Source organism: Cibotium barometz, chromosome 1 (assembly GCF_041138505.1).
Source record: "Cibotium barometz isolate CiBa-2024 chromosome 1, ASM4113850v1, whole genome shotgun sequence".
NCBI classification, from domain to species: Eukaryota; Viridiplantae; Streptophyta; class Polypodiopsida; order Cyatheales; family Cibotiaceae; genus Cibotium; species Cibotium barometz.
The window spans coordinates 56924338-56996426 of NC_141046.1; the positions used below are offsets into that span (position 1 = coordinate 56924338).

General features: G+C 42.1%; 1 protein-coding gene across 1 annotated transcript; it reads left to right on the plus strand.

The window, feature by feature from the left end:
- Nucleotides 1-19768: 19768 nt before the first annotated feature.
- Nucleotides 19769-55073, plus strand: FUS6 (COP9 signalosome complex subunit 1). The gene is made up of 6 exons (XM_086803927.1): nt 19769-20290; nt 43601-43921; nt 44942-45058; nt 45159-45244; nt 54091-54325; nt 54475-55073. Exons 1-6 carry the CDS (start codon nt 19772-19774, stop codon nt 54649-54651), a joined length of 1455 nt encoding a protein of 484 aa, XP_086660053.1. The 5' UTR covers nt 19769-19771; the 3' UTR covers nt 54652-55073.
- Nucleotides 55074-72089: the final 17016 nt, after the last annotated feature.

The window sequence follows — 72089 nt, forward strand, 5'->3', positions numbered from 1 at the left end:
CCTTGATGTGTAGCAAATCAAACATTACATTTAGGGGATGAGTAGGGCACAGGAAGACACCAAAATGGAACCCTATGGATCAAGACCACGTTGGCTAGGTGTGCAAGAAGGCATGTAGGGCTGGTCAGCAGCTTTAATGGATTTCATGCTGGCTGACAGCATTATTGGATTGTATCCAAAAGGCTTTGCCAAGAACCTTTTTATTGATCTAAATCCTCACTTGAGAGCAAGCCTAGGATAGGGTCTTGTTACCTTTTGGGAAGGCCTAAGGCCACACACATTGTAACCTTTTTAATATACTAGGAATATACTAAAATGCACAGACATCTCTCTCTCCTCTCCATCTCTTATTTGTAGCTTGCATTTATATATTCCTATGAAAGGTGCTTAGGGCTGAAAGAAGACATAGAGCTTCCGCACATGTAATAGCGGTATTAGAGCTTTGCCTTTTGGTGAAGAGATTCAGCCAAGATTCCTATGAAAGGTGCTTAGGGCTGAAAGAAGACATAGAGCTTCCGTGCAAGTAATAGTGGTATTAGAGCTTTGCCTTTCAGCAAAGAGATTCAGCCCATCCACAGGCTAAATGAGAGATTCAGAAAGGCACATAGTGTGTGATGATCTACGTTCAGACCACCTAGACAGTGACTAGTGGTTTAGAGAAGTACAAGGCCCTACATGACTAGTGGTTTAGAGAAGTACAAGGCCCTACATGACCGGTTCTAGAAGAGATTTCTTTGGGACAAATTACCTCCTAGACTTCCCCTATCTAGATCAAGGGACCATAAATTGAGTTACTCCTAGGTTCTAAACCCCTGAGTAAGTTTTCATACCGCATGAGCAAGGCCATGGAGAACGAAGTTGGATCGTCACTCCAAGAATAGTTTGGCATCTTACTCGCTTGAATGGCCACTTTCTTTTGTAAGATGGCACTGTACAACCTTACCATAAACTTAATGCTAAATAAATAAGTTACTAACTTAGTGTACATACTTACTTTTGACTAAAACTAGTGATTTAGACTATTTTTTAGTTTTGTCTAGCCTAGTGTGAAAGCTAGTCACTTGTATATAAGTCATTTTTGACATTGAGCAATACACATTCATTCACTTGCAATAGAATACTTATGAGCTCTTCTTCTCCTTCCCAACCCTCTTGCTTGTTTTCTATTGAATCTTGGTTGTTTGATAGGTTTTTTTGTAGGCTTCTCCCTCTCATTAGTTTATTCTCCACCCCACCCGTATTTTGTAAAAGAGAACCATCACGAAGGCTATCTCCTCTTGACTCCATCAAGGCAAAGGAAGCTCTAACTTCACCCTCTTAGCAAAGGAGCATTCTAGCATGACAATTAAGTGAGAACATGATGGACAACCTAAAGCACCCACATGGAAAGTTGCGTTTGCAGCTCTATGAAAAAGTAACAAATAACATTTGATTCAGCAACGCTAATGTAAACTCATGACTTGAATAGATTTGGCACCATCAACAAGGAAAATACTAGGGATTAGCTCCTTTTTTAAATCCTTTCCAAGTGATTGGTATCACTCAATATTGCCCGGTGTTAATTAGGAGATCACACACTAAAAAACATACAATTTTGAAGCCTTGGATGTGTTTCGTTTGTGCTAACTTGTATGTATGAATATATGCACTTTTTCTTCTATATTCTTGCTTGTTTGTGTGCTATTAAATCTTGCTTGGTTGATGGATATATGCTAGATAGGTTTGTTTGTAGTTTTCCCTCTTGCATTAGATTCTTTTTCTTCCCTTGCCCTTTATTAGGGATAAACACCATGAAGACGAATCTCTGTTTGCCTCCATCTAGGCAATGAGAGCTCTTTCTTCAACCCCTTAGAAAGGAGTAATTTGGTGTGACAAAATGGAGTGAGGATGTGAGATGGAAAAGTTGGCACACCCATATCAAAAAGTTTCAATTGGCAACCATGCCTTGTTCTCCTTCTCTAGACTTTTTTGCATTCATTAATATAATGGCCTAGTGTCCAAAAATAGTTGCATTTTCCTTTCTTCTTAGGCTTTTCACCCCTTGGCATCCTTGCTACAAGACTGGGCTGATTCTTCCTTTGGCCACCCTGAGAAGGCTTTACCTTTACCTTTTCTCTTCTTATAAGAGTACTACAACCAACTCATCTTTAACATAAGCGCTTAGGAGTTATCCTTCATCTCATAAGCCTAAGTGTGGATGTAAAACCCTTGTATAAAACTAGTAAAGCTATAACAATAGTAGACACTAATGAGCTATCTGGAGAGGCCTCATCAGTACATGCAAGCTTATCTTTAAGATCTTTGATCCTTGTGAGAAACTCATCTATTATGTCTCCTTTATTCGTACACTTGGACTCTAACTTCTTGAGTAAGTAGGTCACTCATGACTCATTACACGCCTAACAAGTGCATGCCAAGCCTACCTAGCAATTTTACATGAGTGAATATGAGGAATAATTCTCCTTTTTACACCAATGCATGTGTTTATGAGCAATAATCTCCTTTTTACACCAATGTATGAGAAATAATGCTCCTTTTTACACCAATGCATGTGTTTATGCATCCCTACCATCCCACATGGCTTATTTCGTTATGGGAGGTGTGAAGGTAGATGCCACAGTTACATTTGAACTAGTATCACCATCCAAAGTACCTATACTATCTTATACTGGAAATATAAAGTATGCCTCAATGCTAATAACAATATGGAAGCCATTCAACAACTAATACATGGCATATCATATAGAACCATAAGGGGTAGTTGGTCCCATTAAGCTTATCCCTCAATGGAAAGCATCCCAAATACATCATTACATGCTGCCATTTTCAACCTCAAATATCCCAACAACCTATAGGTACCACTAATGGTCACTGAATACAATCGAGATGGCAACTAATAGATCACTAATGAGGAAGAAACCTACAAAGTGTATGAAAAATGGAAAAGTGTAGAGTATAGAAATGTTACGAGTAGGATGCAATAGTTGATGACAATAATGACAATAATGATGAAGTTATTGATGAGCTCAAAGATGTGATGTCGATGTCGATGGCCATGTCTGTACACCAAATGTATTTGTTACTAAAATGAAAAAAAACCTATAATTTAACAAAGATAGTTTGAATTGACACTTTCCCACGATGTTTGTGAAAACCTCACAGTTGTAAAAACGTTGTTTACATAGTTAATAACACACTATAGGGTATATCTTCTCCACCTAATATGATAGCTTAATCTTATACAATTAGAAGAGTAGCTTAGAGGAGATGACAAGGGGCCCGACTCCATGGCCTTGGTAGTAGGCGCTCGAGTCATTCCCTCCATCTCGGTTCCATGATCTTGCTAGCTCGGCCTTGTCGATAGCCGATTAGCTTGGGATAACTTGTTGTTTTGTGGCTCCACTGTTCTTCCTTTCATCAGTCATGTTTTGCATTGACGCTCACACTGATAAGGTGGGGAGGGCTACCACCCCTAGAGGCATGTGACACCACTTAACCTTGATGCCATTTTGGAAGTTGCAAGTCTAGGAACTGGCACAAGAGAGTCAATGTCTCCTAAGGCTTTCAAGTCAATGACATAGTCTTACTTTTGAGTCTTGCATAGCTTCTTTTTTATTTCTTTTAAAAGAGCTTCTACACACACATACACACTGTACACAATCCTACCATGATAGAAGCTTCAATAATAGGCATGTTTTCGTATGGGGGGGACTTTAGTAGGGGCATCCCAAAGAACAACCCACAATTGCCTGGATTACCAATCCATATACTTTTTTTGCACTACATGATGATGTTTTATGTGAGGTATATAGGCATTTACACCTTTCAAGCGCTTGCATTAGGCACTCTTTTCTTGTTTTTACCCAGACACATGCATTGCACTTGTTGACATATCTACAACCTCAAAAGCTAACTCTCACAATTGTAACATTCTGGTAGCTAACTTGGCAACAGTTCATGAAGCACTTCATTGACATTGGTGGACTATATCCTTAGGTCCTAGCTTCTTCTACATTGACACACGAACCAACCTCTTGACTTGCTTTCATTACATAGGACCGAGAACGGACCCACCAACAAATTTTTTATGTAAACAAAGTATTTAAAAGTGATGAGCATCATATATTTATTCATTTAACATCACTTTGTAAATTAGTATGCACGAGCGGTTTTTTAGCACTCAATGTATAACTATTAAATTTTTCTCTCTAATGAACTCATAAAATGATATAAAATAAGTGTTGATTTAGCTAAGTGTAATGCTAGCATTAACAGAATGTGCATTAGTTTTAGGAAGAACACACATATACATGGTTTAGGGACCACCAACTCTGGGTAGTACCGTTTGTATAAAAGATAACTTAAGCAATGAGAATGGACACTTCCCTTGTGTGAGATTGAGAACACTAGCTTCTCTACTCTACCTCCTTATCTCTTGAGAGTGTATGTGTGTGGTGAGTGTGAGTGTGAGTGTGAGTGTGAGTGTGAGTGTGAGAATGTGAGAGTGAGTATGAGAATGTGAGAGCTTGCAAGTTATTGTCTCATTCCACCATAGCTTCTTATTGTGAGGTGTTTGTCCAAGGAGTTCCATATCCCCAACATTACGGGTTTGTCCAAGGAGTTCCATAGCTTCGATGACAAGCAGTAAGAGGCAATACCAACTGCATGTACAACTCTTGTGCAGCACTGGCCCCATCTAACCCCGTTCCCATCAAAGAAGAGCCATGCTTTCTGTACCACCACCGAGCAACTCAAAGGTTCAAGTTTAGGCATTAAATTAATGCAAAATGGGATAAAGGTTAGACCTTAGAGGTCTTTGGACTAGAAAATTATGCAATAATTATTTAATTATATTTTTAAGTTAATTTAGATCCAAACTTCTCATTTTAACCCAACTATGTAGTTCATGTTTGGCCTAGTGATCACCATGTAGATCAAGTTGACCACTATCTTCCTATATGGCATTCTCCTAAATCTCACTTGTGTTTGCACTCAACTTGCCATTCTGATTCAAAGGTACAGAAATGGGCTTACAACCATACCATATTTGGAAAACATATGTGATAGCCAAGTGCCCTCAGGTGTCTTGATGACCTTAATGCCAAGAAAGTATCTTAACTTACCCAAATCCTTCATGTGACACTTCTTCTTGAGGAGGCCCTTCACATAGATGGTAGTGGTGGCTATAATCCCCTTATCACTCTTTCACACATAGAGTGAATAATCAGCATCTACCATATGAAAGCCAATGGTGGAATACAAGGCTTTACGTAGCCTACACACATAATTTGGGTGACTCAAATCCTCATTTAGGTAGCTATTCCAAATATATTTTGTCTTACAACTCACCATGCAAGAACGCATTCTTTACATCCATGTGATGTAAAACCTAGCCTTTTGATGCGGCCACTACAATAATAGCTCTCATAATTGCCACCTTGGTAATGGGGCTAGATGTCTCCTCATAATAATTAATGCCGTAGATCTAAGCATAACCTTTGGCAAAAACTAATCTCACCTTGTACTTACTAATACAAATGGCAGCTCTCACGATTGCCACCTTGGTAACGGGGTTGAATGTCTCCTCATAATAATTAATGCCGTAGATCTGAGCATAACCTTTAGAAACCAATGTAACCTTGTACCTACTAATGCTTCCATCTGAGTTACGCTTCACTTTATAGACCCACTTACATCTGATATCCTTTTTACCCTTAGGCAAAGGCACCAATTCCCTTATTTGCATCCAATGCAACCATTTCTTCATCCATGGCTTTCTCCCAATTTACATGCCCAACAATATCCTCAAAACATGTGGGTTCAACCTCTTGTACAACCTTTGCCATGTATGCTTAATGGTGAGCTACATAACCATTATACATCAATCTCAAAACATGGTTTTCGACCCTACCCACCACTGACCTACATGGTCTTGAATCCGTCCTTGGTGTCCTTGTAGTGGCCTTAGCCTTCCTTACACCAGGTGTCCTAATAGTTGGAATCCCAAAATCCTCATCATCAAGACTCTGCTCTAAGCCACTGGACTCTCCATCAACATATGAATGCTGCCTTGCTGAAATGTTAGGCATACCAAGGGACTCATTAACCTTCCCTTTACCTTTATGTAATGCACTTGTTGAGCCTACATGATTGATTTCCTGACGTACCTTGTGCCACTCCATGGTCTATCAATAGACCCACTACTGCTAGAGGACTCTCTTGGTCCACTATCCCAATCGAGTATTTTACATTAGCATACCAACTGTTCATCTCATCAAAGATAATATCCTTGCTCACCCTCATCTCATGTGTGACAAGGTTATAACATATGTACCCCTTTTTCTCAAGGGAGTAACTAATGAGCACACATTTTTAGCCTTTGGATCCAACTTGCTATATCATAATGTGTACATAAGCAATGTATCCAAACACATTCAAGTGTGACAAATCTGGTTTTCTACCAGTATGCTTCTCCTCTAGAGTCTCATCCATGCACTCCTGCTATAGGGGTCCTATTTATAATGTAAACTACAAACGCAACTACTTTAGCCTAATAATGGTAAGGCATGCTCTTCTTAGCCACCATCAATGTACGAGCAACCTCTGTAATATGCCTATTTATAATGTAAACTACAAACGCAACTACTTTAGCCTAATAATGGTAAGGCATGCTCTTCTTAGCCACCATCAATGTACGAGCAACCTCTGTAATATGCCTATTCTTCCCCTCACAATAACACCATTTTGCTCCTGTAGAGTGTACCTGCATGTGAATTGCCTCTGAATTCCATGCTTTCTCAAGTACGCATCACTGAACTCATTGGAGAAGTACTCTCACCCTCCATCTAACCTTAGGCACTTGACCTGTAAACCTATTTGCTTTTCAGTCAACATTCTAAAATTCTGAAAGCATGTAAACACTTCACTTTTCTCTTTCATGAAATGTACCCACACCTTCCTTATGCGGTCTCATCAATGAAAGATACATATTAATGACATCCTCCCATTAATGCCATCCTTGTTGGCCCCTATACATCTAAGTGCACCACATCAAGTACTCACTTACTTACATTCGTATCATGTGGAAATACATCCTTTGTTAGCTTTCCAAAATGATATGCTTCACATACTTTATGCATTTTATTCACCTTAAACTTTGCCAAACCTATAATAATTTTTAAATTCTATAGACTTCAATTGCTACTCATTTACATGACTAATATGTTTGTGCCGGATATCTATATCAACCACCACAACACCTGCACCTTGTGCAAACATATTAGCTTTCACCTCATACATCCAAAGTAAACATTCTACCCACTCTTTTACCCTTTGCAAACAAACGACATTTGTTGTTAAAGTCCTCAACATAGTAGCCCTCATGGTTAAAGTGCACCTGTAAACCTTGCTCAACCATCTACCCACCAGAAACCAAATTCTTTATTATGTTAGGCACATGAAGTATATCAGCCAAGTATCTCTTCTTGCCATCCTATATAGCCAATGGCACATTTCCAATGTGAGCAATAGGATGAGCCCCGTGTCATGCCCCGTCTCTACATGACCTGGGTTTTCTATTTTTTTATCTCTAAACCACTCACCATGATAGGTTATGTGGTTAGAGGCTCTCGAATCCATATACTATATGTCATTACCATTTGTGGATACATTTGTAGCAGTAGTCACACTAAATTTAACATGTGCTATCTTTAGGTTGCTTGCTTGAAGATGCATGATTATTTTACTGTAACCTGCCACTTGCACAATGGGGATTGGGATGGTTAGTGATTGCACTGAACACAAGGCATTTCGCTCCTCACTTGTAGAAGCATTAAGAATGGTTGATTTTGAAGGATCTCATCCTCTCCTAGAGATGTTGGTTGTAAGCTTTTAAGAAAAGCTCCATAGAATTCAGGGAATGATAATTCCAAGATCGATCTTTCTTTTACCATTGCTTAGATGAGGAACATCTCGTAGCATGATCATCTTCCAGCATGTTTTCATATAAACGTACTGATTCTTATAACATTGATCGAATGTTTTCGGGTTGGATATAATAATCAAGTTGTGTAAGCTGTTTTTCTTTAAGCCCATCATAAAAACATCTCTTCAATTGAGAATCGTTTAATTTCTCCCATGATTCACATCGTGAGTCAAAGAGTTTTATCTGAAGGATAAAATCTCTAATGGTTTCGTTTGGTTTATGCTCAATTAAATAGAGTTCTTTTGATGCACTCCACCGATCACCTTGTCTTGAAAAACTGTGGATAAAGATCGTTTTCAAGGTTCTGAAGTTGGTTTTGATCGCCGACATCAATGTGATGAACCATCGACTAGATTTTCCCTCTAAGCATAGGTTCAACGCATGTACCTTGGTGGGGCAGTTGGGATTTCCAAAGGCTTCACATCTCTGTTCAAACATTTATATGAATTGAACAGGATCTATTGTTCCGTCATATTTGCCCATAATTTTGGAAATATGTACGGCCGTATTTCTGTATGAGTCACTGAGGTCGTATGTGAGTGCTCTTGTTGTTGGGAGAGACTCACTAAGTCCTTGGGTGACCCCCCTTCCTAGACTAGTCAGTATATCTAAGATGTGGGCGTACAGGGGTTGAAAAGGGTTGGTACCTATAAGATTGGTGGGAATGTTAGTAGGTAAGGAACCAAAGCCCAGTGGGATCGAAGTGACAGGGGGTGTAAAACCCGATGACACGCTTATTATAGGCATGGCCAATGGTATTGGGAGAGGTATATTTGGAGCATAAATCTCAATGGTTCGAAGATGTCAGCCACCATTGGGTTCAGTCCTTGTGTGATCCCTAGCAATCCCTCTATTGTTGCCATGTCTAACACCCCAAATGCTCCATAATGAGCAAGCACACATTTTTTTTTTTTGCTTTTTATATTTTCTCATGGGTGTCCGTTTGCTCTCTAATTAGCTTAGGCGCTATATGCACATGAATGACCTCTGAGATATTTTTTCAGAAAAAGTGTATACTAGTAACTTTCTAGATGGAAGAGGAGGTCCTAAAACCTATTTTTTATTGTTGTCTTAAGATGAAAAAAAATAATTAGAAATTTTTTCCTGTTTCGCAGCACATTTTTAAGGGTGTTCCAAAAGGAAATTTGAAAAACTCTGTATGAGAGATTTGTAGTCTTTTTGGAGTACTACAACTTTGTTTCCTTGAGTCATTCGTGATTTTGTCATTCAGACCCTCAAAAAGTAGCATGAATATGGCTTGACGTCATTTTCACGCTATTTTTGGATTTTTCATGCTTTTTGGGCTATTTTGCCTCGATTTTTGGGTCAAATTTTGAGGCTGCTAGTCGAAGGCCAAAATGATCAATTTTGACTTCAGACGGCTGACCAAAGTTGAAGAGCTCGATGTCAGCTTTTCGATGAGCCCTAGAGCGCCTTCATCGGATATACAGTTTAGGAGATACGAGCCTCCAAACAAGGGTATGTATTTTTTTTAAATGGCATGAGGTCTTAAGGCATGAGACTCTTAATCCGTGAAAGGCTTGGCCGTGAAACGCTTTCTGTGAAATGGGTTAATTCCGTTAAATGGAATTTCTTGAAAGGTAGTTCTGTGAAATGGAATTCCATGAAGGATAATTCCATGACAAGCTTGTCTCTTTTTTCCCGAATTTTTCGAAAAAAAATTTGGAGTCTAGTGGGAAATACGAATTTTCTTGTTTCGGGGATATATTTTTTGAATTTAAAGTTAAGGAGATATTGACATTTTTCCAAAAAGGTTAGTGGGAATCAAAAAAGTTAACCTTTTTATGACACCCCTTAAATCCTTCACATAAATGACTCCTCAAAATGGACAATTTGACAACTCATGAGCATCTACTCATTGAATGCTCATTAGCCTTAAGGAGTTATGTTAAAAAAAAATGATTAAGAATTAATCAAAGATTAATCTTTTCACTAATCTTTTCCTCTTTTATACTAATCAAGGACTCTAATTAATCACTAATCCCTATTTAATTCGCACAATTGAGCACATCATTGGATAGAGCAAGGGAATGCTAATCTATGTGCATCAACAAATGTGTAAATTAATTTAAAATATGAGATTAATTAGGCTCTTAATTTTGGTCTCCAAAGAGAGTCAAATTCCTCCAATTGATGTAATTAGGTGTTTTGATGCATCTAGATGCTCTCAAAACACTGAAAAGTACTAATTTCGACTACTCACATGATCAATTTAGACCCCAATTAACACATTTTCTAATTTTTAAGCCTCTTGAACAAGATTGATCACCCTTAATGACAAAAACCAGTCCATTAAGAGAAATTAATCGAATTCAAAGATTTTTTGATGGTATTAAGAGATTTTTTAAAGAATTGAGCTACTCCTAATGCTTGCTAACACTCTAACGCAAACAATTCAAACAAAAAAGACACAATTAAGCTAAAATTAATGATTTTAGTTCTATGTTTAACACTAAAGAGAGCTAACATTCACTAAAAATTGCATTCTATTGCATTGTTTGATGCAATGGATGCAAACTAAGCCTAATACAAACTATGTGCAAGCCCTAAGAATGTGAAAAAACCATAATAACATCAAATTAAGCTAAAAATTAAGCAAAAAGCATTCTTTACAAAAACAAAAAAGAGAGCTACTTTACACCAAATCCCACACAAATCCACATCTTTTTTATGGAAAACCATTAATCAAGATAATGGGCAATGGGTAATGCGTATATTAGAGAAAAAACAATGGAAAAAGCCAAGGGATGGCTCACCCTAACCCTTCTTGAAACGCATCCAATAAGAGATTACCTGGTGAACCGCAACTGTCTCGTGAGGATCTCTCCAATGGCCGAGCTCGTAACCCTTGAGGTCTCTAAGCTCTACAACTCCTTGAGAAGTAATTCCACCCTTTTTTTCGCCTGCGAGTGTTGTCACACTGTCGTGTTACACTACAGGTACTCGTCCCTCCTCTCACCTCACTTCACTCACACACACTCACAAGCATGCATTAGGGAGAGAGATTAGCAAGATGATTAGCAAGAACAAGACTCGATTGCACAATGGAAGAGTATGTTGTATTATGAGAGATATTCACTTATATACATGGCCATAAGTGTTCACACTCACTAAAACTGTGGCCGACCGGGCACTTTAGACTCATAAGAGGCCTAATGCTATTACAATGACTATTCTCATAATATATCCATGAAGTACATCACTTAGGACTTCATCCTAACTTCTACCACATGCTCTTGAAGTGGGAATCGCTATAATTACTCCGTCACACCATTACGGGCACCCGTCCAAGTTGTAGCTTTGGACATTATTGCTTCATATCTTGAATGTATGACCCCTTGGTATATCTATCGTGACTCTTTGATGTAAGATAACGGCGGTAGCGCTTATTAACCCTAGCAATGGGTTAACATCGTAAAGGAATTCTCTTTAAAGAATACATAGTCTCACCTCTCCCTCCCTTGCACGTGCTACCCCCTCTCTCTTTATTATTAAGGGAAAGTCCCAAAGGAATCCTCTTTAAAGCATACACACTCCCCCCCTTCATAGAAAGTCACAAAGATATTGTATAAAATGTTAGAATTAGGGTTAGGGTTGCAACAATGCACACACACAAGATAGAGAAGCTTGAGAGCACACAAACTCACTATATTAGAATAAACAAATGTATGCCAGATACAAAAGATAAGTACACACCCCAAAATGATGAGTGAATAAGAGGGTGTACATACGCACGGGGGAAAAAGGGCCCCAGTGGTCCTAAGTGTGTTCACACACATCATTACCATATAATGTTACAAATCCCCCCTCTCCTGAAGTGATGATCTAAACATGTACATGGTATGGCCAATCAATCTTGAAAAGGCAGTAAGCCCAAAGCTTTACGAAAAGCTTCAAACTTTTCACAAGGAAGAGTCTTCGTGAATAAATCTCCCATGTTGTCATGTGTAGGCACATAGACTAATATGATCTCTGCTTTGCAGAGAGTCTTTCGCTGACATAGTGGTAATGCATCTCAATGTGCTTTGTGCAAGCATGAAACACTGGGTTTCTCCCAACTATTAATGCGCTTTGGCTGCTCTGCTGCTATCGGTGAAATTCGTAGTGCTAGACGACAACACCCAAATCAACCATAAGACATCTAAGCCACACACACTCAACTATAGCTGTAAAAGCTACCCTATACTCAGCTTCACAGCTAGAAGTGGCCACTGTAGGCTGCTTCTTGCTGAGCCATGATATACATGAACCACCAATGCAAAAGCATAACCCACTAGTGGACACTCGTGTGTCATAACATCCAGACCAATCTGAATCACTGAAAGCATAGAGCTATGACTCACCCCCCTTTGGATGTTATGACACTCGTGTGTCATAACATCCAGCCCAATCTAAATCACTGAAAGCATGGAGCTGTGACTCACCCCCCTTTGGATAAAATAATCCAAAATACTAAGTGCCATGTAAATAGCGAAAACCCGCTTACTAGCCTGCTAATGCTTTGTACATGGACTATGCATAAATCTGTTCAACTATGAGACCACATACTGTATATCTAACCTCGTGTTGCACACATAAAGAAGGGATCTAACACTCACTGATACAAACTAGCATCAAAAGAGTCTCTTGCATCTTGAAGACTAAGTCGAGTACCTCTCTCCATAGGTGTAGCCATAGGTTTACAGTCTACAAGATTAAACCTCTTCAATAGCTTTTGTATATATTTAAACTGCAGCATAATAATGCCATCATTGTGCTGCATAAACTGAATCCCCAAATAGTAATGCAAGGGCCCCAAATCAGACATCTCAAACGATGACTATAAATTAGCCTTAACGGTTGAAATGTGATCTATATCTGATCCCGTGAGCAGCATGTCATCAACGTATAGAACGATGACCAAAAATGTGTCCTTACTCCTCTTCACATAGAGGGTACTCTATTGGATTGTTGCAAAAATCATTTGCAACCAAGTATACATGAATCTTCTCATACCATGCTCTAGAAGATTGCTTAAGGCCATAAAAAGCCTTTTTCAACTTGCATACTCTAGACTCTTCTCCTTTCACAACAAAACCAGGAGGCTACGATACATACACCTCCTCATGTAAATCACCATTCAAGAATACAGTTTTAATGTCCAACTGATGTACATTCCACCCATGATGTGCTGCCAAAGTAATGAGACACCTAATGGTAGTCATACGAGATGTGGGTTCAAAGGTCTCATCATAATCAATGTCCTTTTGCTGGGCATACCCCTTTGCAACAAGTCTGGCCTTATAGCGATCAATGCTACCATTTGCTTTGCATTTTAACTTATAAACCCACTTAGTACCAATGGTTAGTACCAATGGCCTTCTTGTCATGAGGTAGATCTATTAAACACCGTTATACTCGTCCTGCATAGCATGCATCTAATGATCATCATCCTGTGCTTCCTCAAAGGAAACAGGTTCCTCCTCATTACATAAAGTAGAAATGAGAACATGATTCACATGAGAATAATCTGCATGATGAGAACCTGCACTAGTTTTGCTAGGTAAAGGAGCTACCAACTTGCTATCCCTCGATGTCTACACAAGCCATTTTGGCATACGCCTAGATTCTTCTACGGCTACTCTCTCCTCATCCACTACATTCTCAATAATTGCCTCATCAAAAGGCTGATTTTACACCTGCAAAAGCTGAATTTTAGCACTTGGTTGAGTATTCAATTGCTCTACATATGCCTACCCTCCATTAAACAAAGGTAGGAGCGAATCAAACATGTCCTGTGAGCATACATTCTGTTGTTTTTTGATGAAAGCATGGGCTAAACTGAGTTTTCAACAAAAACAACATCTCTGCTTAATCAAAATTCACTTTAAGGCCGGATGGTAGAGTCTATATCCCTTGCTTTCTGAACTGTATCCCATAAATATGCATTTAACTGCCTTATCATCAAGCTTATTGCGTTGTTTCTCAGGCACAAGAGCATAAGCAAGACAACCAAAAACACGCAAATGAGCCACATAAGGCTTCCTACCATTCCAAGCTTCATAAAGAGTTTTAGACTACAAGGCCTTGGTAGGGCGTTTGTTCAACACATAGTTGCCTCTAACCTAAAACCATTGGGTAAATCTTGGGCTTTCACCATACATTGTGCCATCTCCATGAGAGACCTGTTCTTTCTCTCAGCCACACCATTTTTGTTGAGGTGTGTATGGCACTATACATTAATCCCATATACTCTCCCTCTCAATCTGAACGAAGGGTGCCAACTTTACATTCACATGCATTTTCAGCCATGGATACAAAGTACCTAAAGCACATAAAAACCTCTGACTTCTACTTTAATGGATACACCCAACTATATCTAGAGTAATCATCAATAAAAGTGATGAAGTAGAGACATCCCCCAATAGATGGTGTCCTCATAGGACCACATACATCACTATGTATAAGCTGTATTTTTTTAGCAGCTCTCACAGATCCATCCTTTGGAAATGATGCCCGATGCATTTTACCAAGAATACACCCCTCACATATATATCTAGAGCAGGGGTCTTAAGAGTTGGCAACTCAGACACCATATCATGCCTTTGAAGGTGTAACAAACTGCCATAATTCAAATGGCCAAATCATGCATGCCATAATTCTACATCACTCATAGCACGAGTCATAGAGACTAAGCAAGCATCGTGCTGCAACTTCTCAAATACATCCATTTTGTATAGGCCATAAAAAAAGGTACCTGAGACAATGATAGAATAACCATCATTTCTATCATGAACTGTACATTTGTCATCCACAAATTTCACCATCAAGCTTAAGGCTGAAGCTAACAGTAATTTCTTCTTAATGCCTGGCACATATAAAACTTTAAAAAGAGTAAATGCGCCCCCCATTTGCAGTAGTGTACACAACTCTACCAACTCCTTTGTGACAAGATATGAGGAACCATTTGCACATGTGACGATTCTTGCACTTGGGATAGATTCCAGAGATGAGAACAATTTTTTTGTAAAGTAATGTGCTTACTAGCACCATTGTCAAAGTACCAAGCATCTAATTTTGCCATTGACATGCATACATCATGAACAGAAGAGTCATAACTGCAATGTACAGTTCATGCCCAATCATCTTGAGCAAAAATTGTAGATTCCTTCTTTTCTGCACTTGGTGCAGATGCATCAGCCATAACCATAGCCATGCCCGATTCTTTCTTTTTCTCCTTCTCTAGCCTTTTTTTGCATTCATTTATGTAGTGCCCTGATTTCCTACAATAGTGACACTTGCCCTTCTTTTAGGGCTTATCACCATCTTTATCTGCATCCTTCCCTAAGGATTCTGATTTTGGCTTATAGCCACCATGTGAAGAAGCTTTACCTTTGCCTTTTTGACTGGCAACAACAAAAGCTTGGTCACACTAACTCACATAACATATCTGTTTTGCCTAGACTGCTCTTCTTGCAAGAGTACTAAAACTAGCTTATCAAATGTAAGGGCATTTGGATTTCTCTTCATTCATGAGTCTAAGGATAGAGGCAAAACTATAATAAGAATCCGGCAATGCATTGAGAACTGTGGGCACCAATGTACTATCAGGATATATCTCATCCACACTAGCGAACTGCTCCATAAAATCTTTGATCTTGGTCAAGAAGCGATCCATTGAGTCTCCCTCGTTCATGTGCTTAGACTCCAACTATTTGCGCAGATATGCAACACGTGCTTCATTGCACACCTGATATACTGGTAACAAGTGCGTCCCATGCCTGCTTTGAAGTCTTACATGACCGAATATGAGGAATAATTCTTTGCTTCACATAAAGTGCAAGCAATGCATGTGTTTGTGCATCACTTTCATCCCATCTCGTTTGAGCAACAGTCGGAGGTACTGGTGGTGCATGTGGAGGAGCCACATCTATATCAAATTCTACTTTAGATATACCTGCAGCACCTGGTTGCACTGGTAGTTGTGAAACAGGATGAGTTTCACTACCACTGACCATATTCCAAAGGCCTTTAGCAACCAGTACATGCCTCATCATATAGGACCTCAATAATGGGTAGTTAGTCCCATCAAGTTTGTCCTCATTAGTAGATAACATGTTGAATACGTCACTACTGCTGCCAGCCATGATTATCTACCAAATGTAAAATTTTTCAACACACTTCAAATACTTAGTATTCACTAAATGCAACCCCGGATGGCTACCAACTGATTGAATCACCTGCAAAGTGTATGAAAAATAACACAGAGTAGAGATATAGAGTGTTACTGGCAAAAGTATGATGGTCAATGTTGTTGAAGACACTGTAGATGCTACTGCACACCAAATCTTTGCCGCTGCACATCGTGGTGCCTATGACACCCATGCGTATGTCGTGGTGCCTATGACACCCATGCGTATGTCGAGGAAGATAGCTTTGATACCAATTGTTGGAATTAGGGTTAGGGTGCAACAAAATGACACACACAAGATAGAGAAGCTTGAGAGGAAATAAACTCACTAGATTAGAATAAACAAATGTGTGCTAGATACAAAAGATAAGTACACACCTCAAAATGAGTGGATAAGAGGGTTTACATACGCACGGGGAAAAAAACCTCCTAGTGAGGGAAAAAATGCCCCAACGGTCCTGAGTGTGTTCACACACATCACTACCATATAGTGCTACATAAAACACCTCTTTTTTTGTAAAGTTAAGTAAGAAAAATATAGTTGTGGATGAACCTTAACATGACATGAATTGACCATCCTTAAGATAAACATGTACCACCTTTCAAAAGCAAGAACAATATAATTGTGGCTGAACCTTAACATGATATGAATTGACCGTCGCGAACATGTAACACCTTTCAAAAGCAAGCAGTCACAAATGAAGACTTTAAATACTTCAACCCTGAAGTGAGTTACTTATTCATATGTTATGACTAACGACATCACCGAGACCACCAAGCACATCATAAAGCTCTCTCCATGCTAAACTTGACAAAACTTGATGGCTACTAAATAAGCTCATTACATCAACTTTTTTTGCATGAAGTGTAGAAGTTATGATTGTAGAGTCATTTGTTATAGTACTTCTTGTAGAGCTCTATCAAAGGCAACCTTAGCACAGCAAGCTTATAAGTACATGATTTGGGCAAGGCATATAGGTCCCTTGATTTATGAGAGCCAGATGAGGGCTTTTAATGAACTCAAAGTTTCACATTCCTTTCCCTGCTCATAATTAGAGGTATCCAAGCCCACACTTTGATGAATGTGAGGAGGGCAAGTGTTATTCAGAATGACTAGGTGGAATGGGCACGTAAGCAGTGAGTCAAGATGAAAGTCAAAGGTGCCAAACAAACACTATTAAGATAATATGGATAACAACATGCATAAACCACAAAACTAACATTTATAAGTGGGACAATATGGCTATCGGTCCTATGATGTTGCTAGGTGTTATGCTACTAGGGATATTGGTGTGACATTGCTATTGGTGTGACACTACTAGCACTAGCTGATGACACTGCTCAAGCACTAGCCATGATGCTACTAGTAGTGATATAGCATTTTAATGGTCACGAGAACTAGTTTCTTAACATTCTAACATGGTTCCCCTTACACTCCTCATAAGCCTCCCTCTTTGCCTTTTGTGTTGAAAGAATGCCTTAAATTATCTTTTTCATGTGAGTATGCCTTCATAATCTCTACACTACCTTGCCTCACATTGTCCCCCCTCTTCTACCCTCTGTAAACCTAAATGCTGAAACCCTTTCATGGCTCTTGTATTACTTGAGGCTCCACTTACAATATTAGGGCATGTAGACAAATGATAATTATAATTATATTTGTTATTTGTCCTGATTTGGGTTCCATTACAATATTAGGGCATGTAGACAAATGATAGTTTTTATTATACATGTTGCTTGCCCTGAGCTGATTGCATGTATGTGAATGTAATTGCCATAAAGCTATGTATTGCTTTGAGACAGGAAAGTCACACATGATAGAGGAGAGAGGGACCATAAGATTAGATTGGAAAATGACACTAAGGCATCACATAGGTTAGGCGCACCACCTTTCTAACTCAAGGAATGTTTTACACAAGCATCATCCTACCAAGGGAGGAAGTTCTACATCGGCCAATTTTGATTTTGTAAACTCTAGGTCCTAGCAAAGTGCTTGAGGGATGATGATTGATGATGATGGGGAGGTATACTACCATGCTCTACATGAGCATGTTCACAATGCGAGAGACTCAACAGAGACTTTGCTTTCAATATGTTGAAGATTGAGCAACACATCCTCTAGACATCATCCCCTTCACATCAAGCACAGTGGAGAGAAAGTCATTATGGCTGGTTTCTAGCTCTTTATTTTCATGAGCATCAAACCTTGATGGCTTTGTGTTCACTACAAGTGGCAACTTTTGTTTAGCATGTTTGTAATCGGATCATAAGGGAAGTGATCTTTCTTTGGTAAGAGGTTGGCATTAGGGCCTCCCAAAGCACTTTGGAGAAGGCCATCCACAAAGATCAATCATAGTAGGAATGAGGGTCATGATTTTTCAAAAACCTCCTTGAAACTCCATTGTGTGGTGCTATTTTTTGGAGAGTGTACTATTGAAACTCCAAAGGTGAGGCCCTTTGGAAACCTTAATGTTAAGGTCATGTATGACGCCCGAATAATAATTTATTAAATAAGCTATTTACCACCCACCTCTGAAAGAAAATGTTAACTACACTATACTCTCACACACAAGTTGACTCAAAAGCGGCACATAGACTTCTTTAATGAACATTTTTCATGATTAAAAGAAAATATAGTTTCATGAATTAGAAATTATAACTCACACACCCCATCTTTAAAAAGCACCAAGGCAAGCCAACGGGGTTTGAACCTATGACCTCATGCACATAGACTTCAAATATCCTAATGACTAGGCTATGCACTTGGTGTTAATTTTTCACGATCTCAAGTGTGAGAACTTTTAAAACATGTAACCCACCTACAAAATGTAATATATATAGCTTTTAAAAAAATCAAGAAATTCTATTATGATTAGATCACAAGATAATTGAACAAAGAAGATGGACTTACAAATTCATGCACTCTCCACAATGTCCTAGAAAAGGCATGATAAAAAAAAAAACTAGTGAATAGGTTGTAAGAATATGGCACAACGGAAAGAGATATAATAAGAGAAAGTACACTAGAGAATGCAATAGAGAGAATGGAGAGAATTTTAAATTTTTGAATATACCTCACATTAAGGCATTAATTTAGCATTAATAAATTAATGCCTGAAAGGTGTTGCCTTACAAAATGAACGGCAATGTCCGAAGCTCGCGCAGTAGAGACCTCGCGCGGCATGGAGACAGACGAACGACAATGTTCGGAGTTTGAGAGAGAGAGAGTATATTGCATTGCGAAGAGAGAGGGGCGAATTTTGGCCCTTGTGAAGAAATGACAGAGAGACAAAGAGGCCACGTTGCAACCATAGTGAGAGGTGACGTTGAAGGGAGACAAGAGAGAGAGAGAGAGGGGTGACGTTGAAGGGAGACACAAGAGAGAGAGTCGAAGAGAATAGGCAACCCTAGAAGACTCCATAGTGTCGACGTGTATATACCCTTAAAAAAATACTTTGATACTTTAAACCAAGGTCACAACGTTCAACACTCAACACCTAAGGTCGTCCACCCTCTCGATTAATTTAATTAATTAATGGACAACAAAATTTGGTGCCCATATATATTTTATATATTCACATATAACATGACTTCAGATGATTAAAGGACCTTGGCGAATTTCGAAATCTGTAAGGTTCACTGAGGAGAGGAGAGGAGACAGAGGAAGCACGATGTTCTCAGACGACGATATGGAGGCCATGGATCCCCCTGCACCAGAAGAGCAGAAACAACAGCAACAAGAGCAGCCCCCCATGGACTCATCATCTCCAGAAGAAGAGCATCAGCATCATCATCTTCATCATCATCATCCCGCCTCAGGCGACCAGATGGACATCGAAGCGTACGCGAGCCTTTACAAGGGCCGAACCAAGATCATGCGCCTCTTCTTCATTGCAGACCACTGCCGTAACCAGGCTATGGAGCTCGAGGCCCTTCGCATGGCCTATGAGGAGATCCGCAAGGGCGAGAGCACTTCCCTCTACAAGGAAGTCTGCGAGAAAATTAATGGACGCCTCGGTTCTGCATATCTGCTCGACCAGGAGTGGGTAGATGTCGTCGATCGCCGTGCTGCACAACGCCTTGAACGGCTCGAGAGTGAACTAAATGGCTACAAGGTACGCATTTTTGATGATTAGCTTGGTAGGTTACGTTGGACTGTTTTGGGTTTGGTGATAAACTCAGCAGGTTTGTTTAGTCAAGTCAGGAGGACTTTGCATGATTAGCCTAGTTAGTTTAGTAAGTAGCTCAGCGTAATGATTAGTTTAACAGGTTATGTTGGACTGCCCGAAGCACAAAGGAGACATGGAGCATGCGGGGCTTAAAGAGCTTCTAGAATTGTTTAGGGTTCTATGATAGGGCCTTGTAGGGTTCCATTGTTATTCCAGTAGGCTACCTTGAACTATCTAGAGTTCGATGATTAGCCTAGTAGGACTGTTCAGGGTTTGGTTGAACCTTCTGTGGTTTGATGAGTGCCTCAGCAGGTTTTTGTTGAGCTGTCTAATGTTCGACGATTAGTAGCCACGAGCTACAGAGGCTTCACCAGGTTATGTTGAAATTTACAGGTTTGCTGATTTGCTCAGCAGAACACAGTAGGATTTGGAGGTTTCTCTTTAAGTATCTAGGGTTTATTGATTACTTTGGTTTTCTATGTTATGGACTGCAATTCTTGTGATTTGCCTAGTGTTTTGTGATTAGCTCAGCAGGTTTACTACTTCAGCAGGTTTTGCTGAACTGTCTAGGGTTTGATGATGAGTATTTAAGCAGGTTTTGCTGGCATGACTAGGTTTCTGGTTTGTTGAAGGCTGAATGACTGGTTTGGTTTTTATATGCTAGTTACTTCAGCTGTCCATGGAGCTCTCTAGTGTTTTAAAGGTTTGGCTTGGGTCACCGTCGAGGCTACACCCACCCCTCCACCCTCAAATGCGAATGCCATTCAACTATTACCCTCTTTGAATCTAGTAGCACTAGTGGTATTTGATGATAAGCAGGAGGGCGAGGCTGAAGGGAAGACGAAAGCTCACATCTACGCTTATGGCACAGCAAAGGGACATCGGTTCACTGTCCTGTTCAACATGGGCAGCTCAGCTCTGAGGACGCCATCTCTCTGCTTTACATTAGTGTCACACAATTAAGTCGTGGACTTGTTCACACGTGGTCTCCGCACACACACCACTCATAAAGCTCTACAGTTTGAGTTTAGTATTCAAAAGACCACATTTAAGCGGGATTTCATTGTTTCATCATTTTTAGGGTGTGACATGATTTTCAACATCGAGTGGTTTCGTGAGCATGTGTCTATTTTTGATTGGCGGCAGGACATCTTCACAATTGTTGACGGTTTACTTGAGCCCATCAAATAATTTGTGGGGATAGAAGCATTCTAGGAATCCTACTCATTTCACATGTCCAACGAGCTCTCAAAAAAGGACCTGAGTATGCGTTGATTTATGTCCGTGCCCAACAGTCTGTTGTTCAACCAACACCAACCTTAGAAAAGAGGTTGGTAGGTCTCCTTCCAAAGTTTGAAGACATCATGTTGAGGGGTGACCTCCCACCCATTTGTCCTTGGGATCATTGAATTGAGTTGGTCCCCGGGACAGAGCCACCCAGTAAGTTCTCCTATCACCTTTCTAAGGCATTGGAGGTCGAATGGAAACAATTGTTATCTCAGTTACTCTAGGTTGGATTTATCCGCCCATTATCCTCACCGTTCGCTTATTCGTGCAAAAGAAAGATAAGATTGTACGTTTATGTGACGACAGTCACATGGCACTAAATAAGCTCACCATCAAAAATAAGTTCTCAATGTCCAAAATTGAGCAAATTTTGCAGTGTTAGCTTAGGAAATAACCCATAGTATTATTAGTCACTTATACCTTGTTCATTTATACCTTAGCTTAGGGGTAGCTCAGGAATGAGACCCGAATTGTCATGATGAATCGAAGGTGATGCTTTGTTCCTCGATTCATGGCATTATGTATTGCGCTAAGTGCTGAAGATTGTGATCATTATCAATACAGTATTATCATCAGAGATTCAGAGAAGAAAGCAACATATAGGCATGTGTAATTCTATTTACAATTTTGTGTAATCTTGTGAGTGTTGTGATGTCTAGTTAATTGTGCATTGCTCAATCTTGAATGTTTGAATGATGTTTTGTATGCAATTATGTTTAACGTTTGACTCGAAATCTCTGTGCTAGTTTATCCACCAACACTTTTGGCGATATCGCTGTGATCGCTTACTCGAACATGTATTGGTCATTGTTTTGAGCATCATGTAGTTTTCAGCATGGATCTTGCTTGGGTGGATCATCTTCCCTTTCTAGTTAAGTTGTGGTTTGTCCAGTGTCTCCTAGGTCATCCTTCAGTTTGTCTTTTGTGTTGTTTAGTTCTTGATGGTGTTCGTTGTTCCGTCTTACATGTCAACGAGTTCTCCTTGTGTAATGTTTCACCTTTTTTGCACTTTTCTATCTTGTTAGCCTCTTTATGGCGTTTGGATCAAGTCGAAGTGGTCACATTTCGTGGGTGTTCCTCTTTGGGTCCTTTGGACCGACTTGCGTTTTCCGTGTTCAAGCCTTTTATTTCACTCTTGTGCAGCTACCCGGCTAGTGCTCATTTTGGTGTGGAGGACTTACTTCTTCTAGAGGCGGAGCACGGGTGACAGCACTGACTCTTACTATGCGATTGATTGTTGTTTTAAACTTCATTTATGACGGACCGAGAATGGCGTTATGACGCTTGCCAAGAGCATTGACACCGTGCCGCACTGGTCTGGAGAATCTCTGGAAGGATGAGCTCGCGGAAGAGGAATATCCGGGTGCTGAAGAAGACTATGAGCTAGAAGAAGAGGAGGATGAGCTCGCAGGCGATGAGTTCGCGGAAGATATAGTTAGTGAGCATACAGGGGATGATTGCATGTAGCTGGAGCCACCTCTAGTTACCTTAAAAGCGGTTAGGAATCTCTTGATTTTTGGCCTTTTGCTTGCTAGATCAGGTACGGAACCTCCTTTGCCATGTCATTCGGTGGTTTTGGACTCAGTTTGTCCTGTGGTTGTTGATCTATTGGCGTCTTCAAGTTATGCAAATCGTTAGGAACCAAGGTGTTGAATATTCGTTATCCGAAGTATAATCTTGACTGTAAGCTTGTGATGGCATCAGTCGGCCATGCAAATGCACGCATATCACATGCTCACTCTTAGAGGTCGTGGTGGTGCGGTGTCACCATTTGACCGCCCATTTGGTCCATCTCCATTTTTGGTGCCACTTCTATGGGACTGTCACTTCATAGAGCGTCCAGATTTGTGCCATGTTCACATGAGGCCAAGCTGGTGTCTCATGTGAAAGGGCTAGTTATTTTGTTACATGGATGGGAGCCAATTTCGTGCCACCCGTGTGTGACTATGATCGTGTCATATGGACGGAAGTCTGTATCGTGCCACCCGTGTATGGCCAGGACGGTGTCTTGTCCATGGGACTATTGCGCCATGGAAGGACCCGTGTTTGTACCGCGTCTTGCCTATGGGACTATCACACCATAGGAAGGCCAGGGTTTTCACATTCTGTCGCGCTAGATTCATGCCCGACCAGTATGTCTTGTACAAGTTTCATGAAAGGGAGATTTCATCCATTACATGTGCACGTGCATCCATCTTTGTATGTTGGATTTGTTTTTGGCGTGACTTATTTTTGTATGATTGCCTGCAATGTCGTGCTAGTGCACTGGACGGGGACGCCCTCCAGTGTACCGTGGGTGTGCTTGTGTGACATTCTCTCTTTTCCACACGGTAAGGGTTGCATACAGTGTGATACAGTAGATCATTATTTTCTTCCACTCTTACACACTCACCGGGCTGCACAAGTGGGTGATGAACCATTCAATTTAGTGTGGGACTTGTTAAAGATTCTTCATCAAACTCATTATTTGAAACAAGTGCCTTGAAGGAGTAGCAATTGGAGGAGTTCTTCTTGTGAAACAGTTCTATTACTCTTTCTTCCTACCAATGGAGGATGCAAGAGTCAGGATGCTAGAGGACGAGGTAAGAGATTGGGATTGAAGCGGGGAGTGTTCTATAGGAGAACGAGCTATCCTGTCACCTTGGTTGAACACTTTGCCGAGTGTTAGTACGGGAGTGCCTTTTCATGCATAGTCTCGGAACACCAGATTCGTGCAAGTGTTCAGCCCAGGAAAGGTGAGGATTGCCCAAGATTGGTCTTCATCAACGGAATTCTTCACCGACACATACACTATTTTGGTACTTGTATTCACTCCATGTTTTGGACAAACTGGCTCACAGGCCCGTGAAACTTGAAATCATCAAATACTCCAAGAAATGCATTTTGTATTGAGGGAGGGTCGGCCCTTTCCGGCTCCAGTGGTGGTGCCAAGTTGTGTATTGTTATTTTTCAGATTTGTGGATGCTTATGTTGTTCATTAATTATCAAGATTAAGTAATCTAAGTTTGTACATTTGTTTTCCGATTGTGGTTGGTCTTCTGTGGGGATCAGTTGCATCGGTATCAGAGCCCAGTCGTTTCTCTTTCTTAAGAGGGGACACGGTGTTTTGAAATCGGAAGCAATCACATAGACACTTGACCCATTGGACAGCCAAGGCAATCCTTTGGAAGTGCCAAATTTAAGGGGTCAATCAAGTGCCTTGTGAGATTCCGATGGTTTGCAGGGAAGGCACAAGGCCCTTGAGAGGGTTTATGATAGTGTTTTCTTGGGATAGTCGTCCCGTGGAAAGGTGTGGATGAGCCGGATGCATTGAGGGTTGAATTGGAACACATGAAGAAGCTTTTGCAGGCAAAGGAGCAAGAGCTGAAATTTTTGCAAGAAGATCCTCATGGGCAAAGTGTCATTGAAGCAAAGAAAGTTGATGCTATGGTGGATATGACCTTTTAGTCCATGGCTCGTGGAGTGGGCAAGAAACCAAGGGAGTTGGCACTCTCCTATCTCATCCGAAAGGTTGATCTCAAAGAGGGAGAGGATGGGGAGTTAATGTTCAAGAAAGGAGGAAACATGTATGTGCATGTTGGAGCCAGTGGAAGGCATGATGGCGAAGTGGATTCAAAGCATGTATTTCATGGTGAGAGTGGTCAGCATGCAAGCCAAAAAACTTTGCCCATTGAGTTAGCTCGTGGTGAGACATTGCATCATCCAGGGAGGTCATATGTATCTAGACCATAGGCTCATAGAGCAAATGCCACTGTGTCTCGTGAAACATCTTTGGTTACTCATGAAGCCCATGCAGAGAGGGCTGTCCCGTTGGATAAGAGGAAGAGGAAGAGGGAAGAACATGAGTCACATGCGAAAAAGCTCAAGGAGTTTAAGGCAGGTGATAAATTTGTCAAGTTTGATGCCTTTCATGGGGAATATGATACATCTAAGGTGCTAGCATTTGTGGCACAATTTGACATTGCTTTCAGTGATGAGGACTTCACCGAGAAGTCTAAAGTCTGCCATGCATGCATGTTCTTGAAGGGGACAGCCCCACATTGGTGGATCATCGAGAAGACTACCAAAGATCCCATCTGCACTTGGAAAGAGTTCAAGGACAGGTTTTATCCCCAGTTTTTGCCTCCAAATGTGGAGCAAACTCTCACAAAAATGGGATAGATTTGAGTAGAAAGACAATGAGAGCGTGCAACAATATGTGAACAAGTTTTGGAAGGTCTTGCTTGAGGTTACTCCCTTTATTCATCTTTCTGAAGATGAGAAGAAAAGGAAGTTTTGCTCCGGGTTGCAACTAGCCTACCGTTTGGGCATTGAATTGCACCCGAAACACACCCTTCAACAGCTCATAGCATCTACTCTTGCTACAGTGCAATTGGTGCTTAAAATTAAGCAAGATAATGGGGGTTTCAAGGGCAAAGAGAGGGCTGTCCCAAACCTACAAAAAGGTGGACAGCCACTTAAAAAAGAACTTTCGGGAAGCCCAAAAGGGAGGCAAAGTAGAAAATACCTCATCTAAGGACAATGGGCCAAATAAGAACAAGTTTGGCTTGACTCCCGAGCAAAGGGAGCAATATGCGAAAGAGGGGAAATGCTTTTCATGTGGTAGCAAAGAGCACATGTTCAGGCAATGCCCAACCTGCAAGCAAAAGCAAGAGGACAAGTAACCTAAGGTCAATGTGCATGCCGTTCTTGATGTGCAAGGTAGCATTGAGCATGATGGCAAAGAGAGGGTGGTATGTAAAGCTTGGGGGCAAATCAAGGATCAGCCCGCCTTGTTTATGTTTGATGATTGTGCAATGGATAACTTCATCTCTACACAGATGGTAGCCGCCTTGGGTATAGAGGTTGGGGACATGGGACCCCAGATTGAGGCAGAGGCCGGCTTTGTTGGCAAAGACGTGCAGGTTATTCCTCTTATTGGGAAGTTGCACATACACATACATGGTTATCTAGATCATGAGCACTTCTTGATTGCTCCTTTGAATGGATGCGATGTAGTGCTTGGTAAGCCATGGTATCACAGGCTTGAGCCCCGCAAATAGTAGGAAACAAGCAAGATCACTTTTATGCATAGAGGCCGCATGCATGTCATTGATGTTGGCAAAGAGGGGGATTCCATCCCAGTTGTATCACACATCCAGATTAATAAGGCAATGAAAAAGAGTCTTTCCATGTACTTGTTCGTGATAAGATTGAACGAAGTAATGTGAATGTGGATGTGTTGACTCAAGATAGTCTGAATTTTCGTGATGCTGATACATTGCCAAGAGAGCTACCTCCTGAGAGGTCCAAGGATCATCGCATAGATCTTGTGCCAGGTAGTTTCCCCAGCTAACAAATCCGCATACTGTATGAGTGTCGCACAACAAGAGGAAATCATGAAGCAGGTTAATGAGCTTTTGGAGAAGGATTTGGCTCAGCCAAGCTCCTTAATTTTTTGCTCTCACAGGATCACTTTTATTCATAGAGGCCGCATGCATGTCATTGATGTTGGCAAAGAGGGGGATTCCATCCCAGTTGTATCACACATCCAGATTAATAAGGCAATGAAAAAGAGTCTTTTCACGCACTTGGTTTTTGTTCGTGATAAGATTGAACAAAGTAATGTGAATGTGGATGTATTGACTTAAGATAGGCTGAATTTTCTTAATGCATATCAGGGTCACCACGAAACGTGTTTCACTTTGCCTGAAACGCGAAACGCTTGCGAAACGTTTCATCCGTGTTGTGAAACGTTCAACGTTTCATTACGTGTAGCATAGAAAAAAAAATTGGTTGATTGCCCATTTCTGAAATTTCTGAAATTTCTGAAATGGGTATAGGATTTCAATTTTTGCGCAATAGGAAAAGGGTAGAGGGAGAAGTCTTTTTTTTTTAAATTTCAATTTTTGAAAAAAAAGAATCATGAAATTTCAGAAATGGGCATTCAATTCGATGCCCAAATTTGGGGGAGATTTTTCCAAATTTGGGAATTTTTATTTTTGCAAGAACCCCCAAATTTGGGCATTGAATTGAATGTCCAAATTTCTGAAATTTCAAAAATGGGCATTCAATTCATGTTTGTTTTCTTGATTGTACGCTATTATAGTAATTAAGTTTGAAAGCCCAAATTTGAAATTTCAGATTTGGGCCCCCACATTGAAGGGGGAAATTGTACTTCCTCTCTCCAATTGAAAGCCCAAATCTGAAATTTCAGATTTGGTCCCCCAACCTTCAGATTTTATGTATATAAGCGTTTCGGTCCATTGTTTCGCTAGCCACCACCTGGTGTTGAAACGTTTCATTCCAAAATGAATCATTTCAGCAACGTTTCGTTTCAACAGTGAAACGTTTCGCGGTGACCTTGATGCATATATAGATTGTTTTGCTGATGCATTGCCAGGAGAGCTACCTCCTGAGAGGCCCGAGGATCATCGCTTAGATCTTATGCCAGGTAGTTTCCCACCTAACAAACCCGCATACCGTGTGAGTCGCGCACAACAAGAGGAATCATGAAGCAGGTTAATGAGCTTTTGGAGAAGGGTTTGGTTTAGCCAAGCTCCTCACTTTTTTGCTCTCCCGTGCTTCTTGTGCAAAAGAAAGATGGATCATTCTGTATGTGCGTGGATTACCAAGCTCTAAACAAGCTCAATCGGTTTTCGATTGCGCATAGGTGACATCTTGGATAAACTTGATGGTTCGGCTTGCTTCAGCCGCATCGATTTGAAGAGTGGTTATCACCAAATTCGTGTGGTATCCCAGAATGTCCATAAGACCGCATTCAGGATAGCTTTTGGATTTTAGATTTTATGAGTTTTTGGTGATGTCTTTTGGCCTTCCCAATGCCCCGCCAACATTTAACCGTATGATGTACAGGATCTTTTGAGCCCATCGAAAATTCACATGTGTATTCTTTGTGACATCTTGGTTTTCTTCAAGTTGTGAAAGCATAAACTCTTTATACATGCTAAGAAGAGTGAGTTATTTCTCTCAGAGATACACTATTTGGGGCACATAGTATCCAAGGAGGGTGTGAGAATGAATCTTGCTAAGGTCAAAACCATTCGGAATTGGCTAGCTTTCTTAGATTATGCTCATATTACAGGAGGTTCATAAGGCATTTTGCCAAGATTGCCTCGCCACTACATGAGCTTACGAAGAAGAAAGCCACTTTCAAATGGACCCAGGGTGAACAGGATGCCTTCTACCAACTCATAGTATCTTCTCAAATAGATTCTTATTGGCAAGTTTACCCTTACGTTTAAATAATAGATATAAATTTTAAGCGTATATTTGATAGTTCTGGACTTGGATATGATCAAGATTCCAGTTTCCATTAAGAAATTACAGAATCTAGATTTATCATTACATATCCAAATTATCCTTGTCATCAACTGGGTTTGACTATAGTCCGTGGGGCGGATTACCTTACTGGGTGTGCCAGATGTTAGCTTAGTAAATAACCTGTAGTGTTATTAGTCACTTATACCTTAGCTTACGGGTAGCTTAGGAATGAGACCCGAATAGTCATAGGTGATGCTTTGTTCTTCAATTCACGCCGTTATGTATTGCGCTAAGCGCTGAAGATTGTCATCATTATTAGTATATTTATCAGTAGAGATGTAGAAAAGAAAGCAACATACAGCTATGCGTAATTTATATTTACAATTCTGTGTAATCTCTTGAGTGCTATGATTTCAAGTAAACTGTACATTGCTCAATCTTGAATGTTTGAATGAAGGTTTATATGCAATTATGTTTAAATGTTTGACTTCTCTGTGTTGGTTTATCCACCAACATGGAGCGTCTTAATGGTGCTAAGTATTTTTCAAAAATAGATCTCAAGAGTTGCAGTCATGAAGTTCGGATTTTTACATTCGACATTTCAAAGACGGCTTTCCGGATTGAGCGTGGCCATCATGAGTTTGTGGAGATGCCATTTGGTCTCACCAATGCACTAGTGGCATTCAATAAAATGACGTCTCGGGTATTTATTGGGCTGATTGAAAAGTGTGTATTTTTGGATGATATACTAATATTTTTTGCCAGTGCAGAGTATCATGAATGGGATATGAAGAAGGTCTTGAAACTTTTGAAAAAGAGTGCATTTGGCCTTTAGGTCCATTATCTGGGATATGTGATCAGTGCTGGCTGTTGATTGTATTGCTATGACAAGCAATCAAAATGGGACAATATCTTCCTTTGGTGGAGGCAATCCTTAATGATACTAATTCTTCTAGCATTGGCAGGACTCCATATGAGGCAGCATTTGGTCGCTGTTTCTCGTCTTCTTATTATGAGCATTGAGGATGGCGTCACCATCATTGGAGGCCAACATTCTCAGAGATTATTGAGTTCGTTAAGAAGGAGCACTTAGCCAAAGCATAGGAAGCATACACTAGGTAACCCAACAAGTCTAGACGAGATGTCAACTACAAGGAGGGAGATTGGGTATTTCTTCGAATCATGAATCAACGGGTCAAGCGAGTGGACAAGCGTTGGCCTAAGCTATCTTTCCGAAGCTTTGGCCCGTTTCCTATTGTAAAGAAGCTAACCGATGTCTCCATGAAGTTGAAGTTGCCAGACAGTTGGACTATGCATGATGTCTTCCATGTCTTATGGTTAAAGTCGTATGTGGGACCATCCTTACAAGAGGTTTCGAATGAGCAGCAACCTGAAGTGATCGACAAATCAAAAATCATCAAGCCTGAGTAGATTCTCCTCCATAAGTGGAAGCAAGTTTCCAGTCGAAGAATTATACGGCTCTCCACCAAGTTCGGAGACCAAGTGTCATGTGCATGCCCATGCCATGGCTAATCCTTTGAATGAACTGTCTTTATCTCCGGTTAAGTATTAGTTAGGGCAGCAGTAGCATAAGTATCATCAGCAGCATCATTCTCATCATCATCAGCCACATCATCATCATCATCATCAAGGTCACCATCAACAGCATAAGCATCAGCATGAAGGGCTTGGAACCTTGTCGGCAGCCAACATAGATGCTGTCGACAGCCAGCAGGGGTTCCAACGGCAGGCGGCCAAGAGCTCTACAATGGGCAGCAGGTGTGGGCAGGACCAGAAGACAAAAACGCAGCATTCATTAGTAATTTTCAGGGTTTTTGTCCATACAATAGGCCAATAGTAGCATGTTACTGGCCGACCAGCAGCCCACATGTATATATAAGCAAAAAGCATAATTCAGCTATCATCAAGTCATTTGATCAGTTCATTCACTCATTTATCATCATAGTAAGCAGTCGAAGATATGTAGAAGGGGCTAGGGGTCACCCCTATGGGGTTGACCAAGGCCTAAGCATGTACAAGCATTCATAACCTTTTTGTACAATATTAAATATAAGAAAAATCTTGACACCAATCTCTCTCTTCCCCCCCCCCCCCCCCGCCCCCGAGAAAAGATCCTTTCATTAGTTATAAAAAAAAAACGCCCGCTGGGCTACAAAAATACTCTTTGCCCTGACGAAGTCGACCAAGCAGCGGCACCCCACGTATACATGCCCTCTGGAGAGAGGGGGGCCAAAATGCGGAGCATCCTTAGCCAAATCTGCTGCGCCTGTGGACAGTCCCATAGGCAGTATCTCTGTGCCTCCAATGGGTTGCCGCATTGGGGATGCAGGCCGCCGGAAGACCACTGTAGACAAGCCAGGTGCCAACTGCAGAGCCCCTGTGGGCAACCAGCCACTGGAAAGTCGAGATCCTGCGTGCCTGTCGACTAGCCCAGAGCCTGGCCCAAAAATCCTCCAGGAACTCCTGTGAGAGTCCCTGTAGCCGCCAATGCTCCGATGCGGCTGGAGAGACCATCCTCCTCGCAGTCAAAATATGCCTCCCCAACCGAACAGTGTACTGGAAAAAGGTAATCTCTGTGGCCTCGGGGGACGCATAAGGATCATGCCACTCGTACTCACCAGGGCAACTCAAAACTCGGCCCCGTCCTCCTGCCATCAGCACCTGGCTACGAGCTGTGGAATATAGAGCCGCCACTCCTCGAATCCAGACTGGCTCAAAACCCAGGCGAAGCATAGTGCCGTCTAGGAAACCCCAATCGACTCTATCGTATGCCTTCTCAAAATCAAGAAGCATCACGACCAGGTCCTCGTCGAGAAATCTAGCTCGGGCCGTTGCCTCCCAGAAGGTGAAAATGTTGTCAAGGATACTACGCTCCTTGACGAACCCTGTCTGGGTAGCATGAATCAACTCCCCAAGGAAGGGTTGGATCCTCAAACTCAAGGCCTTGGCCAGGACCTTGTAGACAGTATTGAGGATCGTAATAGGTCTCCACTGTGAGCACGCCAAAGAGCTCATCGTGCATCATCAGAATAACATACTGTGCTCTACCAGGCACAATGACCCTGCGATCCACAATGGCCTGCTGCCATACATCCGCAATGACCATACATACTCCTCCTTGCCCACCCAAGGGGCCAAACCCTGCAGACCAAAATGTGTCCCATCTGCCAGGCATCACGGAACCATATCTCCGAATCCTGCTCTCACTCAAATGGTGCTCCTGCATCATCAGAATATCAATACTGCCCCCAACCAGGCATCTTTGAAGCTCCTGCCTCAAGCAACCACGATAACGTACATAGTGTGTGCCGCCAAGGCCCTGTACATTCCATGAGATGATCCTCATGGATGACCTACTGAGGTGGAGGCTGTCTCAGCCATATGGCGGGCCTTCGCAAGCGGCTTGGATGGAGAATAGTCCCCATCCGAGCGGCTATGAATCTGCCCACCCGATGTGCTGCAAGAATCTCGGATCAGGCGCCAGTGGCTGTGTCCCATGGCGACTGCCTCCCGTTTAGAGAGCAACCTCGTGTATACATAGATATCCAGGGTCGCGTGCTAGGTCTGCCACTATGCGAACCATCAAGTGGCGAACCTCGGAGGCATCTGCACTCCCGGAATCAAAGAAATGAGCCAGCTCCTAGAGTCGGCCTATCACGTCTGTCACCTCCAGATCGCTCACATGGTGAGAAAACTCAACTACCTGAGTCTTCAAAATGCTGAGAGCGAGATCCAGAGTCCACTCCCGGTCGCTAGTGCCACAAAGAGGGAAGGAGAAGGCCACCGTTGAATCAAGTGCCTCCTCCCCTCGGGCCGGAGGTATCACCACATGAACTCTGATGGGTGCTGGCTCATGGGGGCCCTCCGCTCCAAAAAGCCGTGTGAAGGAGTAGTCAAAAGCCTCCGAGCGCTGTCTAGTGTCGAGACTACTCAGCCGACTGCGGATAGAGGATATCCGTGAAGCCCGAATCGGCATGGTAGGTCTCCTCTGCGGTGCTCGAGCAAGGTCGGTGCTCAGTGCCTGTCGGACAGCAGGTGAGCGCCAGGGTACTGCCAGGGCCTCCCGAGGAGCTGAGGCAAGCGGAGGGGGAGGGGGGGGGAGAAGGGGGTGGGGAAGGAGCCGCGGATAAAACGGGAGCGGGAACGGGAGGAGGCGAAGGTGGAAGCGAGGCGGGAGGGGGGGACGGGGGAGGGGGGGTGGGGGCGAAGGAGGGGGTGCTGGCATCTCCTGATCCTCAGTCTGCGCTGGGTCTCCTCCTGGAGGAGAGCAAAGCTATTTCTCACTGGAACCCAGTGATGCTGAGACTGTGACTGCTGCTGCATCGGTCTCTGGGCATGCTGCTGTGGCTGTCTCCCTCTACGGCGCCCCTGTCTAGGTTGCCAATCCGAGGTCTCTGTGGGCTGAGCAGGTGTCGTGGAGGTTGCCTGCCGAGCTGCATTTGTGGGCGGGCCATCGGGGGCTTGCTGCTGCGGTGAAGGTCGGGGTCTTCTGTGAGGGCAGGCCTTAACCAGGTGGCCGACCTGCGTGCATATAAAACACTGGTTCGGGAGCCGTGAGAACTCCATTCTCTGATCGATCCATCCCCCCCCTATCCTAGGTAGCTGAATGACCTTCGGAAGGGAGGAGATGTCAGGAACCAAAACTCTGACCGAAGGCAGGCTAGCTGCTCTAGCCACCATTGAAGCTGCTGTGGGGCCAGTCTCAAGCACCGAGCCCCCAATGCTCCTATCCTAGAAAGGAGCGGAAGATACTCGCGGCGGAGTCCAGGGAAGCAAACTGTGACATGGAATAGGCGCTCTCCCTGCTCGGCCGCTGCTGGGTCGAAGCCATGCTGCCAAGGTTTGAAGAAGGCCCGAGTGCCCCTGATGTCAAGGGGACTCATGGCTAGGACCTGGGCCACGCTCTGGGCTGTCTCGAACTCAATTTGGTAGTGTTCGCGGCCCAGTAACTGAACGTCCAGGATCTTGCCCACATCTGCAAGAAGGCGGGCCTGGAGAAGATCTCGGATCTTCCCTCTGCTGGGGCGAGTGTCGACTATACGACAGATGGTGAATGTGCCTGGAGGCGTTCCACCTCTGCGGCGAGGCTCGCTTCCTCTTCTGGTGAAAGAGAAAGCCTGATGTTGGTATCCTCAGGGGCGGGCGAGGGGCTGCGGAAGAGTCCCTCTGAGGTGGGACGGGAGCAGCCTCCATCAGTGTCTGAAGCTTAGTCGAAGGCGAAGCGAAAACAGAGTGTCCTGCAAGAACCGAGCTGCACAAAAGGAGGGGGGGGGGAGGAAACGCGCAAGGGAGGGGGGGGGAGAGGGCGGAGGCAGGCGGAAGGGGCTGGTCGCGGAGGAAGGGGAGAGGGCGAAGGAAAAGCGAGAAGGCGGGGGGGAGAGGGCGGAGGCAGGCGAAGGGGAGGGGGGGGCGGAGGAAAACCGCGAAAAGGGGGGGAGGAGAAGGCGGAGGCAAGGCGGACGGGGCTGGTCGCGGAGGAAGGGGAGGGAGCAGGGGGCGCGAAGGAGATGGGCAGGGGGGCGTGTGTTGAAGAGAAGGGCAGAGGCGGGGGGAGCAGCTGGGAGGGTAGAGAGGAGGCGGGGGGAGCAGACGCGAGGTCGGGGAGGGGGGTTTACGTGCAGGCGACAGCGCGAGCGGGGGGGGGGGAGGGGAAAGCTTCAGCGAGCGAGTTTCCGACACCAATCTCTCTCTTCTTCTCTCTCCTTTGTGTTAAGCGTGTTTAATCAACATCTTGTTCTTAATCAAGCTTAGGGCTATGGATTAGTATAGCAAGGCTTCCGCACATGTAACATTTGTATCAGAGTACTAGGTTGGTGACCCAACTTGGCTACCTAAAGAAGAGAGAGCATCTGATGGATGGTAAAGCTGCGGTCTTGAAAAAACACCTAGGCCTCCATCATGTCGGGAGAGAAATCACATCAAGAAGAAAGCCAGCAGGAAGTTATAGAGGCACAAAGCTTCCAAAGCGACACACGAAAAGAAAGTACGCTTCCGCCAAGCACAGAGGAGCTCCTGAGAATAATGATGGAGCAAATAAATTCACTGAAGATGTAGCCTAAAGAAGGCCTCTCAAATCTGGCACAAATGTTCTTCAGTTTGGAGGAACAAAGAAGAAAAGACAACGAAAGACGTGAAGAAGCGACATAAGAAAAAAATAAAGAAGAACAAAGACGTGCGGAGGAACAAAGGGATAACGAAGCCACTTGCAAGTATGAGGAAAACTAGTGCCATCGAGAAGCTGTCGATCAAGAGTTTCAGCAAAGACTCAATTCGGAGGCTATGTAAATCTAGCATTAGCAGACGGTGGGCAGATACTGGCATCCCTCCCCAAGATGGCTCAGAATGCCTTGACTTCCATTGCCCCTACCACCACCGTCATACGAACCTCTCCAAATTTTAGTAAGTATGATGGTAATTGCAATCATGTTACTGTTACTAAGCTTATTCATCAATTTGAAGCACATTTTCCATTAGTTAAAATTACAGATCCACAAGACAAAGTCCATGTGGCAGCACCCCAACTCGATGGGAAAGGTGTCACTTGGTGGCAGCATTGGTCACAACTTCACACAAACCCCATCATAGGCCAATTCTAATTTGAATGGGCTACTTTCGAGGCTGACCTCAAAGCCCTTTTTCTTCCACCTTAGTATATGACCAATCTTTAGGATGAGTTTTACAAACTCACTCAGGGTGGTTCCCTTGTTTTGACCTATTCCAACAAGGTCATTACCATGGGCCCAGCAGTTGGGCATATCGGAAGAAGATAACCTAAGACAATTCATTAGAGGTTTAGACACCCAGTTTGGAATTTTGAGCCTCAGACTTATGCACAGGCATTGACTCTCGCTCAGAATCATGAATTGATGCTGAACGGAGGTAAGCCCAAGTAGGTACAATCTAATCCTGAGCCCCAACAGTAGTCATCTACTTAGGGTAAGGGGGCTCAGAACAACAAAGACTAGAAGGACGAAAAGAAAAATTCTCAGGGTCATTTGGGCAATAAGAAGGATTCTACGCCCAAGAAGACTCCCGAGGAAAAAGCTAGGACATCACTGTAGGTTACCTCCAGTTGGATGAACAGACATGGTACAGGACAGAGAAGTGTTGTTTCTTCTGCCACACTGGGGGATACAGTAAGAAAGATTGCACTAAGTTGCAGGTCGGAAAGTCTGCCGAGGCATCCACTTCCACAGTAGCAACTATAGCATCCCCATCCAGACCTCTGCCATTAGTCTTTACTGCCGTTCAACTATTGCTGTTACAGGACTGAGTATTTTGCCTCGTTTTCTTAAGCATTGTAATTATGCATTAATCATGTTTAACATTCATTAATCATGTTTACCTGTAAATGCATGTGTAAGTTTGTACACGTGTGTGGATGGAGATACATGTTTGCTGTGTGTGTACATGTGTGCATGCTCATGTGTTTGTTCATGTGCATGTATATGTGTGTTTCTCTTGCCTTGTTGCAGGTGTAGCTTCTTTCTCTCTCAAGGTGGCACTGCCACGTCAGTTGGCTGCTGGCACTGCACGTGTGGTTGACTGCACAGGCATCTGGCACTGTGACACGTGGCATAGGTGACGTGGTAGCTGTTAGGACTGGCGGGCTGCAGCTGACGTGTGGCTAGCCACATGGCACACTGTGGCACAGGCGGGTGATTGCATGGCGGCTGGCTGCACAAGCGAAGGAGAGAAGCAAAGCAAAGGCTGGTCGCAGGCGCACATGGAGATTGGTTGCCACGTGGGCAGGCAGGCAGGCACGCAAGCAAGAGAAAGAAGTGCCATGCAGCAAGCGCAAGAGAGGCGATGGGCAGCTAGTCGTGAAGGCACCGTGCAGCAAGCGAGAGAGGCGAAGCGATGCGCGCTGAGCAGAAAAGCAAAACGTGGAAAAGAAACGCCCCAAAAAGCAGCACATTGATTTTTCCGAAAAAAAAAACGCTGAAGCGCCACATATATTTTTTTCTTTATAAAAAAAAAGAAGAGAAAAAGAAAAAAACTATTCGATAGTCTTTTTTTTTGGGAAGCCTCTCTAGTAGATTTTTCCAAGGGGGAAAAGCATAGCTTTTTCCCCCAAACTTGTATAAATAGGGGGCCAAGGCTCTTGTATCCCACAACACATCTTGGGTGAAAGCTTGAAGGAGATCTCCTCCCTGTGGATCAAGGAGGAATCTTCTCGGGAATCGTACAAAGGCTACGCTGACTTTGAGTTATAAATAAATACCTGCGGGGGGCCGCCACGCTTTGGGGCCAATTGGTCTTTTGTGCAGGAGCACTCTAGCTCCACTTAAATATTTTCTTTTTTCCAAATTTAATATTCCAGTTCATAAAGTGATTAAAGTGTGATTAAGTGTGTTCACCGCCCGTCAAGTTGTTGAAGGCCGGTTTCAAGGTTCCATTGCCGGGATTCATCGTCAACTTTTTCAAGAAGGCGAGTCTATGGTCGACACATTTAATTCTATGGCTGGAACTAGTGCAGAGATGAAGGATCTATCTTCGGAAGAGGACGACTACTACTTCGATGAAGACGAGGAAAGATAGCAAGAAATACCTTCCGATATGCCAGAGCTTGAAGATGATGATGCCACCTATGAAGCAAAGATGCAGAGTTTGATGGAGGAATTAATGGAACTCGCAAAGGACTCACGTTTTCCACGAAACTTCAAAACTGATTCCAAACCACGGAGGCAGGGGTCTGAGAAGAAAGCTAAGCCTCAACATTCGACTCCCATCCACCCAAATTTCAGCCATACTCCGATTCTTCTTCTTCTTTTCCCCCACCTATCCATGGAAACCCTTTCAATACTTCTCATCCCGGTTATTTGGCGGAGGCTCTGTCTTTCATTCCATGACGGGTGTACCCAACATGGGCATGACTGGGAGCTATGGTATGCAACCAGGTATGCATGGAGGTATGTTTGGAGGTATGCCAAGAAGTATGTATGGAACTTATGGTGGCGGTGGTGGAAGTGCTTTTGGTATGCCTGGTATGGGAGGTGGTATGATGGGAATAGGATCTAATGCTGTGGCAATTCTCTTCTCAAACCACATCCCTATAAGAATCTTGTTCAAGGCGAGAAGCCAAAAGATTATAAAGAGGGTGGTGCTGCAATAAAGTTTGATACTTTTAGTGGTGCAAAGGACCGTTTGAAGGCTCTCACCTTCATTCAACAGTTTGATGCGGCATTTTCTGGTGGTAACTTCACAGAGGCATCTAAGGTACGAAAGACAACTTCTTTCCTAAAGGGTAATGCTCTTCAATGGTGGTCGACACTTCTTCATCAAGGAATAGCACCTAGCACTTGGGTGGAGTTCAAGCAAATCTTCTCTTCCTTATGGTTTACATCGACTTTTGAGGTGGATGTTATGAAAGCTTGGCATCGATTAGATTCCAGAGATTGCAACAATCTGGAAGAATATTACAAGAAATTTTGGGATGCTTTGCTACCGGTCACATCCTTTAGGCCCATGTCATTGGTTGAGCAGATAGAGACTTATTGCTGTGGGTTACCCAAGGAGCTTCGAGATTATTGCATCAAAACAAAGGTCATTAATATGACTCAGATGATAGAAAATGCTCAGACTGGATATGCCATGCTTACTGGTCAGATGTCAGGATTCAAGGATCAACGTCTTTTCTCCAAGAAAGCATCAAAGGAATCGAAAGAGACCAAAAACACGGAACCACGAGAGAAGGAGCAATCCAAGAAGAGAAAATTTCAGCCTTTACCTCAAAGGACAGATGAAGAAAGGAAAGAGCTTATAGCTGGCAACAAATGTTTCTCCTGTGGAGAAGCAGGGCATTGGTACTATAGGTGTCCGAAGAGAGCACCTAAAAACGCGGATGATTCACAAGAAGAGCCTAAAGCAAAGAAACAGAAACCGTTTGCTAGACTAGTACCTGACTTGATAGGGATGAAGCAAGGGGATGCATCTTTAGAGTTATGCAGAGCATGGGGAAGACTTCGAGATCAAGAGGTTTTGATCTTCTTCGATCTTGGGGCTTGTGCAAACTTCATCACCCTCGAGCTTGTAGCAAAGTTGGGCATCAAACCAGAGGAGATGGGTGTGTTACTTGAGGCTACTTTGGCTTGTCCTGGACATTCGGTTGAGGTTACACTGATCATTGGGAACTGCGTCTCAGTGTGCAGACTTACACGGACAGAGAGGATAACTTCTTCATTATGCCTTTGGAGGGTTGTGATGTTTTGTTGGGTATGCCTTGGTGCCATAAGGTTAAAGCGGTGGTAGATACTTTCAACACTCTTGATGTAAAGCTTAAAGGGGAATCTATTCATGTTGTATCGGCCTCGGCCATTTCGCGTCTAATAAAGAACATCTTTCTGTTTACTTACTGTTTGTTAAAGAGAATCAGGATACTAACCTATCTGAGCTGGATAAGGAAAGATTGGATTTTCTCAAAAGTTTTCAAGATTGTTTTTCAGAGGCTTTGCCAGGGGAATTGCCGCCTGCTAGGCCTGAGGATCATGGGATTGATTTGATTCCTGGAAGTTCACCAGCGAATAAGCCACCCTATAGGGTGAGTGCAGCCCAACAAGAGATTATGAGCCAAGTGCGTGATCTGTTGGACAAAGGGTTGGTTCAGCCGAGCTCTTCACCCTATTGTTCACCAGTGCTTTTGGTACAAAAGAAAGATGGTTCTTCGCGGACGTGCATTGATTACAGGACACTGAATAAGATTACCATAAAGAACAGATTCCCTATACCTCGAATCGATGATATTTTGGATCGATTACAGGGAGCAGCTTACCTCAGTCGCATTGATTTGAAGAGTGGATATCATCAAATTTGCATCAGGCCAGAAGATGTGCACAAGACAGCCTTCAGGACAACCTTTGGACTTTATATGAGTTTTTGGTTATGCCTTTTGGTCTTACGAATGCTCCAGCGACTTTTAACAGGATGATGGATCGGATTTTTCGACCCCACCGTGCTTTTGTGGCCACTTTCTTTGATGATATGATTGTGTTTTCTCACTCAGAGAAGGAGCATCGGGAGCATTTGACCAAAGTCTTTGAGGAACTCAGAAAGCATAAGTTGGTTGTCAATGGAAAAAAGAGTGAATTCTTCATGTAGGAGATTCACTTTCTTGGGCACATAGTGTCTAAGGATGGCGTCAGGATGGATCCAGCAAAAGTTGAAGCGATAAAGAATTGGCCGGATTTATAGACTATTCATGATGTGAGAAGTTTCTTAGGACTTTGTTCATATTACAGGAGGTTTATCTGATTCTTTGCAGAAATTGCTTCATCTTTACATCACCTGACCAAGAAGGATGTAAAATTCCGATGGACAGTAAAGGAAGTGGAAGTTTTCAACAAGCTTAAGGAAAAGCTAACCACTGGTCCAGTTTTGGTTTTACCGGATCTTCATAAACCTTTTGTGGTACAATGTGATGCATGCGGGAATAGCATTGGAGCTGTTTATGCAAGAAGGACATGTTATTGCTTATGAGAGTAGAGCTCTGTCACCAGCAGAAAGGAATCTACAAGTATATGAGAAGGAGCTTCTTACTTATGAGAGTAGAACTTTGTCACCAGCAAAAAGGAATCTATAAGTATATGAGAAGGAGCTTCTTGCGATTGTTCATGCTCTTTCTACTTGGAAGCATTATCTTCTTGGGGCTGATTTCATTGTTCAAAGTGATCATTAGACTCTTCGATACTTCCTTACTCAAACGAAGCTCTCAGAGAAGCATATGAGATGGGCAAACTTTTTGTCCATGTTTCACTTTTAGATTGTTCATGTAGATGGCAAAAAGAATGTGGTAGGGGATGCCTTGTCTAGGAAATCACATGTGGCCGTCGTCTCCATTATCTTTCATCATGAACTTGATGATATGCGAGAACAGTATGCTAATGACTCAGATTTTGAGCGGATTTTTGATCGTTTGACCGAAGGAGAGCGAGTTGATCATTATTCTCTCAAGGAAGGATTCTTGATGATGCATGACAAATTGTGTGTCACATCTCAGCTGAGGCAGAAGGTTTTGACAGAATGCCATGCTCCGCCTTATGCAGGCCATCGTGGTATTGAGGCTACAGTGAAGGCTTTGGAGGCATTCTTTTATTAGCCTACTATGCGCAGGGATGTTGATGCTTTTATTCGTGATTGTATCATTTGTCAGAAGGTGAAGTATGACCGTCAAAAGACACCTGGGTTACTTCATTCTTTGCCTATTCCAGATAGACCGTGGGAGAGTATTGCTATGGATTTTATCTTTGATCTTCCTAGAACAAAGAGTGGGAATGATGGCATCTGGACTATCATAGATCGTTTTAGCAAACAGGCTCATTTCATTCCAGTTAGGAAGAAGATTAATGCAGAGCAAATGGTGAGGATATTTTTGACGAATATCTTCAAATACCATGGGATGCCCACATCTATTGTTAGTGACCGAGATCCTCAAATGACGAGTTTATTTTGGAGAGCATTGTTCGAGAACATGAAGACTTCGTTGAAGTTCTCATCGTCTTTTCATCCACAAACAAATGGGCAATCAGAAATTGCCAACTCAGTTGTATTGGATCTTCTAAAGTGCTATGTTTCGGATCATAAAGAATAGTGGGAAAAGTATCTTCCTTCGGTGGAGTTTGCTTACAACAACACCACACTATTCACACTTCGACAGGAAAGGCACCTTTCGAGATTGTGGAAGGCGGGAAGAAAGTACCTTCGATCGTGCATACAAAAGATAAGATCTTCGAGGCAGATCGTTTCGTTGAGAATATGGATGAGGCTTACAAAAAGGTCAAAATGGCTCTTCAAAGGACTCAAGAGAAACAGAGGAAAGCAGCAAACCTTCACCGTCGATCATTGGTTCTTGATTTGGGTGATTGGGTGCTTTTGAGATTTGAGAAGGCTAGACTCAGGAAAATGAAGGGTAAACAGAGCTTATATCCTAAATTGAGTATGCGGTACTATGGGCCTTTTCAGGTGATTGAGAAGATGAGTGATGTTTCCTATCGTCTTCAATTACCGGATCTTTAGAAGATTCATAATGCATTCCATGTGAGTCTTCTTAGACCTTTTAGAGGTGCGGTGCCTACAGAGCAGGTTGATGAGCCGCAACCAGAGGTAGAAGAACTTGATGAGATTCTTCAACCGGAACAGATTTTGGCACATAAAGAAAGAAAAGTCAGAGGGAAAGTTTCACGTCAATATCTGGTGAAGTTTGTGAACTATTCACCTATGGATTCGAAGTGGATGGAGGAAGGTGACTTGGCAAATTCACCTAGGATACTACAACTTTACCTCGAGGCTTTTGGTTTGGAGCCTACCGTAGAAAGTGCTTCAACAGGTTCAGCTATGGATTTTGGAGTACTGCTTGTTACTCAAGAGGGGGGTGACTCCGCTCCTTTGTCACAGAGTTCATTTGGATGAGATCTGGAAGTCGCTTGGTGTTCTTATGAGCACACTCGAGATACTGACATGACAGTATATTTGCCTATGGGATTTCTATGATATATGTGTACTAGTCACATGGTTTGATTCATGGATATACGAATATCTTCAGAGAATGGGGACGCCTATTCTAGACTTTCGTTTGATATGCATCAGTGTTTACTCATGTTCATGATGTACTCCTGATTGTGGATCTTGTGGGATGGTCATGAGCAGAGAAGGTAAAGCATCCAGGGGGACATGACTACTATTCACGAGTTGGATGCTGGTATTCAGATGTTCTGTTTCAGTTGGCAGGACATAGTTTTCTTGTTGCTTACTTAGGTTCTGTTTCAGTTGGCAGATCCTTTGAATGAACAATCGAGGACGATTGCTTTGTTTTAAGAGGGGGGTATGTTACAGGACTGAGTATTTTACGTCGTTTTCTTAAGCATTGTAATTATGCATTAATCATGTTTAATATTCATCAATCATGTTTACCTATAAATGCATGTGTAAGTTTGTACACGTGTGTGGATGGAGATACATGTTTGCTGTGTGTGTACATGTGTGCATGCTCATGTGTTTGTTCATGTGTGCATGCTCATGTGTTTGTTCATGTGCATGTATATGTGTGTTTCTCTTGCCTTGTTGCAGGTGTAGCTTCTTTCTGTCTCAAGGTGGCACTGCCACGTCAGTTGGCTGCTGGCACTGCAGGTGTGGTTGACTGCACAGGCATCTGGCACTGTGACACGTGGCGTAGGTGACATGGAAGCTGTTAGGACTGGTGGGCTGCAGCTGATGTGTGGCTAGCCACATGGCACACTGTGGCACAGGCGGGTGATTGCATGGCGGCTGGCTGCACAAGCGAAGGAGAGAAGCAAAGCAAAGGCTGGTCGCAGGTGCACATGGAGACTGGTTGCCACGTGGGCAGGCAGGCACGCAAGCAAGAGAAAGAGAGAAGTGCCGTGCAGCAAGCGCAAGAGAGGCGAAGCGATTCGCGCTGAGCAGAAAAGCAAAACGCGGAAAAGAAACGTCCCAAAAAGCAGCATGTTGATTTTTTCGAAAAAAAACGCTGAAGCGCCACATATATATTTTTCTTTATAAAAAAAAAGGAAGAGAAAAAGAAAAAACTATTCGATAGTCTTTTTTTTTGGGGAAGCCTCTCTAGCAGATTTTTTGAAATTTGAAATTTTCTGTTTTCTTGAAGTTAGTATTTTAACACTTGAATTTTGAGAAGCTATCAAGCTGTCCTTCATATAGATGCTTGTGGGCTTTCAGACAAACTTGATCAAGGAGAGCATTCGAATGGGATATAATGACTTGGGAGATTTCCACTATGGGCGTGGGGACTTGCAACAAGCATTCAAATGCTTTGTCCGGACAAGAGACTACTGCACTACCTCTAAGCACATCATTTCTATGTGCCTCAATGTCATTCTTGTTGCCATCGACCTGGGGCATTTTGCTCATGTCTCAAATTATGTCACGAAGGCTGATCAGACACCTGATAACCAGGAACCTCAGGTTATAGCGAAGCTGCGTGTTGATGCAGGTCTTGGATATCTGGAGAGTAAGAAGTACAAGTTAGCTGCCAGAAAGGTATCCCTTTTTCGTCCAGTACTAAGGATCTGAAGTATTTTTAAAATGAAAGCAGTCAAATCTAAGCTAGGTGGTATTGATGCATGCTGAGTGTAGAGATCTTGAGTCTTCGTTTACACATTCGGGCTAAAGGTCATAATTCTCAGTGTGTTAGCCCTTTTTAAGGGCACGAGTTCTAGGAGCCACAAGGAAAGCCTCCTAGCCATAGTTGCATGACAACCTGGTTTACATGTCTAAAAACGTGTTTCAATTTTACGATGTGTTTGGCATATGGAACTGCCACGAGAGAACTAGTTTTCAGATCAAGTAAGAGAGTAACCATCATTCTCACTCTGTTGATTTGCGCTACACTTGCATCAGAATGGGAGCTGCTTCATTGACCTACCTGTGGCATAATGACAGTGCCATTTAGGATTACCTTCATACATGTTCTTGTAATGCATAACAGGCACAACTATGGGTTGTGCCTCTCTTTTCAGGTATAGTGCAAGCAGTCTTCCATGATATGCTTGACTGTTGACCCAGGAGCTGACTGTATGCAAGATTGTGCATAAACTAATGATGCATGACTGTAAACGCTAATGTACATGTCATGCTATCTTGCAAGCACTGTCTCCCATGATGCTTTTGATTGTGATTGATGGATGTTGCACACTCGAATGACACTCGATGTTGCTTTTGATTGTGATTGATGGATGTTGCACACTCGAATGTTGCACACTCGAATGACACTCGAATGACAATAGAGAGTTCACTCAAGGTCTGGATGGAGACCTTGAATCAGCCTTAATTAGGCTTCTGATATGATATTTGCATATGCTAATATCTATGATCAATCTACTGCAGACAAAGTACTGGCAGCTTGATAGCTTGAGAGCATTGCACATGTGTTTTTTTCAGTCAAATTTATATGCTTCTTTTAAGTTAGTGCTGCATTCTAGATTATCATCATTTTGGTTATGTTTTGTAGCCTTGTTCCATGCAGAGTTGACACATTTTTGTCATACATGGCATGTGCAGTTTGTTGACACCAGCTTTGACCTCGGTGTTACCTACACCGACGTAATTGCCCCTCAAGATGTGGCAACATATGGAGGTCTCTGTGCTTTGGCTTCCTTTGACAGAGCAGAGCTGAAGGTCTGCTTTTTGTCCATCTTCATTATCTGGTCGTGTTTCTAAGTGGGCTACTTCTATGTGTATTGAGCTCTTGTAAAACCAATAATTTTGTTTTGTACAGAGCAAAGTAATTGACAATCTCAACTTTAAAAACTTTTTAGAGCTAGTTCCAGAAGTTCGAGAACTTATTCACGACTTTTATGCAAGGTACAGATTTTAAATCATTTTGAACAAATTATTATATCCTACTCCCTTCCCCCACTATTGTCGCACACTTAGCATGCAGTGATGCTTTATACTAGCTGCAGCTTCATCAATGGATTGGCACTTTGATGTTTTGAGGGCCCTAATTCTTGCAGAATGGAAAATATCATAATGTAGGATTATTGGTGCTGTGAATGTGCTAACAGAGAATGAACGGTGAAAGACTTAAAAGACTCACTAACACAATCACCCACAAGTAACCTACTCTAAACTTGTATCAAATACAACCGCAGAATGTACGATTGAATGCCTGAAGTGCAAAAGGTGATCAACACTCTGATCTCAGCCCAAGTTGCACGGAAAACCTGCTGCTGCCCAGATGCAAACGCTGGCTAGATTCATCTTCTTGCTCTTCAAGATCGCCTGTAGATTGCTTCTGCAGAGGCAAAGGAAGGAGAGTGTGATGAGGAGAGTGAGGGGGGGCGTGATGCCTCTTAAGAAGCCTTTATGATACTGGTGTGTTGCCTGAAAGCGTGCTTGCTCTAGCTGATGTGCCTGGTGCCCGTCTAGCCCTTACCGGTGCCCATGTGGTCCTGTGAGACCTGGCAGTGTGTGAATGGACTGTCTGGAGAACTGGGAGATCACTTTGCCTCCATTGGAGAGGTTAACATTCGTCCTTACTTTGCCAGCATCAAAACTCACAAACAAAACTGCTTACAAAATCTTCTCTCTGACCTCTCAAGACAATATACTAGCCACTGGTCTAGTAGCTCATGCTGAAGTACTGACCCGTGGTGAGAATCCTCAGGGCAAGAACCATCTTCCAGCAACGCAAAAGCACTGAAGCACTTCAGGCTGCCCCCAACTCCAAGTTGGACTGTGATGCCCGATCCCCCTTAAGGACGACTCCTTGTAACATACTCCAAGATTCACTTAGTAGCAATGAAACACGTTTCATACTATACGTTTCATTCAGATGTTTGAAATGCAGCCTGTTTTTTGTTTTTTTTAAGTTTCAATGGTATTTGTCATAACATCTGTATTTCAGTCTATTGGACTCAGTGGTATTTTGAGAGCACTTCTGCAGTATGTTGCCACTTTGTCTACATATTTTGCATGTGTTTGAAGTTTGAACTTTGCCTTTCTTTTTATCTATGCTTTGAAAGCAGGCAGGCAAAGCATGATTTGTTTGATAGAATGTATGTTTTTTTACAGTGAACGATAGCTGTCAAGCTCCCCCCCACCCCTCCCTTTGCTTGGCCTTAGGCCCAAGATCCTCCTGTACTTACCGGTTTTCACCACTTTGCTTTGTTTATCTCCACATGTGATTTTTGTTGCTTGTGCTGCCCTTCTACATGTCTGCTGTGACCTGAACCTGCGGCAGCGCCATTGCTACAGCCCCGCAACCCTGTACGGCTGCCATGTGGCAGTCCGTACAGTGTACGGCCTGTGGCACCCTGGCTGCCTGCTGCGTTTTGGTTTCTGTGACTGCCTGACCTGAACCAGCCCCTCATGCTTGTGCTAATGGCCTGTCATTTGGGTGTTTGAGCCATTGTATGCTCGCCTAACATAATTTTAGCCAACAGCCTCGTTTCCACACGCTTTCTGCAGCATGCAGTCCATGCTCAACGCATACCAATCCTGCTCCATGACGGCTATGCACGCCAACACAAGGCCGGCTCTTAGGGCTTTTGCGCATAGGATCTCTACATGCAAACGAACCATGGCACAACACACATCTCTCTGCATACACGCTCTCTTGTGAACCCTTCTCTCTCCCCCCACCCTCGAGACCACATGTTTCAAGCCTGGTTGACAGAAAACCGCAAAAAGCACCATAAGTTTTCAACTGAGATCAAAACCCTAGCAAATACCACAAGGAAAATATATGGGATTCTTGACATTCTTGCAACCATGCGTGAGACATGCAAATCTTGCTTTTTTGCTCCTGTGTTCAGGCTTGCTCTGCCACCAACTATAAGATCCTCCAAGATCTCCCTAAACACGGCTAGCCGGGGGTATCTATCAAGTGGAAGCACCCATAGCATATGCCAGTATGTCACTGTCTGGAGGAGAGCCTCTGTCACTATCGGTGCAGCCCCATCTCTGCCCACACAATCTCATGTGGCACTGATGGCTTACTCCTAATCATGCGTGAGATCATCGCCACTAGGGGGCTCTCCATCGGCTTCCACCCATCATATACCTCCTCTGTATCTGTCTCGGCCGCCTTTCTCCTTTGTCTCCTCCTGTGGTATAAGCTAGGACCCCATATGGGGGCACCATACAGTAGTGTAGGTGTAACTAGAGTATCAAATAGCCAAAGCTTCGTCCTTGGCTCCTGAAACTGTATCTGTGAGCATTGTCTCTCTAGCGAGCCAAGGGCTGCATATCCCCTCATCAATCTAGCGTCGGCCGCCTTCCGCATCAAGAACTGAGGTCCAGCAAAAGTGATCCCAATGTATACATTTGAGGTAACATACTCCACAGGCTCTCCACTGTATGTAAACTGTACTGCAGATCTAGTTATCCACTGTGAGGAGGTGTTAAAAGATCATGACCTTGGTCTTTGCAAGGCTCACAGTGAGGTCCCGGTCCTCGCAAAAGGTCCGTAATGCATCCAAATCCTATGCAGCCCCTTTGGTGAATCAGAAATAAGAACAATATCATCTGCATACAAGAGGATCGGTATCAGGACTCCTGCCAAATGTGCTCCTGGTCCTCCTTGTCTGTCTATGTAATCCGACATCTCGTCAATGTATAGACCAAATAGAGTAGGAGACAAGGGGCAGCCCTGCTTCATCCCGATAGGGCTGTGTATGATCTCTAAGTCACCTCCTGGAGCCCGTACTTTGCCTGTGAGACTGACTCACAAAGTGTATTGATCCCCCACAGCATCTCTGCTGGCACTCCCATATCCTGCATTCTCCTCATCAGGCTAGCACGTCGGACAGTATCAAAAGCTTTGCAGAAATCCACAAAGCATCAGTATATCCGATGCCCGTGAGCTCTCCCCTCCTCAATGATCCCTCGTAGTGTAAAGATATGATCTAGTGTGGAGTGCCCTCTCTTGGCTCTGTGCCTCTCCAAGATCTCCTCAAGCTAGGGTTGATGTTTGTGTTGCTGCCAAGGTCCAAGGAGTCTGGGACGTCAGGCTCACTGAAGTGTCGTGGCCGGGTCTTAAGTCACGCCAAAGTGGGGTTTGGCGGGGGGTCGAGCATGATAATGTTTGGCTCGATGAGGCTGTAGGTATGTCATCCATGGCTGGTGTGGCGTCCTCTCGTGGTCGGAAGAACTGAGTGATGGTCGTGAGTGATTGATGAGGTAATGTACAAATATCCTTAGGGTGCACCTCTCCTTGGTAGTGGTCCATGTAGAACATCGGCCATGGGGCAATCAACGGCAGTTGCCAAGAGGCCGTGTAGGTCCACCGAGTTGGGTGGCTGAGTGGAAGTAGTTAGGAGCCGTTGTAGGATGTCCTGAATCTGGATCTGTAGACCAGATGTCCGCTGTGGGGGTGGAGGGCGCTTGGCATGCTATAGTATTGCTTCTGGCTCTCGTGTGACTCCTCTGGTCTATCTCAACGGGATAGCTCTAGTGGGTGAATCAGGGGGTGCTCTTGTCCCCTTCGTCTCTGAAGAAGCTGGTGATAGTCGCTTGTCGAGGAAGGGGTGGTGTCTGAGGCTTGGGGTCTTTGGAGAGGATCCTTTGGTGTCTGCCCATCTCAAGTAGAAACATACCAAGGCATCTCTGGTCTGGGAAGTCCATAATCCTGGAGAGTGGACCAAAGCCCTTGGAAGAGGCAGTGGAATCTTCTCCGAATCTCATAGTATATTGGGCATCGGCGGATATAGTGCTCCTCTGTCTCTACCTCTGTGTGGCATAATCTGCAAATCCTGTGCTCTCTTTTCACTCCTGTGGCTCTCCCAGTCTCTTATGTGTAGGTGATGGGATGATCGGCGGATATAGTGCTCTCTTTTCACTCCTGTGGCTCTCCCAGTCTCTTATGTGTAGGTGATGGGATGATCGGCGGATATAGTGCTCCTCTATCTCTACCTCCATGTGGCATAATCTGCAAATCCTGTGCTCTCTTCACTCCTGTGGCTCTCCCAGTCTCTTATGTGTAGGTGATGGGATGAGACTCTGATCTCGCCTATGGTAATCCTCATGGCGTGTGATATGTGGACATCCATGTAGGTGGCTCACCTAATGAAGCCACTTCGGTGAGTCGGAGGAGATGGACTTGGTGGAAGGCCATCTTTGAGCCAAGCTCAGTCACCCAAAAATGGTGAGCTCATGAGAGAGAAGTGTGCACGATTCAAAAATGATTTTGATTGATGTGTTGAACCTTCACCAAGTACATGTTTTTGTAGGCTTGAAGCATTATCTTTTGACCCATAGAAATCACACAGACTCTCAATTGATGACACATGGCACTTTTATCCTATCCACGGACATAAGGGGTGTTCACACCTATTGAGCTCCGAATCCCAACATATACAAGAGGAATAACTTCACCCGTGTGCATAGTACAAAATTGTGATCCTTGGGCACCCTTATTTTTAGAAGTCTTGCCAATAAAAAAGATCGAGCTGTAAATAAGCTTCCTTTCCAAACACGTTTTTTCAAAAAAGCTGGTCGCCTCTGATATCAACACAAGCCCTCTTTTATTGGTGGGTTAACAGACCCACCCCGCCACCCCCTCCCACGCCCCCCCTCCTCCTCCTCCTCCTCTTCTCCCTTTTCTGCTAGGCTATACACAGGAGCTGCCTCATGCTTTTTTTTTCTTGCGCACACAGTTGGAGCACAACCTTGTCTGGCGTGCTTTTTTCTTGCACACACAGCCTCTTCTGGTATGCCTTCTTTGCTGATGGCTGGTCGCTTTCCCTGCCCCTGGTCATCTTCTGGCCGCCCCTGGTGCGCTGGCTGCCCCATTGCTGGCCGCCCATAAGCACTGATTGGTTGCTGGACGCCTTCTGCAGAGATGGACCAGACTGTGGGCACCTTGCTTCAAGGCTGCCATGGGAATTTATATGGCCAGCCTAAGGGGTGTACCTTTGCCCTTGGTTGTTGAAAACCTTGCAAGATACAAAATTTTAGCTTCATTGAAAGAAGAACAAGGGTTAGTTCCAGCCATGCATTGAATGTACAGCATGAGGAGTTTGCATTTGTCATGCGGGCCTCTTTGATTCAAAAGAGCCTTCTTCTTATGAAGAAGCACATGAGAATGAGCACTGGGTGCAAGCCATGCAGGATGAGATTTCTTCTATCATGAAGAATAATACATGGGATCTTGTGGACTTGGCAGATGGCAAGAATATTGGAACAAAGTGGTGGTATAAATTCAAAAGAAAGTCTGATGGTACCATTGATAGGTACAAGGCAAGACTTGTGGCTGAAGAATATTTTCAGAAAAAGAGAATAGATTATGAGGAGACTTTTGCTCCTACTTCCAGGATGACAATCCATTCAGTGATTGCATTGGCTGCTCATAAAGAATGGAAAGTGCATCAGTTGGACATCAAGATTGCATGCTTGAATGGGGATAATAAGAGGAAGTGTTTGTGAATCAGCCCAGTGGTTTTGAAGTTCCTGGCGAGGAACATAAAGTATGGATGTTACACAAAGCGTTGTATGGTTTGAGCAAATTCATGCACCGTCTAGGTAGAAAGCATTGGCAAGTTGCTAAACACATTTTCTGTTACCTATAGGGTACCTTGGATCTTGGTTTTTTTTTTTGTGTGCGCTTTATGCATACACTGATTTAGACTGGGCTGGTGATTATGATACCAGGAAATCCACGAGTGGGAATCGTGTTTTATAGGCAACAATGGCTTAAGAACTTGGAAAAGCAAGAAATTCAAAGGCACTACCTATGAGGCTGAGTACAGGGCAGCCTTCACTGCTATTGCAGATTGTGTATTTGGCTGATCTTTGTGAGTGTCAGCAGACACCCACTACTATTCTTAGTGATAGCTAGAGTGCTATGGCCGTGGCACGAAATCTTGTATTTCATGACGTATCAAGCACATTAAGATCCATTATCATTATGTTAGATAGAGATTACATGCAAGGGATGTCAGTTTATCTTACTGCCCTACACAAGATAATGTTGGAGATCTATTTACGAAGGCTTTGCCTAGAGAGAAGTTTGAAGCTTTCCGAAAAGCTTTAGGCTTGCTATCATACAAAGCGTGATGTGCTACCTTGTAAAGGTTTACAATTACACTATAGGGGGGATTTTAAGGCAAATGCACACTTATGGTGGTATTACGTGTGAACAAGACCTAAGCACTTTTTTCCATGTGGTTTTTTTCCTTGGATATCGAGTGTGGAAGGACACTCTATGTATTGCTTTGTACATTCATATTATTATGGCGGATGGATATATGTGGAAGGTTGACTCTTATCACCTCCAATCACGAGTCAATTGTGTACAGGGTGCGGGCAGTGGTGTGCTTAGACAGGTGACGGCCGGAAGGAGAACCCGATTTGATACCAAATGTTGGGCTAGGGTTTGGAGCAGCAGCGCCCCCCGCCCCCCCCCCCCCCCCCGGCCCCCCCCCACACACACACATATCAATCATGAATGGGAGAGAGAGAGGCACACAACTCGGTGTATGTTAGTGAATGAAATGAGTGCCACGTACAAAAGATAAGGACACCCAATAAGTGAATAAGAGGGTGTTCACATGCACGGGGAAAAAACCTCCTAAAGAGGGAAAAAGTGTTGTGGCTGGTCCTAATGTGTTCACACACATCACTACCATATATATGGCTACAAAAAACCCTGCTTTGTGAAGTATCGCCAATTCGTCCTAGGAATCGCCATATCCTTGTTGATAAAAAGGAGCCTCTGTAGATGCTAAATCAGGTGCTTAGGGTGCCAACTCTATCCTTTGGAGTACCAACTCTATCCTTTCGAGTACCAGCACTTAGTTCAAAGATTGGATACGAACTCTAAGACACTTGTGCTGCGAATGTGTCAACAGACAAGAATGAACACAGAAGACTTGCAAACAAAGTAACCTATATACAATGGAAGAATGTACAACTGAATGTCTGAAGTACAAAAGGCAACCGACACTTTCATCATGATTCACAGCCCAAGTTGCAGAGGAGCTGCCCAGATGCAAACACTGGCTAGATCTGCCTTCCTGCTCTTCAAGGTTGCTTGGAGACTGCTTCTGCAGAGGTGAAGAAAGGAGAATTCGGCTATTAGAGTGAGGGGGGCTTGGGCACCTCTTTATAGGCCCTTATGATGCTGTTCGGCCCGCTGCCTGCTGACCAGGTCTGGTCGACCTGCTTTTGCCACAAGAGACCATTATTTCTTTAGCCGTTCCAAATGCCAGTACGTTAGAACCAAGACCTCTTTAAAGGCAGCAGAAAATGAGCTCTTGTGCTTATTGTGCAGGCCTCTTATGCCATATGGGTACTGCAACCTTGCCCACTGTATGAACCTTGCAAATTCTGACAGGTTCTTGTTTCTTGGCCTGTCATCGACGTTGACCCTCCCATAATCCATTTACCGTCTCGTGTCCAGCTCTTTCAGAATTTTATGGTAATGGCTTTTGGTGTGAGGCTTGAGGCCATCATCTGCATCCTTCAAAGAAATCCAATCTAGCACATGCGAGTGGAAGAGAAAAAAGGAAGAAAATTTTGTCTGCAGGGGTCTATGAGACAATGGTAGGCTGTTGAACTGCATTCATCACGCAGTGGCATGCAATAGATGACATTTACAGGTGTCTATGAGACAATGGTAGGCCATCGAACCGCATTCATCACGCACAGTGGCATGCAATAGGTGGCAATTACATTCTGCAAACTACAGCCAAATCATTAAAAAAGTAAACAAAGTATCTTAATCTGGCATGCCAAGGGTACTGGATGAAATCATGCTTACAGATGCACATAGTGCCATTATATATCTAGAGCTTGCAAGCGACATGGTGAGCTCCCATCAGAGAAGGGAGATGCTATGGCTGCTTTGCGTTCTATTCTAGGGGAGGATGGTATCACTGTATGATACATTCTCTTCATGTAGCATCACATGGTTATTTTAGCTTGCGTAGTTAGTTTTCAAACAGATTTTTTTTCTTTTCCATGGTTGAGTATTTCATCATGACCGAAGGATATCTTGGATTTGCAGCTCTGTGTGACGGCAAAGCTCCAGTAATTACATGCCTAAACATCTCTGTTCTCATGCTGCATGACCCGGAAAAGACAATGAAATCTCCCTTAGATCTCATAGTAGGGTGGGCATCTGAACAAATAGTGCTCCTTGTCCTCCACCTCACCAGTGGTGCAAACTTTTCATGTACACGCATCTTGTGGGATGCCCTTGGCTATGCCAGACTCACCCCTAAGGGATGAGAAGACACCCTCAGTTGGCCAATCGCTATCTGCATGGCATGCGACATGTGCATGTGTAAGTACCTTGGGCCCTCAATGATGCTCTCTGTACAATTGAGGTTTCGTGGGGTGACTGCTGGCCAGTTGTGAGCCTGCACCTCCAAATCTGTCCACAAAGAGTGAGATCTCATCAGCATACAAACCAAATAGTGTGTGGAGAGAGAGAGAGAGATAGGTTCTTAAGCTTGGGCATACCGACTGCAAACAATGAAGGATGCAGCAGTGCAGAAAGGGTCCCATGCACATGCAGGTGGGTTAGGGTCTAGCGTGCAGTGTGCAGGCTGGGGTTAGGGCTTCATGCGCAGTTGGTGGCAAGTGCACAGGTTTGGGTTTCTCTTGTGGTTCAGCAGCGTGCAGAGAGAGAGAGAGAGAGAGAGAGAGAGAGAGAGAGAGAGCTCCTATGTTGATATCATGCTCTTAATGTTCATTGTTTGCAGTCGGTATGCATCGTGCTTGGGCTACCTGCAGAAGCTGAAAACAAATCTGCTACTTGATATTCACCTTCATGACCACGTGGAGACATTGTATGAGCAAATTCGTCACAAAGCTCTCATTCAATACACAACTCCTTTCATTTCTGTGGATTTGAATCGAATGGCTGGTGCTTTCAAAACAACGGTAGCGGGCTTGGAGAAAGAGCTTGCAGCTTTAATCATGGAGAACCAAATACAGGTAACTGTGAATTGCTTAAACTGGGTCCTTGATCCACTGACTTGTATGTCTGCAAATTTTTGTTTGGGCTCTCTCACGTGTAAGGTCCACCAGCATGGGATTTTCTTTTGCATGCTTTTGATGTATGGGGATCAATTTTTTTGGTTCAGGCTCGAATTGATTCACACAACAAGATTCTGCATGCACGCCACGCTGATCAGAGAAATGGGACTTTTCAACGAGTTCTCCAGACTGGTTCAGATTTTGAAAGAGACACACGTGCCATGCTTGTGCGCGCAAATCTCTTGAAGCATGACTTTGTGATGAGAGGAGGCTTGAGAAAATGATGGAGTGAAAGTAATTTGTTATCTGGAGTGTCTCACTATCAGATCTAATGCAGCTAATTACTGGCAAGATTTAGTCTTAGTCTAATGGTGCTTTGTTTAGATTAAAGACTTGCCTGTTTCAAGAAATGAAAAAAATTGAAGGGGTGTCAAAAATGGAAGAAATTTAAGTCTCACATTTGTTTCCACAGAATTTCTGGGTCAATCTCTCTCCATTTTCTTAAAAAGTCCAGAAGGATGCAAGAACTACATATCAATCATGTTAGTTGAACGAAAGGGAGTCTTTCTTAATTGTCATACAAGTGCTTTACTAAGCAGGGTTTACTTAGTCACCAGACATGGATGGGGTACTCGAAGCCAACCTTCCTTTTTATTACAAAACTAAGACTTTCATTTAATTTTTTTGTACACATCAATTGAATTGATATATGGCTTGCTTTTTCTTTTCAAGTCGTGCACAGATTCTCAAGGAAGTTGTTGGCGACCTTGTCTGTGTGCACGCATGTTCTTTGATCATTCGCTGGTTGTCTGTAGCCTTCATCATGGATGAGTTTGCCTTTCACCTCTGGACAAGTGATAGGAACTCAATATGGTGGTTTATTTATGAAGATTTATCTACTTAAGTGGACATGACGTGAGTGGGGATGTCAACATGCAGTCTATGCTATGCATGATGTCAACATGCAGCCTATGCTATGCATGTTGGAGTTGATGATTTGAAGATTTGTGAAGTCTAATGGAGTTAATATTGCACTTCAGTTGTTCTCATCATAGTCACAAGAAACATTTTTTCTTTTTTTGTCGTTTCATTTTTTTTCAAAGCTTTGGGTTGGCATGCCTCAAACTTGAAATGTCAAGGTTTCTAAGTAAATTAAATCTTGATCGAGTGGCAACGTGTTAGCACTCTTTCTTGATATGGAGTGAGTCATTGGGAGGCCATAAATGAGCAGAGTTGGGAATTCAACTCTCAAATTGGGGTTTTGTTTGAAGTGTTTCTTTTGTTTCATGCAAGAAATGGTAAGAAACATGATAATATACGTTTGGCTCCTGTACTGTGGTGCTGTAATGAGCTTTCCTCTTTTGGTGTCGATTACACCCCACAATTAGGATAAGGTTTGCAGAAAAGTCATTTGGGTAAACAATGGGCATCCTGGCTTTTTTGGTTGTCTTGCAAGTTTTGATGTCTAGTAGGGTTCTCGAATAGCTCCTGAGTGTCTTTGGAGATTGTAGATGGTTGTTAATGCACAGATAGGAGGAAGGCTAATTCCACCTTCTAATAAAATATCAGTCCAAAAATTATTTGCAGCACAAAATGATTTTAGTTAGCCTTGGTGAAGTCTCTCTTTTAAGAAGTGGGGGAGTTAAATAGTTTTCCTTTTGCCTGTAACTTTCGATTGCTTGCTCTTAATTCGAGGCTCACTAGCTCCACGAGTTTGGGGTGGCTTGCTCATGTATCTGGATTCCCTAGGGTGGCCCGGTGACTCCAAAAGTTTGGTGTGGCCTTTTCATGTATACAAATTTCTCAGGGTGGCTTAATGACTCCCTAGGCTGTGCTGTACACTCATTGGACAACATTGGGCTTTTGCACCTGCACTTCATATTCAAGGACTTTTTTGGCTGAACACGGTAAGAAACTTGATTAGCTTGGCCGGACACTTTTTTTCCTTACTGGGCAGGTGACACTATAGGCTTTGTGGGCCTACAGCTTGGTTTTGTGTGTGGTTTGCGCATTGGGATCAAAGGCATTCTAAGCAACCCAGAGCTGCCACTAGATTAAACAATATCATTTGAAAGCAGCATAGTCTCACATCCATTCTCATGAAGGAAATAATTTTAGCGACTCGCATGCATAATCTTCAATGCTTGGTTTCAAGAGAACATTGGTTGTATGAGGAATAGATTTCGCTTTTGGAAGCAAATTACAATGGTTTCTCTTGAATTTAGATTGACTAACTATTGCACAAGGAACTTAGAAAATCTCCAAATATATAAGGAAATTTTAGAGATTTCCTAGTTATGTAAAGGGAGATTTCTAATATAAAACTAGGGAATTAATTTTCCTAGGTACTCAATCTTATATATCTAGGAAATATTAGTCTCGTCATCTAAGGAATCTCAAAGTCTAGGTAGGAAATGCTGATTGTTATGTAGGGAATCTCAAAGTCTAGCTAGGAAATAGGAGTCATTATCTAAGTAATTGAAAACTTTCTATATAGCGAATATAGAGTTGTGCATGTTTTACCATCAAATTCTTATATAGAGAATGCTTTCCTATATAGAAAATAGATTTATTGTGTTGGACACACAGAGGTTTCATTGATAATTTAATTAATTATCTTTATAATTTATATTCATGTATCAACATTAGTATGTAAAACAAAACTCTCTCTCTCTCTCTCTCTCTCTCTCTCTCACACACACACACACACACACACACACACACATGCGTACGTACACACTCACTCACTCACACATACACACTCTCTCTCTCTCATACACTTATTCAGTCACAGATGCGTATGTACTCACTCACTCACTCACACATACACACACACTCTCTCTCATACACTTATTCACTCACACATGCGTGCGTGTATACACACAAATACACGTGCACACACCCACATGTGTATAATGTGGAGATATCGAGCTCAACTAGTACTGCAGACATTGATGACCCGCTTGGGTGATAGCTTTTGCACTTATGCATATTGTTGGTGTGATTATGGATGATATGTTATTATTGGTTTATAGGTTGTGTGATAGTCACTTTGGTGTACTAGAGTTATGACAGTTATAGCACCAACGAATATAGTTGGTTTCACACTATGGACCAATCTTTGCTTGTTATAGTAGGAGAGTATTTTATGTACTCGTGTGCGTTTACCTGCAAAAGAAGCTTAAGTTCATTAGCATGGCTACTTAATTCCTCATTGAGAGAAGTTTGATGGAGAAGGTTTTCGCACATGGAAAGTGAAAATCAAATATGTTTTGGTGAAGGATAGTTTTATAGGGAATGATAAGTGGAAGAGAGAAGCGTCTAGAAAATGAGAATTGTAAGTAGAAAGGGAGAAGTGTCTAGAACATGAGGATATGAAGAATTTGTGGCTTAGTAAAGATGAAAATGAAAATACTATCATTGCATTAGGTTTGGGAAATGCTTTCATGCATCACATTATTGATGACAAAGGTACATCAAAATGGGCTTGGGATGAGCCAGAATAGATTTCTGAGGCCAAGGGAAAGAAGTCTTAAAATCCAATACTTTGGTCTTGAAATAAAAATCCAAGATTTTGGTCTTAAAAAAATGAATATTAATGACTCATTTCCCACACATGTGAATAAAATGAAAAGCATAATGCAATAATTAGCATGTATATTAGGGCACCAATACAAGCGGAGGATACCTTAGCCATGCTACTAAAGAGTATGTCCATGAAAGAGTTTGGGCTACTAGTGTTCACAATCAAGAACCTCCTAGAACTAACCTTTATAGGTATAGCGGTGGCACTCATGGAAGAGGATTAAGGAATCAAAAGCAAGGCTACAATGGCTATATCAAAGGTGAGGAGAAAGCCTTCTTTCACGCAAAGGAAGGACTAAAGATAAAGCTCACATGCCACCACTATGGGAAAGTGGGGCATATAGCTAAAGTGTTAGTATAAGAAGAGAGTACAGGTAGTGAAAACATGACGGTCAAAGATGGAGAGAAGGTGACAAATATTCTTCACATGGAGAAAACTCCAAACACCTCTTCTAGAACATTGTAAAATGGTCATCGTTCTCACCTTATGTTATAATCATGTTGTAAACTTGCGTAAAGTTTCAACTCAACAGAGTGGCCTAATGTAAAAGGCAACTAGAGTGTATATAGACTCTAGCACATGTATGTAGAAACTCACATTAGTGTTGAAAAACAAGGGTGAAACAATTTGGGTAGTAAGGGGGAGCATCTAACCTTAGGAAATTATAAAGGTTGTCAAATTACATGTCACATGAGTAGATGGGCCAAATGGGTCATAAGGCATAATGTATGTGGGTAAGATAGTATAAAGGTCAACAATCACTATTAAATAAGGCACCTTATATCATGGGAGGGATCAAGTAGCTAATCTCTCTCTCGCTCTCTCTCGCTCTCTCTCTCTCTCTCTCTCTCCCCTTTTTAGTTAGCTCCTTCTCCACATCTGTATCTTGTGAGCACACATTGGTATTGGAGTTGAGCTCTCTCCCCTCCATTGCTCCCTGCCCACACTTGCAAGGCACCATTGTTGGAGTGACACCTTTGGTGATGCAACTAAAGAGATTTAGCTTGCCCACAAGAGGGGGGTGTCCTTTTGTGATGGTGACTAGAGGTATGCCTCATAATTGATCCTTACATTCTTCCATTTCTCCCTTCATGTAAGGGTCTTGTTACGCCAACGTAACGACGCCATAGCCGAGAGGGTAAGGAGCTCGTGGTCACCACCCAACCATAGAGGGCATGCTCTCAAGAGAGCCATATATGAGAATGAGGATAACACCTCATGACCAGGTCATATATAGTGGTGGCCTGCCTGCCCACACTAACTCGGCCGCCCGCGGTACTCCGACCCGGGCGCCCTCACCCCTGAACCCCGGACACCTTCGCCACCCATACTCCGACGTGTGGTCTACGTGTCCGGTCGAGCTCGATCGCCGCTACGGGCAATCCGATGTGCCATTACAGGCTACGTGACATTTACCCCCCCTTCTGAAGAGTTTTCGTCCTCGAAAACAAACTGGAGAAGTCATTGGTAAGCAAATGTCTAGTAGTACTCACGCAAGCCGTGATTTGGTATTTCAACCAAAACCCCAAGGCAAATTTCATGCCTTGATTTTGCATGTCATTAGCACAGAAGCTAATGTACTGGAGAGCACTCTAGTAGCGCAAGTTCTTAGACTATGCTACTAGATATTTGTAGACTATGCTACCATGTTGCATCACCTTGTTAAAACTTCTCCTTGGAAAGCTCTACGGCCATAGGAGAAATAAACTAGAGCCAATCTAATCATGCATCACAAGGATTAGTTCCAAAGCTGAGAGATACTTTCTCTCTTAGAGTAACATCTTTGCATAAGCATATGCTCTAGAATCTTGTTGAGTTTCTAACTACCATCAATCTACGGATGGTTAAACTCCACTCTAACTTAGAGTAAATGTAAGTTTTGAAAATTTTCCTTCAAATATAACAATCAAACTTCCTATCTCTTATGCCATACTATATCTGCGGGCAGACCATATAATATGTGGAGATGTTTGATAAAGATTCTTGCACCACTACGGGTGTCTGGAGTTAACATCCAATCACTTACAACTCTTTGTTGCTATTACCAGACACATCCCTTCAAGTATTGTCTGGACTCACACAACTATTCGAGTTTATGTGATATTTGAGGATATCCCTCCTTTCCCTCAAGAAAGGTTTTTGTCCTCAAAAACTCTACTCTCAAGCGGACTACGCGCTAGTGTCATAGGTCCAAGAACAAATCTAGACCGTGTTTAATATCATATGTTATATTCTTGAGTCCTTCCAAGAAACTTTTAAACATCTTGCAACAACGAAGATGTGGTATAGTGTCTACGCACGTGTGGTGGTACTATTGATAAATTGCTTTGCAACAGATCAGTGGTTTCACACTTGTAACAAAGTGCTTCATTGTTGCATACTATTACCCTTCATAAGCGGTTACACACTTATGAATCATTTGGGTGGGTTGTACCATCTATCAAGAAAAATTCCAAACTACTAACCACATTATCAATCCACAGATAATGACTGAGCTTGCTGCGAAGCCATAGGTTGCTAGATAATTGATGGTAATTACACAAGCCCAATGTCTCATTACATCATACATTCAATATAAATGCAAACATCACAGTACTTCGTGATGATGAACTTAGGAATTTCATCCTATCCCTGTTTGGTGTTGGTATGAAGTATAACTATGAGAACATTATTTGCTGCCTCCTCATTATAGCGGCAAAGCTACCTACCCATCACAGGTGGCAATCTCTACCAAGCTATAACTGATGACAAGCAAATAAACGAGTACTCTTGTAAGAACTTCACAACCATATCTCACACCAAACTCATAATCACTACGGATTAAATGCTAGGGCTTGCAAAATTGAATGTTGTCTGATAGAGGTAGAGGGGATCATCAAACTACGGATGACCTTGACAACTCACTAGGACTAGTGATGTGTAACTTTTAAGTTACTCCACTCTCCTTGCTTATTCCACACCATCGAACAAATCGGTCCCTCGATTTGAGCAACGTCAACATATTTATGAGTACCTCGATACTCATGGATTGTGGTTCGGTAATTTAAAATGTTGATCTAGAGTATCTTTCACTCGAGGATCTTAATTTTATTAGCAGCTATGTATTAGTAGTGAGTAACTATGTACCTACTATCATCACACTAGTAGCTCTATACTAGTCTGTGAGTAACTCCGTACCCAATGGCGTACCTCCCCCGAGTGGGAGTACCATATACAACTATCTATAACAAGATGCTTAAGTCACTTGCTGCTAAGAAGTGACTACACAAATTGACCCCTCCATTGCACATTGCAGTACAATCTCTGGTATTATAACACGAATTTTTGGACGTCCTTATCATAGAGGTAAACTTAAAAACTAGTGCATAGGTCTTGTGGAGTCTCGGCTGACCTAACCACACCACTGGTGACTTCCTACAAAAAATGTGGCGTCGAAGTCACCACCTATGTACTTTAACTCCGTAAAGTACATGGTCTTCATCTATCATCTATGGAAAGTTATAAAACATTCCTGCGATGGATTTTTATCACCCTAAAATTATTGTGCACTATTTTAGTGTGAAGAGCTTTTTTCCTGGGTACCATGGTTCACCCCAAGCTCATCTATTGCTAAATTCTCCGATTTAACAAAAGATATGTCTGCCTCCGAACACTCCAGTTCAGCCCCAGACTTTGAGTTTACTTCTTAACACTCCGGTTAAGTCAAAACTCACCAGATACAGTAGGATTTACCACTAAGCTCTCCGGCTTAGCCTCCTATCCTAACTCAGCCCGAGTTTATGTACACTACATATGTTGGATCCGATACTAACAACAACCAGGCTTGTCTGGAGTGAGATACTACTCACTATTGCCATGTAAAACCTTACTAAATCCTAGAAATGCTCCAATCATTCCCCAGGGGTCATACGACTTATAGGGTTTACACGCACATGAACTTTGTAAGCAAAATATCCTGTCATGCAATATTACAATTGCTTATGTAGGAAAGTAATATCTCACATCATCTACATCTAGTACACATGATAATGTGACTCCTTTGGACCATCTATATCTAGTAGATGCACCTTTCCCTTTTAAAAGAGAACCATTCAGAATACTCTATCAAACTAATAGAAATAGAGGTTGTAATAGCTTAGCTAATATACCAAACTCTATTGAATCTGTCTCTGAATAATATAAGCCCTTAGAGAGTTGAATAGTACAAAAGGCCATATTAGGGAGTTTGGAAAAATCCCATTACTTTGGGACTTTGCTTTTCAATCTACTTTTTGGTGTATCTTGAGCATTCTAATTCTAAAGTTGTCGGAGAATGTAGATTTAGCACCTACTCTTCAAGATCTTTCTAATTATATGTCACATGAGGGGGTTTTGACAAAATCTTAAAAGGGTTTATCGTGCCCCCTTTTTTTAAATCTTGAAAAATGGGAATTGGGATTTTTCCAAACTCCCTAATATGGTCTTACAAGCTCTTAATAGAGTTAAATAGGTTAGATTGAGTCTCAATAAATGAAAGATGATTCATGTGTTTGATTTTTCTCAAAGCTATTTGCAATAACATATCTCAAAATCATACTATCAAGGGGACTCACATGTCTTATTTTAGTAAACTATTTCCAATAACGGATCTCAAAATCAAACTCTTGTATAAGCTTCAATCAACAATCCTTTCTCTTGCTGAACTCTGGAAGAGTTGTAAAAGTATTTCAAAGATGAGTATAGACAACAAAACTAGAGGCTATACAAATATTGTATTTGGTTTTTTAAAGTTTGAGTCACAACATAAAGCTCTTTTTCATGCATTTTTAATATGTGGGTCAGTCATCTTTTTACTCTCAAAAGAAACTATTCTACTATCCCTGGAACATTGCTACTCCAATAGCATAATCACTAGTGTTCAACCACAAAAGATTTAGTTGGATCCACAATGTGGAGCATAGGAGATGTCACATGCCCCATCCAAAGGTGATCCTGAAGATGCAACTTCGTCCTCCTCAGTTTAACTCAACCTATAAGATTGCCTAAACACTGAAGTATGAGCTCAATCTTATGGTCTACCCCCTTCTTTTGTGGAGGATAACCATGTGGCGCTTCACATGTCTGAATATATTTGGAAATAGTCTCTTGAAAAAGTTTCCCTTATGAAGGTCGAAACCCTTAGAGGTCACCAAATCTATGGCACAAGAGCTCTAACTAGCTTGCTAGTGGTCTATATAATCAACATCTTAGGAAGAGCTGAATCACTTATTTCTCCCTTTCTAAAAGCTAAATCCATAGCCCTAGCAAAGCTGATGCCCATAGGCATCAGCTTTGCTATGGCTATGGATTTAGCTTTGCTAGGGCTATGGATTTAGTGGTCTATATAATCAACATCTTAGGAAGAGCTGAATCACTTATTTCTCCCTTTCTAAAAGCTAAATCCATAGCCCTAGCAAAGTTGATGCCCATAGGCATGAGAGCTCAAACTAGCTTGTTGGTGGTCTATAATCAACCTCTTAGGAAGGACTGAATAACTTATTTATCCCTTTCCAAAAGATAAATAAACCCATATCCCTGGCAAAGCCGATGCCCATGAAGCATCAACTTCAGGTTGTCAAAAAAACTAGCATTTTTTTTTGGGGAATCTAGACATGCTTCATACTTATTATAACTAAGCAAAGATGTACAAACACTATCATTAAATTTCATGTCATTCTTAGTAACACAATAAATAACATCATGTTCATCATTGTGAAGCATTTCCACAGTTTCCAAAGTAGAACGAACAAGACTATCATAACGAGACACATTTTTATAGTCTACATAAAAAGAAGAACAATATACATAAGCAAACAAGAGTATCATCATGAGAGACACATTTGAACAATGCTCATTAGATAATAAATATCACCATATAAAGGAAACTTCTTCTCATTATGTACACAAGTGATTACATGATGAATATAGTCAATATTTACATGGGGGATCTTGCGAAAAAACTAATATTATATAGTAATATTTAGATGTATATATTTAATATATTTATATAAGGGATCTTATGGAAAAACCAATCCTTGCCTAGTAAAACATCTATGCTGTCAAGGTGCATTACTAGAAAAGAAAGCTCTTCCTTGTAGCTTTGAATCTTCTGAGTGACCTAAGGTACCTTCCTTTGCCAACATTGGGTAATGCCTTGAGAAAGATTGATCACATAACAATGGTCACCTTGATGCCACTGGGATACATAATCTCTTGACAAGAGAAGCATCAATAAATATGTTAGTATTCCCATTATAAAATAATACGCAAGGGTTCCCATGACTTCACCTCACATGCAAATTAAATCATGTGAACCAAACCACCCCATATTCATACATCAATTCTCATAATTACCTAGTGAAAGAATAGATCTTAATGCTGTCATCAGGAAGTGGATTACCTAGAACTATAGACATTAATGTTGTCAATAAGTGGATTACCCAGGACTATATCCCCAATTGTACTAGAAGTGTGCATGTGTGTGTGTGGTTACATAGCTTTTCCACCACCTCCACCACTCCCATGAGGCTTGAATGGGCATTAAAATACATAGTGGCAAAGTTTTTGTCTTAACTTTGGTTGCTCAAAAGTAGAAACATGCATGCTATAGCTCGATGGTTCTTTTATTAGTATACACTCAATTCCTGCCTCTTAGCATGTATCTCACATCTATGTTTGACGCATATTTGTAAAGACCCCCATTACGAGGAGAAGTCATTAGTGCACGTGTCTTTGGTGGGAACCCCATGGGGTTGTTATTTTGACCATTAATGGTTAGGAGATGGTCAGGGGTGTACACGTTAAGGGGTCCAAGGGGGCGGGAGCCCCTGGCTGGCCCTTGACTTGATAGTATGGATTCATTATTAGTGGGCGGTGGTCAGCTGGCCACGTTTTGAGGAGAGTGAGACTGTGTCTATGTTACTACTCGTGTTGTATACGTGTCTCTACCACACCACCTATAACACTATATATGGACATAGTTATCATATGCTAAGGTATCCAATGCTTGTGAGTATCCACACCCTCTACACTTAGTACTTCCTCCATCCAAAGTTTGTCTAGATTGCCATCTAAGCTCTGTCGCACGGGTGGACATCACCATCACATATACCTATCTCATAATTCTAAATTCTCTTCATTCTCTATCAATTGCACTTTGTTTTGCTCCATCCTTCCATTGTGCTATATTCTTATATGGTATCAGAGCTTAGGTGCTTTTAGTAGAAATAGTACATATAAAGTCTAGTCTTTCTTTGCATAAAATACTAGGAATGATGGCTTCTACCTTGGCTACTACTAATTCACTAGTCTTGTGCATTCGTCCACCAACCTTCACTGTAGGCAAGCTTGATGAGACAAACCACATTCTCTGGAAATTTAAAATCAACACCATTCTAGACTTATAAGCTTCTAGAATTTTTTCTAGGAACGAATGCGAAACTAGTGGTGGGAACCCTTGACCCCAATAACAGTGCAAAGACACTTCCACCAGATGCTATGCTTCTTTGGGCATGGAAGAGGCACAATACTGATGCATTTTGTCCATTATCACCAGAATAAGTGATTCTATTCTTACTCTCATTTGACACACAATTAAGGAATTAGAGGCTTGGACCATATTGAGGCATCAGTATGAGACCCAAAATCAGATGAGGATTTAGAACTTGGAGAATCAGCTTATTGTTGAGAAGTTTGCTAAAGGAGAAGCTACTGAAGCATTTATCACGCAGATAAAAAATGAGAGGGATCAAATGGCTCTTGTGGGGATTTCAAATAATAGTGAGGAACTAGCCCATGGGTGCATCTGAATTCTTCCACAAAAGTATGATGGCTTGGTTATGACACTAAACACTTAGGTTAGAGTACCATCTCTATCATTTAGGTTAGAGTACCATCTCTATCATTTAAATAATTTAATGCTATGTTACTTGAGGAGGAGATGCGGGATTAAAGACCCGCAATTGGTGGCGATGATGCTACATTTTCAGCCAATGCTAAAGGTAAATGCGCGACATCTTTCGATGACAAAAAAAGAAGCCAAAGAAGAAGAAGTTTCAAGGGAGCTGTTATTACTGTGATAAGAAGAGTTATGTTGTCAAAGATTGCAGAAATAAGCAGGCTAGCGAGAAGAATAGTACCTTGAATTGAAAGGGAAAGGAGTTAGTTAGCAATGCTGAGACCGAGCTTGAACTTTGGGTCACCATTAAAGAGGTATGCTCATCTGCTCAGGCTTCAATTATTGATGATTCATGAATTTTGGATAGTGGAGCATCCCGGACGTATGACGAGTAAAAAGAGCTAGTATAGTTCTTGAAAGCCTACAAGACCCCATCAATGTTATTGTTTGGAACAATTCTCAATGCCCACCTAAAGTGTCTGGAACCATATCTTTTGTGGTAGCTACAGGTGAAGAGAAGAAGCTGTCACGTGCTCTATATACCTCAAATCAAGAGAAATTTGCAGCTGCCTGATAGATCGTGGGCTTGTATGCTTTAAGAAAATTGAAGCTAACTTTCTAGATGTTGTTTGCAAGTTAGTTGACAAAGGAGTAAGGCGGATCAATCTATATGAGAGCTGAGTGCCCTTACATCAACTACATATAAGAGCACGAGCAAGCTTTGGCATGAGTGATTTGGTCACATTAGATTTGTGGTGCTAAAGGAGATGCAAAAAAGGGAATGGTAGCTAATTTGCTTACATTTTTATATTTCAAGAACCATATAAGGCTTACATGATGGGCAAGAAACAATGCAAGGCATTTCCATAGGAGAGTAGTAATAGAGCAGACTTCTCTAGAGCTGGTATATGCCGATGTCTACTAATGGGGGGATCTTCTTACTTTATGCTATTGGTCAATGATTATCGTAGGAAGATGTGGGTTTATCTCCTTTAGGATAATACTGAAGCTTTTGGCAAGTTTAAACAGTGGAATAAGCTTGTGGAGAATGAGATAGGAAAGAAGGTGAAAAAGTTTTATATAGACCAAGAAGGATTTTACATATTTTTTGGTTGTATTAGCTTTTGCAAAAAACACCAAATACCCACTATTAACCTAATTATACAAAGGCTTTATAACCATGATTAACTACCATCCCAAATTCTCTTTCTCTACCATTAAAAAATGCATTAAATTACCATACTTGAGAATAGTTTAAGATAATCACACTCCTCCACATTACCAAGGTAGACTATTTGAATTTTTGACAAAAGTCTTGTATGAAAAAAGATCACTGTTGTGGTAGGCCTTTTTGGAAAAATAAATCCCTTAAACTGATAGGTTTTATTCAACCACATTGTTAACATGACATTTGAACGTGCAATTGCACCATTTTTGTACTCATCTTTTGTACCAATACTAATGTCATTGTGAATGAAGACATAAGGGGTTTGCAACTTTAGTGAAGAAGAAGGAGCAAGTTCATTGGATAGTTACAAGTGCATCCTTGCTTATTGCATCTTGGCAAAGAGAAGAGATGAGTTTTCCATGAAACCTTGTTACTTCTTGTATTTGGTGCTACTAGTTGTGATGTTATTGAATTGGGAATTTTATACAATTAACAATATTGTACTCATGGTGGTGGATGAAGCATGATAAAGGCTTGTGGAAAAGGGTTTATGATTTGAGTGGAGGAGAATGTGTTTGGTGAACATTGTGAGTGTGCATTCTTGCTCATTGCAAGTAGAAGAGATAAGTTTTCCATGGAACCTATTTTAAAAAGGTCGAATTGGTGAAAAGAGGAGTAGAGAACAAGGAAGAACTAAGTAAAGAAGAGAAGGTCAAGAGAACGAGGAAGAACATCTTTTAAAAATGATGAAATGGTGAAGAGAAGAGAACAAAAGAGTAGAGAATGAGGAAGAGCTAAGTAAAGAAGAGAGGGTTAAGTGAAGAAAGTTCAAAGAGAATAGCCTTGAGAAGAGGAGAAAAAGATAGTGAGAGGAAAGGAAAAAAAATGAATAGGAGTAGAATAATTGTAGATTAAATTAATAGCAATTAAAAAAAGGGGAGAAGAGAGGAGTGATTGATTGCAGAGGGAAAAAAAGGGGATAAGAGAAATAATTGAGGAGAGAAGAAAAAGATGAAAGAGATCAAGAATAAAATAAGAGTAGAGACACTTAACCTAATTTATTATTTAAACTTACATTCTAGGTATTAGTAGCCAACACATTTTGTCACACAGCTTTTTTCTACATTCTGCTGTGCAAAGTGACCTGGTTTGCCACAATAAAAACAATCCTTTGAACCTGATCCCGATTGCTATCTTTACCAATTACCTTGACCTCTCTAGATCCCTGAGACTATCCTCTTCCACATGTATGTGTTTACTAATGCTGCAAATCATAGGACTGCTGCTATCTACTATAATTTTGATTTCCAAAATGGACACCACCTTAGCCTTAACCGTGACCTCTACCTCTACTTGAATTTAAGTAGAAGGCATGTTCTGAAGTGTTCTTGCTTTGGAAGGAAGAGTCTTCCCCTAAAGACTTGTCTTCTATGATAACATAGATACGATATCCCAAAAGTTGGGAACATTCTCTCTTACCAGCAATGGCTTGTGTAATTTACCAAGCCCATTCAAATAGATACTAATTAGGTCATCATCTGCCCCCACTAAGACATTAATAGATCCAAGGGATTCAACAATACTCTTGATCTTCAATGCATATTCATTGATGGACATGTTCTTCTTCTCTACTATATGTAGCTCCTGTTTTAGCTTCTATAACTTCCTTACCTTTGTGTTTGTCTAGAACATCTTCACCAAGTTTTGCCATGCAACTACTAGAGTGTTAGAATCTTGTATATGCCTATCATAGTGTCTGTCACACTAATTGAAAGCCAATTCATGACTTTTCACTGGTTCCAGTCTTTAAATTCCTTTATCTCTATTGGAGTAGCATTCTCTTTAGGCAATTCTGAAGGCTCCTCATTGTCTCCTTCAACATAGTCCCAAAATCCTTTTCCCATCATGAAATTGGTCATTCTTAACTTCCACACATGGAAGTTATTCTTATTAAGCTTCTTACTGAAAATTTGATTGATGTTATCAAATGTCTTTGCTTTGTTAATAACCAAAAATTTGTGAACAGACAATTTATGTATGCAACCTATAACACAGCAGTATCTATCGTAACTTCTATAGTGATACTTTTGCATTATCTATATATTATAACACATGACCCGAGTACACATACCTACAACCAACAATCAGCAATATATGTGCAATCATTGTCTACACACCTAAAATGTACTGGCTGCACTACAATAATCAAAGTTCAAATAGAAATAGTTCCAAGATGGGGACTAGCCTAGGGCTAGCCCAGGGCCCAGCTTTGTTCATCTGTCCATTCTAATATATTGGGATTACCCAATATTGGTGAGTATTTGGTTTTGATTAAGAGTCCACTCTACAAAAAACATACGGTTTTAGAGCTTAAGATATGTTTAGATTGATTTGAAGCTTATTGCATAGGGCATCTTTGTTCATATCTTGGAAGGGGAAAACCCTAGTTTCTTAGATTGATTTGCATAGGGCATCTTTGTTCATATCTTGGAAGGGGAAAACCCAGTTTCTTAGTTTAAAACTTCCCAAAAGTGCCTGATAACACCTCATAGTGGCTGAAACATGCACGAAACACAAATCTAATAGCAAAATTGTAGTACAAAGTACTACGCACCATATAGGTACCTCCACACCTACGAAGAGACAACTTCTCAATCAGGAGATGCATACCTCCCAGAACTACCTAGGGGGTGTCATACCAAAACAAGAAGGGAAAGAGACGATGACGCTCTTACCTGTGTAATGCTTCCTTTGCCTTCATAGATTCCTTTGCTTGTCACTTAACTACTTAGCCTAAACTAAGTTCTAATACCATGAAAATATTGGGGGAGGAGAGAGAGCTTAAGCTCTTATAAGCACGCACACACTCACACAATAATAGATAAGAAACACACCAAGATGGAAGGCTGAAATCTTCGTCTTCTTATAAAGACAAGTAAAAGCCAACATAAGTACTAGAGTTTAATGTACAAGCCGTCCATAATGTGAACACGCTAAGTAGGTAAGCTGGCAAGATAAGTATACCATAACTTGGTTAGACTAGGTAGGTGTAGTCTAACTATAGAACCATTGGCAAAGATCCATCATGTCAGCTCTACCAAACGCGCTAATGGTTTAAACGTGGAATGGTCACCCATGCACATCATGAGTGTCAACTCGTGTTAAGCTTGACATCGTAACATAAAACTCATCTTAGGGTGCTTTAAATCCCTCAATCCAAATACGCCATGACTATTTAATCTCTCTTCATAGCTCCTTCACTTCTCGAGTGAAGTCATAATAAACTATATACTCTAGTTCAAATATCATGGATAACCATGCACATAAATCCCTGATTTTTAGCACTTTCTTATCGAATAACCATGCACATAAATTAACCTGAAAATCTTAACCTTCTTAACTTGCTAAGTCCCTCTTCAAACATGTATCATCATGGCTCAAAATCTTAACCTAGATTTATCCCGAAAATCTTAACTTGCTAAGTCCCTCTTCAAACATGTATCATCATGGCTCAAAATATGGCATTCAAAACAATTTCTAGAACTCTAGGTTTTTGTTTCACTAGGCCTTCATAAAACCCCGTGTAAGTCTACTTAATGAACCCCTTCTAATTCTATAATTTTTAGAGGTTACTATCTGAAAATTTGACTAATGAAACCTTAATGATGTTCCCTCTTCAACCCCCATAATCACCTCCAAAACACAGCATCTTAAAAATCACCTTTCTAACTCTAGATATTCACCACACAAAGAATGCTTAGAGCTTACATGTATACAATAAAGAAACTCCACTTTTTCCCAATGCTTCACGAATTATCATGTGTGCTAGGGTTTTCACCCTCTTTATCCCACATACTTTCCCAAGGAATTCTAGAAACACTATATATATCAAAAGAGGCCATACCTTATATCAAGTGAGAGAGAGAGAGAGAGAGAGAGAGAGAGATATGGGCTTTTCTTCTCCATGCCTTCCTCTTGCACAAATTTCAAGTTATGGGCTATGCCTATGATCATATGATAAGGTTGTTCAAGTTGATTTACATCTTGCTTAGAACAATATACTAGCACCAAATGGCATGGTGTTTGATCTCAACACAGGGCCCATGTTATCATAGGTGCTCTCTTACTTTTATGTTTGATCTCAATACATGGCCCATGCTACCATAGGTGCTCTCTTACTTCTACAAGAGGGTTCCTTGCTTGACATTAACTTATCACATTTGAAGACATATTTTTGGGCATCAATTCATTACTTCAAGTGGGAGCTACACAACCTCTTAGGCCAATGCACCCTATGCTTTAACTACTTCAACTCCAGATCTTGATCACTTTCAAGGATATCTAATCCAATTTAGGAAGGGGGGTTATACTGGTTAGCATTACCACTTCTTTGGCATTACAACCATATCTTGTAAGTGTGGTACCACACTTTTTGTATTCACAAAATTGTGGCAAGGGTATCCCATCTAAAAGCAAAAATCTATGAGGTTCAAACCGCACTTAAATCATTATTAATAAGGGAACAACATAAAGGAATCCTCTTTGAAGCATACATAGTCCCCCCCTCGGCGGGCGTCGCCCCCTCCATCTTCATCATTATAAATAAGGGAAAGTCATATGTTATAGCTCACCCTAACCCTCCTTGAAACACATCCAATAAGAGATTACCTGGTGAACCGCAAATTCGTGAGGATCCTTCCAGTGGTGGCCGAGCTCGTAACCCTTGAGGTTTCCAAGCTCTACAACTCCTTGAGAAGCAATTCCACTGCACCTCTTGCGAGCGTTGTCACACCGCCGCGTTGCACTATAAGTACTCGTCTCTCCTCTCACCTCACTTCACTCACACACACTCACTAGGGAGAGAGATTAGCAAGAGCAAGACTCAATTGCACAATGGGAGAGTATGTTGTATTATGAGGGATATTCACTTATATACACGGCCATAAGTGTTTACACTCACTTAAATTGTGGCTGGCCAGGAACTTTAGGCTCATAAGAGGCCTAATACTATTACAATGACTATTCTCATAATATATCCATGAAGTATATCACT

Excerpts from the sequence above, each read along its gene's own strand:
- FUS6 (XM_086803927.1), top strand. The coding sequence starts at position 19,772 with ATGATTAAAGGACCTTGGCGAATTTCGAAATCTGTAAGGTTCACTGAG. Across the intron at positions 20,291-43,600 it reads GTGAACTAAATGGCTACAAG|ACAAACTTGATCAAGGAGAG; the intron begins GTACGCATTTTT and ends GTGGGCTTTCAG. Across the intron at positions 45,245-54,090 it reads ATTCACGACTTTTATGCAAG|TCGGTATGCATCGTGCTTGG; the intron begins GTACAGATTTTA and ends CATTGTTTGCAG.